Here is a 72,089-nt window from a genome sequence, read left to right as displayed (position 1 = left end):
CTCGCTCTTTCAGCCTTGGGGGCGTTATAACGTGACGGTCAATCCCACTATTCGTTGGTAAAAGAGTAGCCCAAGGGTTGGCGGTAGGTGGTGATGACTAGCTGCCTTCCCTCTAGTCTTACGCTGCTAAATAAGGGACGATTAGCGCAAATAGCCCTCGAGTAGCTTTGCGCGAAATTCAAAACAAACCAAACCCTACTTTTTTCACCAAATGATTTTAACCTCCGTACACATAAATTTCTGAAGAACACATTTATGATCTGTTGATTACGTTAACATGTAATTTTTATGTATCTTTATTTTAGCGATATTTTTACGAAGTCATAGTCTCAGTTAAAAGTACTAAGTTTTTAAAAGTGCAAGTTGAAAATTCATCTATCTAAGCCTAAACGAGAAATAATGCCATTAGTACTACCGCAATCCCATTTTATTGCCAAATGATAAGCTTTTTCAGTCCTAGAGTGTGACATTCAAGGACCAAGGCTATTTACTTATATTTTATTTAGTATTTCCAGATACGAGAGAAAAAAAAATACATATTTTTTGTTTGTCAAATTTCGTGCAAAGCTACACAAGGGCTATCTGCGCTAATCATCCCTAATTTTGAAGTTATACAGTAGAGGTAGAAGAGGTGATGCTGTAGATTTGTTATACATGTGGTAATCATCTTTAAATCGAAATGATATCTTTGTAGTAGCGCGCGACTCGTAATACGAGGGTCGCGGGTTCGCGCTCGCGTCGCGCTAAACATGCTCGCCCTCCCAGCCGTGGGGGCGTTATAATGTTACGGTCAATCCCACTATTCGTTGGTAAAAGAGTAGCCCAAGAGTTGGCGGTGGGTGGTGATGACTAGCTGCCTTCCCTCTAGTCTTACACTACAAAATTAGGGACGGCTAGCACAGATAGCCCTCGAGTAGCTTTGTGCGAGATTCCAAAACAAACAAACAAACAAATCTTTGTAGTAGCACAATGCAGGTGGCGATTGTATAACTTTGTATTAAAAATTGTTTTAAGTAGGAGTTAATCAAAATATAGTGCTGCCTCTTAATTTTAGATTTTAGTTTTTCGTACAAAAATGTCGCATTTCTTGTCAAACGTGATTTTTTGTATGAAAGTGTAGATAAAAAACATGCTTTTAAATTACCTCCACCATGTAACAAAAATAAATCCTAATTATTTCTAATATTTTAAATTAGTTACACAATTGTTTCAGAAGCAGTAATTACACGAAAATATAATTATATTACCTAAGAAATCATTTCAAGGTGATTTTTTAATTTTTTAATAATTTAATGCACACTTTATTATTACTCTCCTAAATTAATAAAATAATAGATATTTTCATTGCAACTTTCTACATAAAAACTGATACATTAAAAATAAATTTGCATATTTGTGTGATACAATTAAAATACACTTTCCATATAAAACTCCTTTGTGCAAAATTAATTTTAAATAGGTCTTAACTGACAAAACTAACATCAGTGAAAAAGTACAAAAAAATGACACGTTGTTGATTATGATAGGAACCCGCAGAAAATGATAAAAGCTTAGAGAATTTTGTTTTTTGGGCAAAGCTACACGAGGGCTATCTGCATTAGCCCTCCCTAAATTAGCAGTGTAAAACTAGAGGAAAGACAGTTAGTTATCACCACCCACCGCCAAATCTTGGGCTATTCTTTTATCAACGAATAGTGGGATTGACCGTCACATTATAACACCCCCATGGCTGAAAGGGCGAGTATGTTTAGTGCGACGGGGATTTGAACCCGCGACCCTCAGATTACGAATCGAACGCCTTTATTCACCTGGCCATGCCAGGCCGGCTTAGAGAATTAAACAGTCCTTATTCATTGTTTTTTTAAATATAATTCGCATATTTTAATCTAATACAGACCAAAAATATTCTTTAGATAGCAGAATGTTTGATTGTGAGTCGCCTTAAACTTGATAGGTTTTTTTAAAAGAACGGTTTCTTTTTACATGGGAAAGATCACGTTCCACTGGGGATGTAGAGACAGTATTGACGAACAAGCGTTTCAAAACTAAATCGTGTTACGTCCACTTTATCACGTTTCTGAGCAGGTTATCCGTGGTGTTTAGGATAGATAATGTACTTCACGAGTTCTCAAATGTTTCCTCAGTAAATATCATCCATTGAAAAGAGAGTTGCTAACTAGCAGATAAATTAGGATTACATTCCATTGATGTAAAATATTTACTCAGATATTAAAATAAAAATTACGTCATCTAACTTTCCGACACTAGTTTTTTATTCTTGTAATTATTAAAATGTGTCATCATAAGTTGGCACGTCGTGATTTTTATGTATTTGTTTATTTATGCCCTCACTAGTATAGTGCTTATAATAATAAAAACTGGGTGTCGATGTGCTAGCGGGCACAACATAGATATCTCAATGTGTTGGTTTGTGCTTAACTAAAACAATTATTTGTTTGTAGTTTGAGATAAGAATTCAATATTTTATTTATTCATAGAATCTCTTTAAAATGTTGAGTCCTAAAGTAAAATGTTATCCTTTTCCTCGTTTTATCTCGTTTCATAGTGGCATATGAATTAATCTTGAACATACCTTAAAAAATCGTTAATAAAGAACTCTTGATGAAAAAGTGCAGACAGCTCGGTGTGCAGTTTTTCGTTAAAATAAAACAAAAGGCTTAAATTTCTTTTCATTATTGCCTCATCTGATGTGAGTTAACGAATGCAATTAAAAAAGTTCACATACCATTCCCAAAATGGACATCAAACTATTCACTAAAATTAAACATCTAATTAGCATAATTGTTGACTTTGTTACATATTAGCTGTTAATTTTATATATTTTTAATTTTCACTGTTACATAATTTAAATCAGGAGTCACACACATAATATCGGTTTAGTTTAGTGTTTGTTTTTGTTTGTTTGTTTGTTTGGGAATTTCGCACAAAGCTACTCGAGGGCTATCTGTGCTAGCCGTCCCTAATTTAGCAGTGTAAGACTAGAGGGAAGGCAGCTAGTCATCACCACCCACCGCCAACTCTTGGGCTACTCTTTACCAACGAATAGTGGGATTGACCATAACATTATACACCCCCACGGCTGGGAGGGCGAGCATGTTTAGCGCGACGCGGGCGCGAACGCGCGACCCTCGGATTACGAGTCGCACGCCTTACGCGTCTAGAATCTAGACTAAAACTGCAGTGTAACGATACATGTTCGAAGTATGATCGAAAATGTGTTGGAAATTATGAAACAGTAAAAACACAATTTTAAAAAAAACGTCCGGAAAGAAAAAGAGAAAACTTATAAGAACAACACGAAATATTAGAAGAAATAGAATTTTTTTTAAAATAAAGACCAAAACAATCTGAAATATGATTAATAAAAACAAGAAAAGAGATTCGAGATTGAAGTTTAATAAAGAGAAACTGAAAGAAAGAGATTGAAGATTTAAAACTGAATTAACAAGATAAAATAAATTTAAGACAAGGTTGAAGAAACTATTGAAGAGTGCAATTTTATTATAACACAAAACTTATAGAACATATATAAGCAGAGAAATACCGTAATGATAAAGAAAATACAAAATGACGTTAATAAAGTTAAGGAAGATACAAAAGGACATCGATGCTTCAAAGATACTTTCATATTAAATACATATACAAGTGATTTTGTAGTAGGAACAGTGTTATAATAAGTACAAGATGGCAGAGACTGTATGACACTGCCTACTACTGCAAGACAATGAATGAGTGCCGTAGAAAGGATACACTGTACAACTCGGAAAAACCTACTAGCAGTTGTTTGAGCCCCGAGTCATTTCAGTCATTACCTATATGGACAAATGTTTACACTCTGAAGAGACAACGTAGCATAGATTTGGCTGTTGAATTTCCACAGTCCGAAGGCCACATAATAAGATGACTCTAGAAATTTCAGGAATACAACTTTACTTGGAGAGAACTTCACCTGTGACAAGGCTGCAAATAACAATAACGGACAAGAGATCTTCATACAAACTACGGAAAAAAACAACCATCAAAAGAATTTGGTAAATAGATAATTTAGACGTTGTAAATAATATCACGAATCTTTTGTTTTCTTGACCAGACTTTGATTGCACTTTGTATTACAATTGTGATGTTTATGAATAAAAATGTTAATTTTAAATAATTACTTTATTACTAACTATGAAAATATACGAGGATTCTTCAAGGGATTTCAGAACTCGGAGAGAGGGTGAGTTCAATGCTATATTTTTAATGTTTCAGTTCAAATATTTGTTTGCTAGAGATATTTTTAGTGTGACATAATGATGGTGTGTGACACCGAGAAGTTTCCCGAATGTTTAAATATCACATAACTTCTCGAAATTGCTTAATGTTTGGAGACAAATACTGTGATATATCTATATAAACACAAATACGTTAATGCACTGATTACCATTGAGTCAGCCACTCAAACAGTGAGTTAGTTTGTTAGTCAGTTAGACAGTGAATTATTTAGTCAGTAACTAGCTCCAACTTTATGGAGTTTGAACTTGTGTTTCAATAAGAAAATAAAAGTAAGTAATGGGCTCCAAATTTTATTTGTGAATTACGCCTATCAACTGACGTAATCTGTAGAATACAGACAAATAAATAAATTGCTTTCATTGTCATTAAATGAACTGCACTGGACATTATTTTAAATAAGAAATACCTAATTAGAAACCTTACAACATTACCTTATTCAAATGCACATTTTCATTTGGTTTTACTTAGTCTATTTATCAATGTGCAGAATTTTAACTGTTTTAAAATATTGATCGTTTTATCGAATTATACCCACGTAATTAATTATAAAGATTAGTTAAATCAAATTGGATAATATTAAGAGAAAAACTGTTAAAAATCCTAGTAACAAACTCATCAACTTTAAAGTTTGTACACAAACTACTTACTGTAAAGTGTATGCCAGAGTAAACATTACTGAGAGTTCTGTTGAACTAATAGATAGGAACATGGGTTTCATGATTTAATTATTTTTAATATCGTTTACTAAAATGAATCAATGAAAATGTGTGGAATTGCAAATGTATACGTATACACGTACTTAATGAACTTCAACACGAGCTATCGAAACCACCTTGAGTAAGTAAACGTGACTGCCCAGTAAATACCAACATATAAACCACAGATCGTTACTCAAATGAATTTGTGTTGTACTTCATCTAACATGTTTAATTCATCGTTATATTCATATAGGCTGAAACGTCACTAAGAGAGATTAGAAACGCTCCTAATTTGTAAGAATTCCTTCTTGTAATAAACACTTTTTAAAGTAACGAAATTTATAATTTATACTTTTGAAGTTAACTTTTATTTAATAATTAAAGCTTATCCTTCTCGAAACTTTTTAATACAAGTTTGGCCATTCAACGCCTTAAATTAAGTAAAAGCTAAAAAAAATGGGAAGTTCACGAAACAAGTTTTAAGTTTTAGAATCACATTACCTCTGGGATTCAAAGTTATCACAAAACTCAAATTGATAAATTCTTTGCAATTAAAGATGTTCAAATAGCATTGCAAAGAAAATCAAAAGCATAAATATCAATGTAATCAGAGATGTACTGTGTCAAAGTGAAGGTTGAAGAACGACACGAGATGGATTTAAAGGTACACTAAATTTTATGAAATCTGCATGCAATATATATGAAATATTGTTATTGTAACCTAAATATGTATAAAACCTTGTTGTTGTAACCTAAACGTATATAAAACCTTGTTATTGTAACCTAAATATGTATAAAATATTGTTATTGTAACCTAAATGTATCTCCCCCGCTAGTACTAGCGGTAAGTCTACGGATTTACATCGCTAAAATCAGGCGTTCGATCCCCCTGGCTGGGCTCAGTGGATAGCCCAATGTGGCTTTGCTGTAAGGAAACACACACACCTCAATGTATATAAACTATTGTTACTGTAACCTAAATCTCAATCCAAAATATATTTGTTAAATTGTCAAGTATAATATGAATTAAGAGGAACTTTATATCTTCTAAATACCTTTCTTATTTAAACAGATTACTGTGATGTGTTATGTCAGTGTAGCAAATAATGTTTAACTTAATAATCAGTGTTAGTGTTCACTTTCTATGTCAAATGTTACTAACTCATATGTTGTTACACTAGTTAAGTAATTGTTAACCTTTAACGGTTTTATTGTATTTCAATGCTAAAGCCACGTTGAGAATAAATAACAAGTAAAGAATTTTGACCATCATAAGTCACACATTATGTGACGTTTCAGTTGTTTGACAGTGATATTGCTACGCTTAAAAAAGAAACAAAAGAAAACGGCACAAATTTAAGAAAATTTGGCTTTCATAAGGGAGAAATGATTCAATACTGTAGTATATATGGTACTTTAATTTTCTCTTGTTACTTATATCATACTTATCACGCATAAAATACAAAATATTGGGTCAAAATATACTTGGATTTTGATGTACTGCATATTCTATATGTATTGAACAGGAACATAGAATCTCATTGAATCTGGATTTACTTCCTTCGTACATTCGATCACTTCATCAGACCTTGTCTACTATAAAAAAATACAATAAAATTTGTGAAATATCCAGAAAAAGCAAGAAATGTCTGGAAAGAGAGCTTTTTGTTGTTGTTGTTTGTTGTTGGTTTTTTTTCATTTTGAAACATTAGGCAGATATTAAGAAATACTCTTATTACGCATGACTGTCACGTAGATGTTGTAAGCAACTTCTAAAAGCATTGCAAAGCTGGATTTGTACCAAGACAAGCACAAGATGAGGCTTATGATATTGTGCATAGTTATACTGTGCATAGTTATACTGTGCATTTAAAATAAAAGCCACCACAGTATTTGATATGTGCCGTTATATCTGTGAGGAAGAAAAAGAGAGTTAACTTTTTGGGCAACTTACCTTCCTTTTATTGATTCAAATAATTTGTCTGGAAAAAATTGGAAAAACTTAAAACTGTTCTCCTAAAGCCAACCTTTTGTATATAATTATTTTATATTTTCTTGTATTCACATTATTTCTACCTATCAACAATACAACTCTCAGAAAAAAATCATATACGTTATTTTCTTTTTCTCAAACAGAAACAATTATATAGGAGCAATATTTAATCTGTATTCTGCACTATCTTGGAAGGCCCAGCACGGTTAAGTGATTATAGCGCTCATCTCGCAATCTGATAGTCGCGGGATCAACTCCCCGTTCCATCAAACATGCTCGTCCTTTTAGTCTTGTGAGCGTTATAATGTAGCTGTCAATCTCACTATATGTTGGTAAAAGAGTAGCCCAAGAGTTGATGATGGGTGGTGACGACTAGTTGCCTTCTCTCTACTTTTGACTGCAAAATAAGGAACGGCAAGCGTAGATAACCCTCGCACAGTTTTGTGCGAAATTCAAACCAAACCTACCAGATTTGAACCATGAGTGAGTTATAAGAATGACAGCTAAATATGCTACTTAGTTAATATCAGTCGTTTCGGGTTGTAGATGTTATCGACTGGCTGCCTTCCATCTTGTTCACTGCTCAAAAATAAGGATAGATATGCTTGAATCATAGGGTATCTGACGCGACCAATCAGACCACTGGGAGTATAGTGTCATAGTAAGAAACAAAATATTTCACTCAACAATAACACAAAACACGACTAGTTTTGACGTAAACTTACTCTCTGAGATGACGTCACATTACAAGATAAACACAAATTATAACACATTAATTTAGTTTAGTTATTACCAATATTTGAAGAACACTTTTATTTGAATATAATATGTTACGTACAAATTATGTGGAGAGATGTCGCTATCTTCGAAAATTCTTCCCTGAATTTACTTTTATTTCGTATTACAATTTCAAATAGGCTAAAACTGTGTTAAATTGTTTAGAAATTAAATAAATATCGATATGTATCATATTTATGATACTTGTAAATAGATTGGTTGATACACACAGTTTGTATATTTTTAAATACAAATATCTTCAAAATACAAACAATAGTTTGTTTGTTTAGAATTAAGCATAAAGCTACACAGTGGGCTATTTGTGCTTTGCCCACCACCTGTATCGAAACCCGGTTTCTAGTGGTGTGAGTCCTCAGACATACCACTGTAAGACCATACAAATAATATAACAATTTACGATAACGGTTATTACAAATAATGATCTATGTACAGATGTTTTACAAACTTACAAACAATATCGAAATTTCATTCCGATCTTGAATTTTTTTATGTTTCATCGAGAGTTCACGATTAACGAATTGATGTAGGTACAATTTACTTAATAAAAGAATTAACAAGCTCCAATTTCTTTGCTTTTCGCTAATTACACGTCAAGATTTTCACTGCTGAAATTATATAATGTCTTTGTAAAAATACTAATGTTCGATGTGAATCCACTAATGTTAAACGGTTTTAATGTTTTAAATTTATAATGTTAATATTCGGATATCTAAAGATCCCAATTAGCAAGCATTAATAACAGTTATAACTTCCGAGGTTTATATTATACAAACTATAGCAAACCAATAATACATATTGTTTCTTAGCGCTTCACTTTGGTTACATTTGTAGGCGTGAAGAAAATTTCTAGAAATTTGAGCCTGCACAACCACACAGACTTAGTGTTTCCGTACTCACGTATATTGTTGGTTCTTAAAATCGATAATCTTTTACAATTTTGATGAATAGGAGGAAATTTTGCAATATAAACTTAACAGTATAAGTTATGCACGTTTCTAAACATAAACTTGAACAAATATCGATATTAAAATAGGCATATAATAGTAAATCCGTCACACTTTGAATCGTCCCGTCACTAGTGGATTCTACTCTAAAACCTTATTTAACTATTATGTCTAAAAAGATTGCATAAATATGGTTCCTTGCGATAACAGTTATTCTAATAAATATCCTAGGAAAGCATCGTGAGAGGACAAAAGTGGCATTGTTAAGCAGATTTTAATTTCTTTTGTTTCGGTACCTATTTTTTAAACAAGACACAATCCACGTGCATAACAATCAACAACTGTTGGACGGTGATAAAACTGCTTTAAATGGACAATTATTATTTTCAAGAAAGCATTATCTAAACATTTCGAAAGTGGTAGCTTTCCACCACATATTAATAATAATAAACTACTATATAATACAAAAGATTTGTTTGTTTTGTACACTCATGTAAAGCTACACAAGTGCTATCTGCGCCAGCTTTGTTTTTTTATTGTTAAGAATACAGCCACACAATGGGCTATTTATGCTATGCATTACCACGGTATCGAAATCCCATAAGTTCAGAGACTTATCGTTAAACCATTGGAGGTCATCTGTGTTAGCTCTCCCTAATTTGAACTAATACAAAGAAAGGTAGTTTGTCAACAGAACCTTCCAGCAATTGCTAGCTACTCTTAATCCGCACTTACTTTTCTAATGCGCCCACGGCCCCAAACTATGAAACGCAGTTATTTCGGTGATGGAAAGAGACCCATGACCCTTGGATCCACAACCCAGCACGATAGTCAGTGGGCTACGCCCGAGCTTAATAAAAGACGAAAATCTCTCTATTAGTCATAGATGTTTTTATCTTAGTATAATAACTCTGTTGCTATTATTCTACTGATTATCGAGTCTGAAAACCACAATATCTGCAACTGCTATAAACGTTAACGAAGTAACATATACCGTTAAAATATGTAAGCACGATTATCACCTAGCGAGAATCTTTTGATTTGTTTTAAAATAATTATTAAATAATATTCGAATAAGTTATGTAACTCCCATGAATTCAAAGCACTGAATATTTTTATATTCAGATTAAATCCAAGAACATAAATATAAAAATTTGAAAATGAAGTTTCTAAAGCCATAAAGTGTTGTTGTTTTTTTTCTTGTAGCAAAGCCACATTGGAAACGAACAAAAGCCATAAAGAAACTTTTTGTGATATCGATTCTATACTACTTTAATATTGTGTGAAAAAAAACTCGCTGTTCGAAAGAACACAAAGAACTGTATTCTTCGTGAAATTATTATTAAACGTCAAACAAGCAAAACCTTTCAAGTGCGTTTTGTAGTCCATAAGTCTAATAAACTTTGCTGAAAGTTTTTTGTTTGATGTAAAGCCTAAAGCTGCACAATGAACTATCTGTGCTTCACTGAAAGAAGGCGAATACTCCAAACGTAAACACATATGTGTCTTTTGTGTATGTATTTATATTTCTTCTAAATCACTACATTACCAAAATATATACAGTTGTAGCATAATCAAAGCTGAAGAGTAATGAATAAAAGAAGTTACGCATACCGTTTCGGGCCTGTTTTTGGAGCCTTTCTGCAGCTATTTCAATAATCATAAATACAAAAATTACTAGTTTGGTCAGTCACTACTCTTTATCAATGATTGGCATCTACGCATGCGACTGCAATTGCTGTGTGTTGAATTTCGAGCTGGCAGACAGATAATTTAAAATGGTTAAGAATGACTGTCATCCGTCTAAGTCACGACCCGAAATGAACACAGTGCTATCCCATTAACTGTTACACATGCCGTAACCAAGAGTCGAAAGCGGATGCTGTTACATTCTACAAGTAATTAAAACCTTTTTTTATTGTTGTTGTTCTATAATATATCAAGTTATAGTGGACAAAATCGCCGCGGACGTGGTGACGACGTCAAACTGAGGTGATTGTTTACATCTATTTCCAAAGTTTATATGCGAGTCTTTTTTTTTTTCTAAGGAAAACTTCCAACTTCACAAGTCGGCACGATAGTTTGACAGCTTTTGAATCGAAATGTCGACAACTCATGTAAGGCGAAATAATCACCCACGACATTCTAATGTCGCTTGCTGGCCAGTCAAGCTATACAGAGACGCCGCCAAAACACGCACTGTCTACAGCTGTGGTGCACAAAGTCCGGCCCACGATGTCCAACGGGAAAGTCAAACATAGAGAGTTCGCGCCTGCGCGAAGATTAAGCGCTATAGAAGAATATGCATTAGATTAGATACTGGATGGTTCCATATTTGTGTCGAGCAATAAAGTAAATTTAATAAGCAAATCTCGTTAATGCATAGGCATTTAATCATTGGCGCAATGACGTAATATTTCCGTAATTACAAAATCTCACGACTTCCAACTGTTCTTCGAGATTTACTTACGAGCCTTATTTTGATATTATTTTGTAACAAAAATGGCAGCTAATCGTAAAAGAAAAGTTGACGACGAAAACCGGCAGTGTTATGATGATTGGACTGCGCAATACTGTTTTGTTCAACAACAGATGAACGTGATTTGTCTGCTGTGTCATTCGACATTAGCAGTGGCGAAGGTGTCCAATATAAAGCGTCATTATGAGTCGAAGCATAAATATTTCCACAACGTTGTCGGTGATGAACAAACAGCTCGAATTGAATCACTGCGGCAGTTGCTGGATCATCAGCAGAATCAAAGCAGTCAGCAGATTTAGGTGCAGCATGTGAGGTCAGTTTCGATATTTTGTTGATGATAGCGAAATCTGGCTGACCATTCACTGATGGTGATTTTGTCAAGCAATGTATGATTACTGCATCGGAAAAGTTCACAAGCTACAGTGGTGGCTTTGAATCGTATGACAGTTCAACAAAGAATTTCACACCTCTCAGCAGACGTGACAAGGCAGCTTACAAATAAAGCAGCAAACTTTGTCTACTTTTCTTTGGCAGCAGACGAGTCGACTGACATCAGTTCAACAGCACAGCTACTGGTTATTGTTCGTGGTGTGTCATCATCGTTTGATATCACAGAGGAACTAATCTGCATGGGTTCTTTGAAGGGTCAGACAACTGGGTCTGCTCTATTCGAGGAGACAGTACGACTGTGTAGTAGTGTTTCATTGGATTTCACGAAACTGGTGAATGTGACAACTGATGCAGCACCAGCCATGACCGGAGAAAGTAGCGGGCTGGTAGCACTGTTGATGAAGCATCAAGAAAAGCAGAACAGACAGTTGGTGAAGTTGCACTGTATTATTCACCAACAGAACCTGTGCAGTAAAGAACTTGGTTTTCAGGCACTGATGGCATTAGTGACGAAAACCATTAATTTCATCAAATCACGAGGGCTCAATCATCGTCAGTTTCGAAGTCTTCTTGAAAAAATTGATTCAGACTATGGTGATCTTGTGTATCACGCTGGCTGAGTCGAGGGAAGATGCTCAGAAGATTCTGGGAGTTGATTGTTGAAGTGCTGGAATTTCTCAGAAGCAAGAACAAAGACAAAGAAGTGATTTCCATGACTGATCCAGCATGGCAAGCTGATTTGACCTTTCTGGTCGACATGGCACAACACTTGAATGATCTGAATTTGAAGTTGAAAGGCAAAAATCAGCTTGTTTGTCAGCTTGCAAATCACATCTCAGCTTTCAGAACAAAGTTGCAGTTGTTCCAGCAGCAAACAGCATCAGGCAACTTCGTGCACTTTCCCACTTTTCAGTCACAGCTACAGAAGAATCAGGACATTGACACACAAGTTAATGTTGGGAAGCTAGATACTTTGATTCAATCCTTCAACTCACGGTTTCATGACTTTGACCAATGCAGATTGTTGATGAAACTTTTTGGTGATCCGTTCAGTGTGTCAGTGGATGACTTGTCAGCAGAATATCAGCTCCAACTCACTGATCTCCAGGCATCTGATAAACTGTGTGCTAGTTACCGAGAAAACAGTTTGCTTGACTTCTACAAAACGTTGCCTGATACATTTTCTAATCTGAGAGAGAATGCACTTGTCCACACCAGCATGTGTGGCAGCACGTACTGCTGCGAACAGGCTTTCTCGCATATGAAACTGAACAAAAACAACACTCGCAATCAGCTGACTGATGATCACCTGGAAGTAGTCTTGCGTCTTTCAACGTCAAATATCAAGTTGGACATTTCTACGCTCGTAGATGACATGCAGCACCATCCATCACACTGACTTGGTGACAGTTAACGTATCATAACATTTCTTAGAATAATGTGCAAACTCTTTGATGTAATCGTTATTTGTGTGTTCTTAAATGTGATGTCCATCTTGTGTGAAACAACTGTGGGACGATTTTAATCTTCACTTTTATGTGACCCTCAATGGTTACGAGAAGTCTGTTTGTGGCCCCTGACTCAAAAAGTTTGTGCACCACTGGTCTACAGATACCAATTCTGTGTACATTGCTTTTTAATATATGGAAGTGTACTTACAACAGAGTGAGCTTAATCTAGATCTGTACATGCGTTTCTATTTTCTTACATTTAACTATGTGTGTGAAATATCAGTTAAATGTATTAGAAGTATAAATGTTTTATATAATGCCGATTGTGTACTTGCATGTTCACATGAAAACAAAGTACTCAGTTGCAGTTGCTATTTCTCCACTTAATCATGTTTGTAAAATTTGTGAAATTACTCTTTGGTATGCATTACTAACATAGCTGTTTTCTGAAAGAAAAGAAAAAGGTACTGAAGAAAAAATTGGTTTTATATTTTAATCTTTTTATTTCCTGTTATAAATGCTGATATAATAAATTTATTGTACAATTGTAAATTCATACAAATTGCCAAAGGATCTCGTGCACTGTAATGAAGTGTTCATGATTTGAAAATGTACTGACCGTGAAAATGTAGGTGTGTACACGGTAGAGTAAGGCACACAGCTATTTACTGAAAATACTGAACGTATATTATGATACGCATATTAGACAACATTAAACTAAAGAAATTGTAATAAAAAGTGGACGTCTCATTTGCTTTTAATTATTTAAGTATATACTCATCAATGTGACCTATTCAAAGTTTACAACTTTATCTGGACATGAAAATTTATATAATTTGTGTTGTTTGTTTGGAATTAAGTACAAAGCTACACCATGGGCTATCTGTGCTTTGTCCAGCATGGCTATCGAAATCCGGTCTCTATCGGTGTGAGTACACAGACATGCCGTTGTGCCAGTAGGAGGTGTATAATTTGTAATTTCATTACTTGTCATATTTTGCTGGAGACAACATCAGTTAAATATATCTGATCAAAAGTAAACACTATTTTCAACCTTTAATATACGCTTCTCTTGTACTACGTCGTTAATGTATGATTTTCATGCACAATAAAATGTCTTGCATAATTTAGTAACCCATATTAGAGGGAAGGCCCTCAGATCTAAAAAAATATCTAGTAGTACGAAGAAGGGAGGGAAGGAGAACATGATTATTAGATCATAACTCAGTAAAAAGAGGAAAGTGGAGTCTTTAAAATTGTAACATTGTTAGATGTATTGACTTTAAATCTGGTACAATATATGTTATGTATCATATATGAAGCGGGTGTAACGATTTGTCTTATTTCTTTTGGTCTACTACATATTTAGTATCAATTTTTGCCAATCTTGTTATATAAATCCAAATTATTTTGATTATATTTGTATTATAAATTTTCTTAATTATATGTTTTCACTTCAATTAAGAACGTTGAATACTTGGAGGTGCACTTACCTAAATAACAATATTTCCATCCCTACTTCCCAAGAAAAGGGACGTGGTGCGTCACCTCTTGTTCATTGGCAACAATATTTGAGATGTATATTTTTTGCGGCACATAATAAACACCGAGGGAAGATAGCAGATTACTTTGTGGCTCTGGGATAAAATGCAGTGCATTCCTAATATGAAAGATCAGATATGTGTGTTTTGTGAAAGTTTTTTGCACTAATTTTTAAATTAAAATCAGGTTTAGATCATCTTGGCTTGACAAATTTATTAAAATCAAGTAACAAAATTATCCAAACGCCTAGTTTAGATGGGAAACGACGTATTAGGTGAGAACGCCTTGTAATTGTCAGTTCGACTCGTGAGTCTTGAAAGTTCAACACTTATCAATGGCGGCCTCTTGAGCATGCCTCAAGTCACTTGAGTTCCAATATAGTGTTATTTTTATCTATGTCAATAACCAATCCTTATAACAGATATTACACAAATGTATATAATATTTAATATAATGAATTATAAAATTAATTGACTCAAAAGTTTAACATACGTATATATATTATACAGATCTTACCAGCAAAACATTTGCGGTCAAATTATCATCTTCATTGTGCCAGAACTTATTTGAATATTAGATTTCTAGAATAATACAAAATAATGTTAATCGTAGACACTGAAAGCTACAAATCCACTTACCTTAGACCTAACATAAGTGAAGCCCTTAATAAGTATGGCCTATATTCAATCAAAATATAAATTAACATCGTTACTTGTGTACGTTTTTGTTTGTTTGTTTTAATTTAGCTCGGTTAGGGTTAAACTTGATTATACTTAACATTATCAGTAAATAAATTTACATTATTATATGACCTAAGATTACACCTTTTAAAATTTTTTGGAAAGCTCTTTTACAAAATGTCTACTAAAGCATATTTATACCCGTCTTTTGTTTACATACCTTGAAATGAAGTGCTTGCACACTCCCAAAAGAAACAAAACTGAGTGTTATAATAATAGATAAATTGAAGTAACAGTTTCAAAAGAAAAATTTCAGGCCCGACATGGTCAAGTGTGTTAAGGCATTTGACTCGTAATCCGAGTTTGTGGTTGGTGGTGATGACAAGTCGCCTTAGTGCAGATAGCCCTCGAGTAGCTTTGCGCGAAAAAACAACAACAAAGAAACAGAAAGATTTCTGAATCAATTTAACGTTATTCTTGTTCTCTTTTGGATTTTAAATGTTTAATCTTTATATGTTAAGATGCAAAATATAAAAACTAAGGAATTTCTGTGGTATGTTTTGGTGAGTTTCAATAGAAATTTACCTATTATAATAATTATTAAGAACAATAATTTACAACTGCAACTATCAATAACACAAAAACATGTATAATGTCGAAAAAAGACATGATAAGCCCCCATTAACTCAGAGGTAAGTCTCTAGACTTATCACGCTAAAAAACTGATTTTGATAGTTGTCGTTGTCACACAACAAATACACTATTGTGTTGTTTTGTGCTCAATAAACATCAGTCAACCAAAACCGAGCCAAAATATGGAAATGAAGAAAACTAAAATAATTTCACAAAACATGGAAAGTGTTATTGGTGTTTGGAAAGTGTTATTTCAACAAAATGATAAATTTTCATCATTATACGGTACAATAACAATATTTCAAACTTGCTTATCACATTTTCTGATGATCAAAGGAAAATACGTAACGAGTATTTTGCTTATTCTTTGCCCCCCTCCAGTGGCTCAGGGGTATGTCTGCGGACTTACGACGCCAAAATCCGGGTTTCGATACCTGTGGTGGGCAGAGCACATATAGTCCATTGTGCAGCTTTGTGCTTAATTCAAATGAACAACAACAGCTTATTCTTTAAATTTCTCAATTTACGTATAATGTGTGGTTCACCTTATCCCACAAGTATCGAAAATCAAAATTTGTTTTTCTTAAGCGCAAACCTGTACAGTGGGTTATTTGTTCGATGTCCATCGCGAGTACAACAACCAGTTTCTTAACGTAATATTATTTCTAGATTTATTACTAAGACACGAAAGGAAAGCACTACAAAAATTATTATAAGATCACTTTTAATCTTGTCCATTTTAAGCCAGAGAGAGCGCACCTTATTGAAATATAGCGGAACCAAATCTTTCACTACTGGCCTACACATCATGAAGTCCACCCTCAGATAGATGTTCTTGGATATACATTTAGTGTTAGTGATAAGAGGCATCTTTCAGACAAGAGCCACATCATATGTTTCAGTCTTTTTTGCACATCATCTTCTTTCAGGCTAAACCTCTGAACTCTACAATCAGTTAGTGTATGATGAGTTGTTACACCAATTTAAAGATGCACTTTGTATTTTATTTGAAAGCACACTAACAGCAGTTGCAAAGTACTATTTACAGTTCTTACATAATTCTCTCTAAATAGTATGTCCACTGTTTTATGTAACTAGGTATTACTTCTACCATGTAACGTACTCTTGAAAAGGTATTTTAATCTGCTGTTCACAATATCCATGTCGTATGGATGTACCTAGGTGCAATTTTTAATATTATTTTGAAAACCGTGAAAAATAAATGTTGCGTCATTAGTTTGCTCAAAAACAAAAAACTAATGGATACAACTTTCATTAGTTTGACCAGTGGCCAGCTGTTTATATGTATACTATAAAGTCCCTGCAAAGTATTCACCATCAGTTAGCTTGCGATACCTATCAAAATTCATTTCAATTGATCTTTTAGCTGCTGAATGTAATTTTTTTAGTTCTTCAAAAATTAACTCTATCTGTTGTGTTCCAATTAGGATGATATTTCAACTTTGCATCTATAACCTGGCACAAGTCAGATATAACTAGCTTTTTTTCTAAGGGACTTTCGCAGTATTGGGGTAAAGAAAGATGCCATCATATATAAGAAGTGCTAAGGTCTGTACTTCAAGTACGCTTTGGGAATATAACATATTTGGCATAACGGTTGTTGTTAACACGAAGTTCAGTCTTATAGGTTTTATAACCTGGTTTGCTACCGGATGCACTGTGAGTGGACTGTAGTGGAGGACCATAGACTGAACCATTTCAGTTTCAGTGAGATTGGAAAAAAATCATCAGGTGCACAGCATTTGGAATAATAGTACTATTGATAGCTTTTGGAAGAAATTACACCATCTTCAGTAGGAGTTATCTTCTTTCTATGTGAAGATATACTTTTCGTTAGCCATTACATGATCTGATATGCGCATTCTCCCTCAAAGTTTACTTTTCATATGACATACAACACATTGGTATTCCTTTAGCATCACTGAACTATGTTCCTCTAACATAACTTAGTGTGAACCTTGTAAACAACTCATTGTCAAATTTGTTAAAATATTATTAGTTCCTTAAATACAAAACATATTTCGTTGTCATTGGCTGATATCGGTTACATATAAGATTAATCTATATTTGTTCAGTGGCTGAATTTTGTATGCTGTAAATTTGCATAATAAAAAGTTAAAACAATTTAAACTGAAGCAAAATTAGAATATAAACGCTTTTAGCATGAAGAAAATTTCGACAAGACAACCAGCGTTAATTTTAAGCAAGCCTATTAAAAATAATATTAATAATTTTTTGTAATTGGTCCCGAAATGTACTTTCGCATATGTATGTTCGACGTCATGAAACTGTTACAGAAAACTACAGAGGTCACAAGAAAATATTTTTCTCACGTACTTAGCTCAAGAGAACGTAAATAGCTACAATAAATAAAACCATCATCACATTATCAGTTTTATTTCGAAATATATTGCAGAAAACTAATGTCATGTTATTAGACAAGCTTAAAATTATAAACTAGTGCAGACAAGTAAATCTATATCGAAAAAATATTTTTAAAAATCCATTAAATACATCATTTTATTATTTCAAAGAACAGCAAATATAACGTAAATTCATTTAGTTTTCCTATGGTAATTCTAATGGGTCTAAATCAAGCCCTTTATATTTTTATAAGTTCTTCAGAGAGCAGGCATTGCAAGGTGGGTTAAGGCGTTCGATTCGTGATTCGAGGGTCGCGGGTTCGAATCCTTGCACCAAACATGCTCGCCCTTTCAGCCATGGGGGTGTTATAATGTTAAGGTCAATCCCACTGTTCGCTGGTAAAAGAGTAGCCCAAGAGTTGGCGGCGGGTGGTGATGACTAGCTGCCTTCCCTCTAGTCTTACACTGCTAAATTAGGGACGGCTAGCACAGATAGCCCTCGTGTAGCTTTGTGCGAAATTCCCAAACAAACAAACAAAAACAAAAAACAAACATATCCTATTACGTTCTACAGGTATAATGTTTTTTATCGGCTTTACGATTACAACAAGAACTTCTTCAGTTAACAAACGAAACGGTTTCATTACTTTTTTCTCTTCAAATACACGAACAAAAAAAATACAGCTTAATATTTGGCTGTCGTTTTGTAAAATGCCTTAGGGCATTTGATATAACTCTACCGATACTGAGGGATCTCTCTTCCGACTTGCGTATTAAAATGGTGAGGTAAACGACGCCTAAATGCAACCTTGTTTTTTTATGAAAATAATTCTAAAGCATCGATAAATCACTGCTCAACTCTTTTTCAGAACCCATATAAACTGGAAACCTCTGAAGCCCAAGGCCTGGTTTGTCTGGATGCTAAAGTTAAAATTAGTATTCTGGTTTCATGGCCATCCTTGACAGAATCGATCCTAACGTAATCCCTATAGAATTTTGCGAACAAATTTCAGCTCAGTAGCTTCGTTGAAAATCAATACCCTTTGCTCTTCACAATAACTCTTCTATTTTAAAATTTCTTTTATCCGAATTTTTTTGACAGTACAGTAAACTAGTTAATTGAAAGATCCATATTTACAAGGTTTATAAGAATATTCACTTACAAAGAATTGTCAAATACATAGCAATGCATCTGATGCAATGAAAAAAAACCATTACATTCTCTATTTTGTTTCTTTGTTTCAGTGACGGATTTAAGGTTGTGTGGGCTCAAGGGCTAATAATTTTTGAGGGCTCTACATCTCATATAATTGTACATAGAATAAAATGATCAATGGGCCCCCATTAAGACCATGAGCCTGGGGGCTGATACCTTTTAATCCAGGGGCCCCCAAAGTGGTCGATATCGAACCCCAGGGGTCGATGAGACATTTCCGGGGTCGAAAATCACTCGGGGGTCATTTAGAAATTGTTAATACATAAGCATCATAGCACGACTTATTAAATATTTTTGGTTAAATAGACATAATATATTGTGCAGAAAGCAAGAGTCGTATACTCAAGGAAATAAAAATACCAGCTGTAAATAAATTGTACAAAAATGCATTAATCATTTACGGGTCTCGACAAGAGAGTAGTTTACTCTCCGCTCGCCCAACTGACGATTGTAATTGAGCCAATTAGGAAACATTGTTAGCGTGACATATTTTTCAATATGTTTCACGTTCATTCTGGCTTACATTTCCGATTATTACCAATGATAGTTTTTTGGTTATTTTAATTATTTGTTGGTGTTTGCTGTATCCGGAAGTAGAGGTGTGAGTTTGTTTAGTTTTAAAAGGACATTAGGTATCGTAATTAATAAAAGATTTTAAAAAATCAAAGTACTATACTTAAAATAAGTAAAATAAAATTTTGTGTTTTAGATCTACGAAAAGTATGACCACATGGTCACGTAATTCGATAATAATAAAATTTAAATACAATCTCTATTACTATATATATTTATATGTACTTTTGCTTATGCTTTGAATTTAAAACGTTAAAACATTGATCTGTGCTTCTTGTAGTGTGTTGATAAAGTTCATTTATTTAACTTTAGCCACGACCCCATTAACCCTAATGGCAGCAGCAGATTCTGTTTGTTTTGTTTGAATTTCGCACAAAGCTATTCGAGGGCTATCTGTGCTAGCCGTCCCTAATTTAGCAGTGTAAGACTAGAGGAAAGGCAGCTAGTCATCACCATTCACCGCTAACTCTTTGGCTACACTTTTACCAACGAATAGTGGGATTGACCGTCACATTATAACGCCCCCATGGCTGAATGGGCGAGAAGCGTTTGGCACGACGGGGATGCGAACCCGCGACCCTCGGATTACGAATTGCACGCCTTAACACGCTTGGCCATGCCGGGCCATCCGCAGATTCTAAATATATGTGCCGACAATATTCACTAGATTACTTGAAATTTGGATTCATACCTTCGCTTAGAAATGTTTGTTTGTTTGTTTTTTGGAATTTCGCACAAAGCTGCTCGAGGGCTATCTGTGCTAGCCGTCCCTAATTTAGCAGTGTAAGACTAGAGGGAAGGCAGCTAGTCATCACCACCCACCGCCAACTCTTGGGCTACTCTTTTACCAACGAATAGTGGGATTGACCGTCACATTATACGCCCCCACGGCTGGGAGGGCGAGCATGTTTAGCGCGACTCGGGCGCGAACCCGCGACCCTCGGATTACGAGTCGCACGCCTTACGCACTTGGCCATGCCAGGCCTCCGCTTAGAAATGAAACGAAGCCTATGTGCCTCGTATGCGAAAAGGGTTTTAGTAATGCTGCTATGAAACTGCAAAGAAGAAAGACCACCTTTAAAGAATTCATCCTGATAAGAAAGATAAATATCTTGTTTTTTTCTAGAACGTTAAAAGAAAAAATATAAAAATCGACCAAATATAATGTCATTTATGGAAGCACCTGTTCAGGTTGATAATGAAGGAAGGTTAAGAGCATCATATGATATTTCTCTCAATATAACAAAGAAAGAAAAACCGTATACTATTGCAGAGGAGCTTATAATACCATCAATTAAAGAAATGATTGAAACTGTTATGAAAAACGACTGGTCCTGTTTTAAAATGCTTGCCTTTGAGTGCAAATACAGTTCAAAGACATGTTGATGAGATGGCTGAAGATGTGGAAAAACTTTGGCATCTAAGCTTATGCATTGTAAGTTCTCCATGCAACTTGAATCAAATTTTGGTAGTTCAAACATTCTCATGGCTTATGCAAGGTATATTAGTCAAATTCAAAAACAAATTGCTGACAACTTTGTGTTCGCAAGGTGTATCTTAAAGATGGTGAAAAGGGGTGATGAATTTTCAATGCTTGGAGGAATATTTAAAAAAGCACAATATTCCACTCAGCAATATAATTTCGGTTGCCACAGATGGTGTGCCTTTAATGGTTGGCTGTTACAGAGGTTTTGCTACCTTTCTTAAAGAAAATGTTCCCAATGTGCGTACTATTCACTGTGTATTACACAAACATCACCTAGTTGCAAAAAATCTTAGTGATGAATTGCATGATACTCTAAAGGTTTGCATCAGATCGATAAATAAAATTAAAGCACATCCACTTAATTCGCAAATTTTTGCTAAACTATGTGAAAAAATGATGAATTGGTGAACCAATTACTGTTGCATACTGAAGTGAGGTGGCTGTTAAGAGGTGTTTGCCTGCAAAGGCTTGTAGAGTTATATGACTCAACTGTGGAGTTTCTTACAGATGTGAATTCCTTTCTATGTGATGAGTTGAAAAAGAATAAGAATCATCTTTTCTATTTGCAGACCTATATTCAAAACTTAACGATGCACAGACCCGACTGCAGGGTAAAGATGTAACAATTATTCAAACCCTAAGAATTTTTTTAGACTTCTAAGTCAAAGTAGGCCTTTTTAAATCTTCATTGCTACGAAGAGATTTTCAGTACTTTTCAAACTTATGGCAAATGGAAGATGAAGACCAAATTATTTCTGATGATGACTTGGATATATACATAAAGTACCTTGAAAAATTGAGTGAAGACTTTAAAATGCGCTTTGAGGACTTGGAGAAAATGCATGTACCTGAGTGGATTGTTTCGCCATTTGATTCGGAAATAGAAAAGGTAATTATTGAATCTAATTTACAAGATGAACTCATTAAACTTTCCGTGGATATCGAAGCTAAATCACTGTTCAAAAATACAACCCTCAGAAACTTCTGGAGTAATGTAAATATTGTCAATAAGTATCCAAAACTTTTCCAGCGGTGAACCCTTTTTTTACTTGTATTCCCAAGTTTCTATATGGTTGTAGCTGGTTTTAGCCATGTAATTCAGTCCTAACAAATCAGAGGAACAAACTGAACATATAAGAGCGTGGTAGGTTAAGACTAAAACTCATTAATTTACAACCAAATATTAATGCTCTTCTCAAAGATCATCAACAACATCCTTCCCATTAAAGATGTCAGACGATCAATAAAAAGATAAAGTTGGTTTATCATAATATATTATTGTTATTTATGTTTTTATTAAGTTATTCTTCTTTTAACTATGACTTATACATTTTTATTACTTATAAGAATGGAGGGGTCGATAAAATAACAAGAATTTTATGAAGGAATCGACAGCCAAAAAAATTTGGGAACCCTGCTCTAGTCCCTACCTAAATACGTCACTGGTTCTGTTGCTTAAATTTCGCGCAAAGCTGTTCGAAGGTTATATGCGCTAGCCGTCCCTAATTTAAAAGTGTGAAACTAGGGGGAAAGCAGCTAGTCATCACCACCAACCGGTAACTCTTTTACCAACGGCTGAAAGGGCTAGCATGTTTGGTGTGACGTGGATTCGAGCCCGTGACTCTCATATTACCAATCGAGCACCCAAACCAAACCTTTTGTTTACGAACTATACGTCATTTTCCTACGTCAATTATTATATTGCATAACAGTAGTAATATTTGAACAGTTGTTTTTAGAACGTCTTTATTTTTTAACTTATACTTCCAGTTACTTTTATAGTCATAGTTGAGTGCTTCTACAGTCTCCCCGCCCCCTCGATGGCGCGCCTTACAGTTTGCACATTACGGATCTAGCCAACAACATCCCATTTTAACAAATGCCATTCACTATCTGTTCCTAATGAAACAATATGTTAAAATGAAAATTATATATGTACGCATATCTCAATTAAACAGGTGTGAAAAATAAACCCTTCTTAGAAAATGTTTGCACAAAAGCAACACTTTTACTGATGAATAAAAATTCGACTTACCAGAATCGGTTTTGTACTGATATTACGCGCAATTTCGACTTGCATATTTAATTTTTTTAATGAATCGTTTACGTTTAATTAATTTCTTGCTGTTTTTCCAAATGTACGAAGAACGACACTTATTAATCTTTAAGTACAAACTCCCACCAAACAAGTTTAGTTTGTTTGTCTCTCTAAAAATGCGTGCTAGAAATGACAATGTTACAGAATCATTATCACCTTGTCTTAACAACTGAACACCATCATTACAATAATATATTTCTTCATAATAACAGTTAAAACGGAAACTAAAGAATTGTGTCATTAGTATAATTCATTCTGGTACTTTTCCAGTGATAAACCTCAGATGTGAGACACAACAAACAAAACCTTTCTGAAATATATTGTTTCTAGACTCTTCTGATATTGAATCCTAAAAGGATAAATTAAAAGAAATTGAAATCCATTGTAGTATAAGTAATTTTCATCACAAGAGAAACTTTCTTGCTAAGACCGTCAACAAACAAAAGACCTGTTCAGTCACAACTTGTCATATTGTCTTCAACAACCGACCAATATCACTATCAATATACCAATGCCTTTTACTAGTGCTGTCAAGTTTACCAGTTACCGTAAATGTACAAATACCGTGATCAATGACCTTGTTTGTTTCTTTCTCTCTTGAATTTTGGGTTAAACTAATCAAAGGATATCTGCACTAACTATCTCTTAATTTAGAAGTGAGGACTAAAAGAAAGGCAAGTAGCCAACACTATCCACCATCAACTTTTACACTACTCTTTACTAACGAATAGTAAGATTGACCATCATATTATAATGACCCCAAAGCTAAAGAGCTAGCATGTTTGATGGTTGGATTCAAGTGTTCTAACCATTAAATCCTGCAGGGCCCACATTATCAATGAAAAGTAAGTATTAATATTACTTCTGAAGTAAAGGAACTTAGTTTTAATAAGATACAGACACACATAAACATACCTACACAAATTAAATGATCTACATATAATTATACACAAAGAAATAAGGTAAAAATATGCAAAACTTGTCTATGTTAGCTAACAATGAAAATCAAATTTAACGTTAATAGTAAATATAAATAAAATCTATTCACTTTTGGCTTACAAACAGCTTCAACCACAACTCCATGTAAAGTATGTTGTAAATTCATTTCATTAACTGTAAAACCAGTATCCAAGTGGAGCATTAAAATTCTTTTAACAAAAGAAACACTGCAAATATAAATTAAAGTTGAAAGTTCGTGAAATTATACATCGACTATGTATTTAGCCATTTTAACCATCTTCATGAATGTACTTTTATTACAATAATAAAGCCTGTTTTTTTAACTTAAGGTAAGCATATTTTAATGTCTTTCTTTGTGGATGAGATCAAGAATAAATGTCATGATATTGACCATGTTTGTCTTGTCCTCCCACTTGTTACTTTGAAACAAAAATGTATGTCATATCCATAGCTTTCAATTGAAATCCTTTGTTAACCCTAGAATTACTAGCATTTGATACACATTTTTCAAAACTACACATCATTTGTAGATGCACAGATGAGTTCATATGAGGTCCTTACAATAAAAAAACCTTAATAAAATACAATAAACATTGAATTAATTTATTAATTACTATTGGGGTCCCTATCCATTTTGCATACACAATGAATGATTTCACTCAATTGGTGTTGTAATGGTGAAAAACGTTTCTGAACATGATATAATATGTAGGTCCTACTACCACTACTAATAAGTCATAAAAATTGTATCTCATAATGCTTTGTCACTCATTCATGCACTGTCTAAAGATGACAACATATCACCTCTCCTTTCCCTGAACTTTCTCTTTCTTTCTCTAACATTTCAAGCAACATTATCACCTTAGTATCTGGCAACATTTAACATAAACCAGGCTGCGAATCTCTTAACTACAGAGGAAAACAACTTTCAGTTGGCCTTTCTTTCAGTTTATCTCACACTTTGCTTTACATTGTCATTCCTGGTTTTCCTTTGAAGAAGAAAGATCCACTTTTTGAAACGGGTTATAGGGTATCATGTTTTTGTGTTAAAATGATTTCTGAAACCTACGTTTTCCTAAGATCATTAATAGTTGCAAAAATAAATCAGTAATTTGAGAGTTAACTACACTGATATCAAAAAATCATAATTATGCTTGACTACTGTAGCAATTTAAGTTTTCAACTGATGATTAAGAAAATTCAGCAATGTCACAAAACCTATGCGGTTAAATAGGCTCAAAACGTTATTGTAATTCTTTCTACCCTACCAGTACCATGATTTGTGTTCAAATTTATCAATAAATTTATTATGCCATAGTCAGTGCAGTCACAGTTTATAAGCTATTATTAACACATCAACAACACATCCCATGCAACCATACATAGCTTATGAACTCACCAATAAATTCAGTGCTGCCAGAGTTTATGAACAATTATAAACTCAACAACATAGCCAGTGCAGCCAGAGTTTATGAACTATTATAAACTCACCAATATGAGCAGTGCAGCCAGAGTTGATGAACTATTATAAACTCAATAACATAACCAGTGCAGCCAGAGTTGATGAACTATTGTAAACTCACCAACATGACCAGTGCAACCAGAGTTTATGAACTCACCAATGTGGGCAGTGCAGCCAGAGGTTATGAACTATTATAAACTCACCAATATGAGCAGTGCAGCCAGAGTTGAAGAACTATTATAAACTCACCAACATAACCATTGCAGCCAGAGTTGATGAACTATTGTAAACTCACCAACATAACCAGTGCAACCAGAGTTTATGAATTACCCATTAACATAAGGGAAGTCAAAACTATTATATAATAATAAGTTTAACGTTAATAAAAATAATTTAAAACTAAATTATGACATGTGGTGATTCAAACAGAATTTATACAATTTACTGTTCATCAATGTAATATAGTTCATGCTGAAATAGTTGTTGTTCAAGTTACTGATCATATAAAAGAGCATATAAAAAAATACCATGTTTGTCACATTACAGCCAGCCTGATGAGCTCTGATATAGTGTGGTTGACATATTATTACATATTCTTCTTTACCCTCATGTATACTTTCTTTAAATTACTAGTGCATTTCAGCATTCCCAATTATCATTAATACACCATTACTACAGTCAGTACAATGAAAGTTTACCATTCACTGTCAACCCATCAAACCATAGTCAGTGTAGTTTAGAAATTACATGTACCTGTTAATGAATATAGTGACAAGTTATTTAACATAATTAATGGAAGATGCCATACATTCCATTCACCTTATTATTAATTTTACCAATCTATTAAAAACGTTTGTTTGTTTGTAATTAAGCAAAAAGCTACATGATGGGCTGTCTGTCCTAGATCCAACATGGGTATCAAAACCCAGTTTCTAGCATTATAAGTCTACAGACTTACTGCTGTGCCACTGAGGTTCACAAAATATTTTGCTTTCCTGAATACTAGTAATAATAATAATATTGAAGAGTAACATAATTAACATTAAAATCAATAATTGCATGTATCACAATAAATAAATACATATAGTCATGTGAAAAGTTAACACCCTATAAAAGCCTGTGTATTTTTGTAACATTTTTGGATATATAGATATTTAATCTCAATTTCAACAATACTGAGAGATTATAGGAATATAACTAAACAATTAAAACTGAAGAAAAGGCTTTTCAAGATCTTCTGTAAATGTAATTCTACAAAAATGCATATTCTAACTGAGGAAAAGTTAGGACACCCTACCCCCTAATAGCTAGTGTTACCCCCTTTGGCTGAAATAACTGCAGTGAGATGCTTCTTGTAGCCATCTACCAGTCTCTAACATCAGTCTGATGAAAGTTTGCCCCACTTCTCAATGCAGAATTCTTTCAGCTGTGAGATGTTTTAGGGGTTTCTTGCATGTACAGCCCGTTTCAAGTCACCCCACAGCATCTCAATGGGATTAAGATCTGGGCTTTGACTTGGCCATTCCAGGACTCTCCATTTCTTAGTTTTCAGCCAGTCCTTGGTGGATTTACTGGTATGTTTAGGGTCATTGTGGTGTTGCAGGGTCCAGTTCCACTTCAGCTTTAATTTTCGTACAGATGGTCTCACATGATCCTCAAGCACCCTCTGATACACAGTAGAATTCATGGTGCATTCTATGATTGTGAGCTGTCATTTCCTGCTGCAGCAAAGCTGCCCCAAACCATGACACTTCCCACCTCCATGCTTCACAGTTGGTATGAGGTTATTTTCCTGTATTTGGTTTATGCCAAACATGTCCTCTGTTCTGGTGTCCAAATAATTCAATTTTGGACTCATCTGTCCAAAGAACATTATTCCAGAAGTCCTGGTCTTTGTCTACATTCTCTCTGGCAAACATCAGTTTGGCCTTGATGTTTCTCTTAGAGAGCAAAGGTTTCCTCCTTGCACACATCCCATGCAAGTTAAACTTGTGCAGTCTCTTTCTGATTATAGAGGCATGCACTTTCACATCAACAGTAGCCAGAGCCTGCTGTAGGTCCCGTGATGACACATTAGGATGTTTGGAGATCTCTTTTAGCATCTTGCGGTCTGCTTTTGGGGTGAACTTGCTTGGATGATCAGACCTGGGCATGTTGGCAGTTGTTTTGAAAGCCCTCCACTTGTTGACTATTTTCTGACAGTGGAATGGCTGATTTCAAAATCCTCTGAGAACCTTTTAAATCCCTTACCAGACTCATAAGTTGCTACAATTTTCTTTCTGAAGGCCTCAGACAGTTCTTTTGCTCTCATCATGGTGCTCACTCTCACTTCAACAGTCAAGAGCACACCAAACTAAATGTCTGAGGTTTAAATAGGGCAAGCCTCATTCAAAATGTTGAATAACGATCTTCTAATCATGTGCACCTGGTGTGATACACCTGTGTGTGAGTTGAGCCATTTTAAGTGGGAATAAATGTGGGGGTGTCATAACTTTTTCCTCAATTAGAATATGCATAATAGAATTACATTTACAAAAGACCTTGAAAAATCTTTTCTTCAGTTTTAATTGTTTAGTTATATTCCTATAATTTCTCAGTATTGTTAAAATTGAGATTAAATATCTATATATCCAAAAATGTTACAAAAATACACAGGCTTTCATAGGGTGTCCTAACTTATTCACATTACTGTATATAAAACATCTTGTGATTGAGCATTGTTTTGTAGTCTTCTTCTCTTTAACTTTGCTCAATCACAAGATGTTTTATGTAAATAAATCATTTGAATAATACATTACTCTAATGTAAAGTGATTACTACTTATTATACTGTGTCCTGTATTGCTTGAAAGTTCCAAATACACCTAAAGAAAAACAGCTGAATGTTTCTGTTAACTTTTAGGTTACTAGTTTTTAAAATTTGGTGGACTTAAAAACATTTCTGCTACTAAATTAAGTCCATAAGTTCAAGAATTAAACGTTTTTTGTAACAAATAATTTGAAAAACTGTTCTACTGATTGGTTAAGTGTGTTGTAGGTGAGCTCAATCAAATATTACTAGATAACCTGTGCATTTCAATACAAAGCTACATGAATTAAAAAAGACCAATGTCTTTCCTGCTTCAGTTTTTACGTCTTACTGATTACATGTAGATATAATATCATCATAAAAAAACCAAGTCAATGCCACTATATACCAGAACTGTAATTGCATGTTTAACAGGATATTTTGGTTAAAAACAAGTAAGGCAGTGTATAAAAATATTTTATTGAAAGATCAAGCAAATTTGTCGTCATCTTCCTTAAGGTCTACATGCTTTTCCTTCCAATAGTGTAAAATAAATTCTACTAGAGATCTCTCTCTCATATAAATAACAGTTAAGAGCAGTATTAAACAACAGCACCCAACTAGAATATGAAGGAACCACCATATAACTCCAACTTCATTGTAAAGGAATACCTAAAACATGAGAAAATTTAATCAGAAAAATTTGTCTCAGATTTTCAATTTCTCTCATTATCTTTACATCTTAGTGTGCAATACAATATTTTAAAATTTATTTGCACAAAAAATAACTAAAAAAGTCAAAGTAATTTTCCTTTTACAATACTGCCATGAAACTGACAAGCTGAGCAAAATAATTCAAGATTCATGACAAAAGCCTAACTATGTATATAAAATAATGCTTATGTTCAGCCACTGTATCTGGTTTTCTGGATTCTTTTCCAAACTGATTTACCATTACATAATTATTATTGATTAAAATACATTTTAGAGCTTGCAGTGTTGAATACTAAATTTACATGTTATATATTAACTAAAAAATAATAGCGTGCATTAGTTTTATTTAATAGAATTATCAATTCATTTCTCCACTATTTAATACTTCTCTTACCATTTAATTATTTTTCACATTAAAATACTTTTTATCAACTTGTACACTCTCATCACCATAAAAATATGTATTTACAACACATATTAAATTTTTACTATAATTTATGAAACTCTTATCAATTATGAACAACTGGTTTGAAAAGGAACAAAAAAAGTCTTGCCTTAGAACTTTGTGTAATCAAGAAGACAAGACAAAACATAACAACAACAGCTTGGTTTGGTACCAAACCCTCCAGTGGAACAAGTCTGGTAGCCTTGAAGTAATTTCTGATGAAAAATAAACTACAAGAGAAAAATTATGAAATTATATATAATAATAAATAGATACAGTAAAACCTGTCTAAGGCAGAATCACGTAGGACCGAGTAAAATTTCCGGCTTAAACAATGAACATGCATTTTCTTAATTATACATAATTTTTGAGCAGAACATTATATTTGCTTGACTCAAGGAAAGTAAGGCATTTGTGAATAAAGTTATTATACTGTTTATGCTATATTTATTAGAATAAGAACAAAAATAAGCATTCAAAATATACACAAGTACACAAAATCTTAATCAAATTTATTTGAAGAAAGTATCCAATTTCAACTGTTTCATTTTTTTAATGGGCTTTCTCAAAGAGAACACCAATTCTACAGCCTTTCCATGAAGTTCATTTTCCCTCTTCATTTTTGCATACAATTTGATAGCATTAATATAATTTAACACTTGTGATGAAGTAGGAATTTCTTATTTCCTTACTGTCTTTTCCATTTTGTTCATCGTCTGAATCTTTCACACTGTTACCATCTTGTGATTCTATTATAGATTTTAAATCAATTTCATCAGTTTCTGTTAAAACATTCTTCTCAATGTTAAAAAAAAACTTCCGTTTTCACAGAATCATCTGCATCAATCTTCTCAATCAGAGTTTGGATTTCGCTAGAATCGTCATAACAACTTTCCACAATCTCTACCGTTATCAAGAATAAATCCACAGTTTTGAAAGCACTTTATTATGCATTCGTCTTTTACACATTTGATTGAATGATGTAAAAATGCAATTGCATCTAACACATCAAATTTCATGGTCATTTCAGATGCTCTCTTACAGTCGTCCATGTTTGCAATAAAATTTTCTATATTTCAGTTGTACACATTGTATAATTCCATTATCTAGTGGCTGTAGAACTGATGTTGTACATGGAGGTAGAAAGACCAAATGAACATTTGAAAGTTGAACTTTTGAGTGACAAGTTTCATTATCCAGGTAAAGTAGAATATTCCTATTTTCTTGTTCCATTTGTACAAAAATTCCTTGAATATGGCACTTGTCATCTACACTTTATTATTCGATTTCCATTCCACAGGAAGTTGATTCTTCCTTAAATTTTTGAAACACTGCAGATTCTCACTTTTACCTATTACTCATGGTTTCTCTAGTTTTCCGTCAGCAAATGAGAACAAAAGTACAGTCAATCGTTCTTTCAAATAGTGACCTCCAGAATAATGACAGCAGAAAAAAGAACAGAATATATTTAACCCATACTCACTGTTACAAAATGTCTGAGAATTTATTAATCTTTAAACAAATTATTGATTAAACAAGAATTTATTAATATTTAAAGAAATTGTTAATTAAATAAATTAATATTTAATCAAAAACATTTTTATGCCTTACTCAGGTCCTAATCCTACTTGTTGATAGATATATAGATAGTTGATATCTTTCACCTATAATGATAGTTTTCCATCTGTATTACACAGGTTCTGCCATATAGAGGGCCTTTTATAAGAAAACTCTTAAGATAATGCTACAAAATTTTGATATTTCTGGCTTGTACAGATTTTTGCCCTATGCAGTTTCTGGCTTAGACAGGTTTTACTGTATAACAAAAATATTTTGTACTACATGAGCTTGTTTCATTGATATAGATTTAGCAATTAAATAATAAAATATCTTTCTGACAGGTAAAATTCACAGTTGATATTATTAATTGCTATACACCAATTCAAAAGAGCTTTAAATCTTTGATTTCTCATACAATACATTTCTGGACAATGAAATGAAATAACAAAATAATACTTATTCTAAACTACATTTAGAAAGACCCTAATGAAATTAACAATAGTCACTGCAGAAAACAATCAACTAGTGGTTAACTAAAGGAATTTTGTAATAATATTCCTATATGGTGTAACAACATCAACAATAAGATACATATGTTAAGAGGTGTAGATGAAAAGATGTATTGAATGTAAAGTTATTGTTTCAGTAGATTTAATATGATTCAAACATGGTCAGTAAGTATAATGAGACATCACAAAACCAGACTGCTTAATTAAATGGTAGGTTTCTATTTTAAAGTTATTTTGTTATTTCTGCCTTGGGTGGACAGAAGTTATGTTTTCACTAATGTGTGTGTATTTGTGAAAAGATCTCTTGAAAATGGCTAAATGGAGTTGTATAAAAGTTGGTTTACATTTGGACTATGATCCAACTTAGAATTAATTAGTTTGTGAATGGTCAATATCACAAAAATCCAAAACTCCCTATCAGTTAACATGGAGATAAAATTTTCACACTATTTTTGCTCTATGACTCAATCAAAAATGGTCATATTTTGATGAAATTTGGTGGACTTGTGTAGAATGTTATTCTTCATCATCCTGCCAAAACTGTCAGTGTCTATTGATAATGATGGACATTCAGACACTTTTTCATATTTTTTGAAACCCAAATATGATCAATGCTGTATGGCAGAAGTATATGATTTACTGAGTGCCCTCTAGTTTTTTAATGTTCCCACTTTGCTCCTTTCCATGTATTATATGATCAATCTTTAAAACATTTTAACATGTAGCTTTAATGAATATTTTTGTGTTGCAATAATAATAAATATGAAATTAGAGACAAACATATATTGGTTAGCACTGAATTATCTCAGTAAATTTAGAGCAAATTGATGGTCAACAGCAAAGTTGGAAACTCAGAAATAATGTAGGTTTTATTGAGTTTGTTAAACTTTGAATACAGATCCTGACAATAAAGTATATTATTACTAGCTGAAAGACCAGGAATATAATAGTTTTGTACATTTTTCCCATTCCCTTATAAATATATTTGGTCAAACTCATTTTTTGTCTTTTATATTGAGTTCAATAGTTAGCAACTTGCCTTAGCCAAAAATGCAACCAGAGTTGGAGATTCTAATTCCTAAAACAAAAACATTAAATATTATTTTCGGCCATCTATTTTGGTTCCTTGTCTTATAAAATAGTGCCCATGTAACAAAGGGTTAAGAATTATTTATTCTTCTTCATTACTCAACATACTATAAACATTTGAGCTATATTATGATGAAGTTAAACACAATGCAAATATGAGTAAAGGAAAATATACTTTTCAAAATATGCTAGACAAACAACATATACAAGAGTTGAGTAGGTTATATAATAATAATAGTTTTGAATATGCAAATAAACATGTCACATTACAACCACTAATGATACATAGTCACACTGGGATGGAATGTATCAGAACATTTTGACATTGTTTAGCATTTTATAGGTAGTATGATGCCACTGAAAACTGATCACTTTTGAGAAGAGTATGTAACACTCCCTTTCAACATAAAATATTCATACACTCAGATGTTAAATATGTATTTAGATTGGGATTTAAAATATCCAAGATCAGGATAGCTATGTATTTAAAGCAAAGCAGATCAACTTGGAGACCTGGCTATTCATGGTAAGCAAAGCATGGTATCTTGTAACAGACAAGAATCTATGAATACCCAGATCAGTTAAAAAAAATTTAAAAAATCAGTAAATCTCAAGCAACAGCACACAGTATAATAAAATGGATCTTTATGTGGAAATGCAACATAAGTCTTATCTCAGCTTGAAACAAGGCCCACAAAGTATGGCTTCACCAAAATATGGCTTCCAATCATCCTTGTAAACTAGATAGATCAGTGAAAGATGGCAGGGAGAAGTTTTGTGTTTTGAACATTACAGCCTTAGGCTTGAGCTATTTGCAATGGAAATTATGTTGCAAGGTTGTTGTCAAGATGTATATTTGTCAAATAGTACATGACTAATCATGATAACATGAACTGTAATAATATAGTAAGGTTTCAAAATAGTTTTAATATAAAGTACTCATGAATATTTTCATATATAATGTAATAAAGTTAGATTCTGATCCTTTTATTTAAAAAAGTTTGATTTTTAAAGAAAAGTTTCTTTGTCATTCACTGATCCTCTCGTATGTGGTTTATTCATTTAGTATTTAACACGAATACCAGTCACCTCAAACATTAACTTTTGTTTACTGTTTGTCAAATAAATATTTAACTAAATATTATCCTTTTAATTTTTAATATACTAATAATGTTATACAATTTGTGTATTTTACCAATGGCTCTTAAAATTTATATATAGTTAATCTGAAAGTTCTTATTGACAACAATAATTATTAAGATTCAAAGCATTTGTCAAAAACTACTCTCTAACCTGTGTCCAATTCTGGCTCCCATATTTATGCAATTAGCAAGAATAAAACCAACACTTCCAAACAGTTTAGTCAGATAGAATGAAGCTAACAGAAAGAGCAGTGAGACAAGTACCATCTTCTGGTTGTATCTGAAAACAAACAAATATATGTTAACATCTGTATAATGAAAGTTATAACTTAAAACTTAAATGTCTGGATATAATGAATCTAGCAAAACATTAAAAATAAAAGGTTAAAATTATTTCACCATGACACAGGAATATTAAGCATATTTTTCATGAACTATATTTAATGAATTTCAGTATTTACTAAGTAAACTACTATTACTTACTTATCTATGTCTCCTTTTCTCATAACTGCAAATACAAAGCACTCAGTCACTCCATTGACAGCCAAAAACACAACATAGACACAGTGCCACTTCAACAAGAAAGGACCTAGATGAATAAAAATGTTTGCACAGAGTTAACAGATAATAGAATACTATAATAAATATCCTTACAAAAGAATAGAACACTGTTTAAAATATCTAAGGGATAACTAAAGTTTCCCATTTTAAAGCTTGACAAGGCACAACTACCACTATATAAAAATTTAAATATCCCCTCTAAGTTAATTTCCATGCAAACCAAATGTTACATGACTAGCCATGTGATTTAGTACGATGTGCTCAAAATGAGTGAATTAACTGGCTGTTAATATGAGCCACTTATCTATCAAAAGTACTTCTTGTTCATTAACACTACTTGGATATGAATCTCTTCCTGCTAAACATCTTCAAAAAAGACTGCATATAGTGGATTCAAGCCTGATAAGTACTCAAGAAAGTTGGTAATCAGATAAGCATGACACAAGGGTCATATTATCATCTGTTGCAAGAAAGTCTGACCAACTGCACATGCATGTGAAATATCCCCATTTCACATGACATTTATATTGACATATTGTAGCACTTATAAGTCACTGTGGTCACTAAAAGAACAAAACATGTTTATAATCTCAAACAAACAATTAGTGTTCATCACAATATTTTAGTTACTGTACATTAGTAAAAGTGACAGCATTCACCACAAGAAACTATTTAAATAAGATAGTACTGAAAAATGTATTACAATAATGCACTTTAAAAACATTACACTTCACAATGTGGTATCTTAAGTTGATCAAGATTGGTTTGTTTTGAATTTCACCCAAAGCTACACAAGGGCTATTTGCACTAGCCGTCCCTAATTTAACAGCATCAGATTAGAGGGTATGCAGCTAGTCATCACCACCCACTGCCAACTATTGGGCTACTCTTTTACTAAGGAACAGTGGGATTGACTGTCACACTATAACACCCATGGCTGAAAGAGCGAGCATGTTTGGCATGGGTGGATTTGAACCCGCAATCCTCAGAATACGAGTCAAGTGCCTTAATCACCTGACCATGCCAGGCCTAAGATGATCAAGAACACTTTATAAATAAGCTAATTAAGCCACATCATTCTATTTATTCTAGGTCTTAACTATTTACCTAAAATAGCTTATTTACTTTACCTCTCTAATTTTCTTTCTATAAAACAAAAAATTATGTATTTTATTATGACAATTGTCTTGGAAGAGTTGGAAAAATAAGATCAATTACAATTTATAAATATAATCTTCTAGGTCTTATACTGCCCTTAAAAGTGCTTCCTTCAACATTTATTGTACTTCGAATGATTGTCATAATTATATAGCATTGTACAACACCATTGTTTCCATTGTAATAAGCTTCTGCAAAGGACAGTGAGGCTAATCTCAGACCACATATCTTGAAACACTTTCCGTAGCTATGCTCTGCACATACATGTCATTTTTTAAAGTCAACATCAACCAAACTAAAGGTAAAAAAAATTCCATCAAAAGATTTGGCAGACATGTGGTTCAAAAGGATAGTAAAGTGTGGCTGTAAACTTGTGAACCTTTGTCAACTTCAAAACCTTATTATTGTATTAATGATACTAGAAGATATGACCACCTTCTATGTATTTTTTTTTTATTGGAGACATCTCTTTTAAAAACTATATCTTTCATTTTCTGAACAAAATCAACACTCTTGATTAGAGCTGGGTAATTAGTGCAATTTGATAATCAGTTATCATCATGTGAAACTCAGACAAGTGGAATAATCAAAAATAGTGATAACTATGAACCTTAATTTCAATTAGATGACTATTCTTATGAGTCATCATGGTAATGAATTAATCTGAAAATCCTTGAACTAATATAAAATAATAACGATAGCAATATTTTCAATTCTTGGAGAGCTGGAATAACCAAAAACAGTTATAATCAGGAGCAGTAATTTCAGTTAATTATTTTCATAACATTAATTGATTTAATTATAATTTCAATCACTTGATTATTTTATGTGATTTTAATCAACATAACCTGTGATAGCAGGTAATTGATTATACTGATTAACTGAGTTAATTGCTCAATTCTACTGTGAATTGGTCCAGGCTGAAGCTTCGGAACTCAATGTTGCTGTAAATATTCTTCTGCTTGAGAATATTTACACTGAACACTGAAGGTTTCCTTCTTCAAAACATTGTATCCTTTCATTTTCCAATAGCATTATATAAATATCCTCACCCTTGAAAAAGCTGTGAACTGCTCTGTAGCTATAATTATAACCATGGTGGATATTTAATGTCTGATGTTGCAAATTAACCAAAAGTAAAACATATGGATGCTAAAAATGTTGCCTCTAGCAATGCACCTTGCACCTGCAACAACAGAGACCACTACACTAGTATGTACAAATCCTTCATATAAAGTGCAATTCACTCTCTGTGCATGAAATATAGAATAGATATATTTGTTTAAAAATATTCAACTTGCATCAGTTTCCCAAAAAGACAATTCATGAGTCCATCTTAACTTTTTTTTGAGAAAATAATTCAGTTTTTACTCACAGTTTTCCAAGTTTTTTTAAAGCTTCACATAAGCCTGAAATATATAGAATGACATAAGACACAACCTGTTTAGTACTATTAGTCACGTTACTGGACATCTTTGAGAGCTCCAAATGTATTAACAAATTCTGGGAAAAACATATATTGTACAAGTGCTGTTTTCATTATACTTTTCAAAAAATATATTTAAAGTAAAATTAATGCAACAGTAAGGCAATTTTAACAATATTCTTAATATGGGCAACTTTTATAGAAATCTTACAGGCTGATGTTGGATTGATATGCAAAGCCATGCACATCTTTAAGCACAGTTGTTACAAAAGCCTCATTAACTTGGTTTTTTCAAGAACTTTTGATATGCCAGTATGCCACTAGTTCCTTCTTTAGAAAACTGAGTGTAGGGATGAGAAGTATTCAAAGAAAAATTAAATTGTTCAACCATTTTCACAAATATAAAACCTTCTGAAAGTTTCATATAACTCAGAAACATAAGAAATCAAATTGTAATATACAGTTATAGGCTTTGTCCAAATCATTCATAAAACTATTATTGAGAACAACAATCAAAAAGAATTCCCATAAAAACATTTTTGATTTGGTTATACATCCCATCAAACTTAAGTCTCTTTAGTAATAAAAATTGAGCCATTTTGAAAATGTGAGCACATAAAATCTACAGCTATCACCACACATAATAAACACAGAAGGTTGAGTATATTATACTAAAATTGTTCTAAGTATTCAAAATATCAAGCCACATAAAAACCACACATGATATAATATGAGAGTGAAACGGCATGTATCAGAATCACATTTTAACATTATTTGGCATTTCTTATGCAGTGTGATGCCACTGAAAATTATAAAGGCTTTAGAAAGGGTACATAACATAATAAATAAAGAAACATGTATCAATTTTGGGCATAAGAAGTAGCAAGAAACCTGCAATAAATCACACTCCAGCTATGGTGTTTTGTAACCAATGATAATCCACAAACTGAAAGAGCAACCATCCATGTACTACAAGTAACAATATGCAACATAATGAAGAAGGATTTGTTTGGTAAAGTTATATAAGTCAAATACAAACTAGTTGCTTCTAGGATGAATATGTTCAGTCATCAAATACTTTAAGCAGCTGGAAAACGAAATGAGTACTCATGCTATCTCATACAAAGCTAACTGATGCAGCACCTACAAATTTCTGTGTGACTGGACAGTTAAACAGGCATAGAAAAATAATTTTCCTAATACATTAGATAGATTATGGAAAAAGATAAAGAGTGAATGATATGCCTTGAATCTGACACTTTTATGACAAAGCATTTCGTAATGGAAAATATGTTACAGGGCTATTGACTGCCAAGATTCATGACCAAACATTCTCAAACCTCTATACTCTGAAGTAAATTATCTTGCTCCAAAAATTGAAACCCAAATGAACATTAATATTATGTACAAAAGATGATATAATTGTAGTTGGTTTGCTGTAAAGAGTTTTTCAAACTAGATCTGACACATAAATGTGTCATTATCAAAGGTAACAATTATTAACTTTATGAAACCCAAAGCATTTACAGTATTTTTTATCACAAATTCCACTCACTGAATTTTATTATTCCATATGTTCATATATGTAGTAGTATAAATTACTAAAAAGGGCATTACTAACATTTACTAATGGGTTCATTAGTTCAGTTGCACATATGATAATCTTAGATTCAGTATTAAGGTAAGGAAGAAAAAAAAAAAGAACTACCACGCACATTTTAGTTTCTATAGTACATGGTCTATAATATATTTTGTCCTCATACAGAAATAAAAACTTGTATCAAAGAAAATCATTTATAAAATGTCTAACATTATTATAAGACATCAAATCACATCCAATACAATGTTGCCTTTAAAAATTTTATAGAATTCACAAAGAGTATTTTAGCTGACTCACAAATGGAAACCCAAGAACAAGCCTTGAATAAAGTTAAAACACAGAAATATATAAAAATTGGTAGATATTAAATTTTTATCATGGCACATATTAAATAAGTAAAGGGATACTTCACACCTAAAAATATCAAGGACAGCATATTTTTGGAACATGTATTTTACAACAAAAATATCTAAAAAAAAAAGACATTGTGTATAAGTTGGTTGTCAAGTACAAGAAGTTAATAAAAAATGTCTTTGTGACGAACGTTATGAGAATTGCTTGTGTGGTGTACTATTCATTTTTAATATTCAATTTTCAAAAAGACTGTATAAAAATAACACTTGTCCAGCATAAAGGATATACCCCAGAAGTTACTGACTGTTGAGCTATCAAATACTTTCAATAAAATGACTAAAAGTACCATATATACAGTTTTCTGTGCCACTTAACATATACCTCTTTACTTAATGCTTTAAGAATATATACTAAAGATTAGCAAAACTTTTCACTTTTTCCCAGAAATATAGATTTTTTATAGCTTGAAGAATAACAAAAAAAGAGCTTTTTACTCTCAAAACTTTCAAAAAAGTTATCAAACAAAAGACATAGTTCACACATTAGAATGCTCTAACTTTGGTGGATTTAATACTGTAAAATAAAATAAAAGTAAATAAAATTAGCTCAGGTCAAAACTCATCCAGATTACCAGAAGGTTTATCAAATATATATGTGCAAACCTTCTTTAATATTACAGTCACATTTAGATGTAGTTCAATTTATATGGTTAACTGGTTTCCAATTTCCTATATATTTTTTCTATAAATTACAAAAGGTTTTAATTAATATAATTCAAACAATTAGCATACACCTAGCTTTTAAGAAAACCATCTCGTATGATGTCCAATAAAAAAAAGGCAGATGATTTTAATGTTTTAGTCATTAAAATAAATTAATGAAACTCACAAACGTATTAGAAAAACATATGTTAAGCAAAATACTTTTGGCCCATTTTTTGGAAGATGATATTATGGGATCAAAAGTACTAAATTCAGCTTTTAAGTTAGGAATTAAAGCAAATTATATAATGAATGTGTATGCAACAAAACAAAAATAAATGCAATCATGAACATGTGAACATACAACACAAACATACCTTGACCAGTTCCTAAAGATATTCCTCCATACATGAGTAGTAACAGATCAGAATACGACTGTCCAAAAGTCACCACTGTTAATCCTAGTAGGATCATTAATCTTAACAGATGCCGAAGTACAATAGCACTCAACGTTACATCATCCTGTAAAAAATAAAAAAGTCAAAAACTTAACATTTGCACTTATAGATATGTTGCTAAAATAATAAACACACAATAGTTAAAGTTTAATAATCATAACTACTTAAAGTCAGTAATCCTGAAATAACCAACAGACTTTTCTTAGTTTGTACAAACAATGTCTGAAACCATAAAGGACGAGGTTGTCAAGATATTTACTTTTATTGGTAATTTTTCAATAAAAAACATTAATGCAGAATTTTGTTTTGGAATTCATAAGAGTATAGACTATAGCACAATATCATTGCAGCATATAAATTGTTTCTTATAAATTACTTTTTATTTAATTTAATAAGGTGAAACTCTTGCTTGAAGCACTACACTACTGTAAGTCTGTACATATTGTATGCATCCAGAGCATTGAATTTATTTGTATTATTACAGCTCACACCCTTTCCATTACTTTTATATTTAATATAAACTTACTTTAGTTCACTGTTATAGATTTTTGTATGTAGGTTTCATATGCAAAACAAAAATTATTCTCCCAGTTGATAACTTATGTATGTGAGCAACCAAATATTACACTATTATGAAAGCAGAACTGCATAAACATTCAGGTCAGTGTTGAGTACAATTAAGCAGCATATAAAAATTAATATTTTAATTTATTAGCCATTTTGAACATTGTACAAGAAAATAAAATAAATATTTTAAAATTTAGCTTCATAATAACTGAAAATTCAAATATGAACTGTCCTAGTAGGATGTAGATCACTAAATTTAAAAAAATGCAGAACCAACATATTATTAGGATATACTAAACACATTTGTGTTGATTATCAATTTGCTTATTACAGAAAGAGTTGAGGAAAATATTATTTAAAACAAAGTAGCAATTACACAAGTCAAAAAATAATTTGAAAAGTATAAAAAAATTATATTTGATAGGATATGAAAATAATTCAATATCAAAACAGAAAAATAAATTAACAGTTCCAGTAATTATTAGTTCCAGAAAGAACCTATCAATTTGTTTCTACACCATCATGAATCATTAAAATAAGTTCTCACCCTTGCTTGTTTTTCTACTACAACATCTCTGTTCATGACTTGAGCAAAGAACAGATAACCACTCTCTTCAATAGGTTGGAAAATGAATCTAGCAGCAAGAGAACCAAGATTGTTCACCACATCATAGATGCCTAAAAACATTATAACACAATGTGAATTGAATTTCTTTTATTGCTGTTCTTACAAATTATAAGAACTTAAGAATGAAAGTAAAGAATATAATAATATGTCAATCACATGATGCCATTATATTTAGTGTTGACAACACCTTTTGATCAATACAAAGACTCATTAGATCACCTGGGATAAAAAAAGACACAGTAGTGTTCAAAATGCTGTTTATATTATCAATTGCTTGAAGAAAAACTATTTCAGTGTAAGCTGGTTTAAATCGGTAAACTAATTTCTATCAATTTAAGTATTATATAACAGAATTAGGTTTTATTAACATCAAATTATTTATTCACTTTAACTAAACTAATTAGTATTAATATTGCTTAATTAATAAAATATGACTTCAACTGACTTTTGCTCATCATTCTGAAAAACTGGTAAACTGGTAAATTTGTCTTTTTGAAGTGAAGCAGCTCAAAGTATTAACAAAAAAACTAAACTTTTTTACTACATTATGGTCACTTAAAAATGTGGAAAAACTAAATAAATAATTATGTATACTTATGGCTCTCTGTTCAAAGAAATCAGTGACAGAACACTGGTACGATCCTTAGGAGAGGTATTTAATGTACATTTGTTTATAAAATTTAATCATTTTCATTTATAATTAGTTTCATTTGACTTCAATGACTATAATATATAAAGCAAGTTTAAAATATACTTTTTAATTATAGTTGCATTGTGTGAGTTTATGTTATTTTTCTCTTTTGAAGTTAAGGTTGGTTATCACATTGTAAACATAAAAATATAATATTTCCTTCGCCTCCTTAGTGTCATTAAAGTTGTTTTTTTTAATCAAACAATAAAATAACTTAATAACATTACAATAAAAATTTAAATTTACTTTTAATGTTATATGTTACCAAAGATGTTTACTGGTATTACAAGTAGAATAAACAATGAATAATGGAATAGGTTCGTTTTGAATTTTTCACAAAGCTGCTCAAGGGCTATATGTGCTAGCAATGATAGACTAGAAGAAAAGCAGCTACTCAACAACACCCACTACCAACTCAAAGGCTACTCTTACACCAAACAAATAATGGGATTGACCAGCACATTATAGTACCCATAGTGTTGAAAGGGTGAGCATATTTGGTTACAGGGAATCAAATCCCCAACCTACAGGTTACAAGTCAAGCACCCTAACCACAAGGCCATGCCACATCTAAATGATTTAAAAACTACACTTTATAACTCTAAGCAACAAACAATAATAGTTATAAAAAAAAAAGTCATACATAACAGAAGTAAAATTTTCTAAAATAGAATAAATAAAATTGCATCTTACCTTGTTCTGAAAAACTGAGAGCATTGAAAAAAGTCATCACATAACGTTCACCTACAACATCACAACAGTGCTATAAATTCTTAAATAGATTTTGCATCTGAAATATATTCTGAATAAAACCCCAAGTATGCACCACAACTGTAAAACAAGTTTAGTTATTAAACACATATTTTAATTTTTCAAAGAATTTCTATTACTTAAACAGTAACGCCTAACAAGAAATGAAAATAATACTGAAATTAATATATATTTACGTATGTTACTTATGAAATGCAAATTAAGTCAAATGATATGAAATTAGTATTGTCACTCTCCAAGCACATCATATAACATGAGGTAAACAACCAGGCTAAAAACCATCTATGAGTTTCTTACTGCTGGCCAGAGGGAGACCAACCATTTAAAAACACCTGTCACTTATGTGCTAATCTTAAATAAACTGAAATTGACTGTCACAATTAGGAAGCCTTCATTGATAAAAGAGCAGATTTTGTCCAGTGTTACATTATGACTCAAACTTATTGAACCTTCTGGCATGTCAACAACAACACCTCAAACAGGACTGCAAACTTATCTCAAAAATGAAATCCTTTACACATACTTATGGGAGTCAACTACAGGTATAATGTGAGAAATCCACTGAAGATTACACTGATAACAGTTTCCAGACATTTTTATATATTTCTGCCTTAAATTTATTTTTTAACAAAAATTTATAAAAAGTATGCTACAAAAATTAATATACAGTACTGTGCAAAAGTGTCAGGATAAAGTCAAAAATTAGATTTCAGGCAACTTTCAAAGAACAATGCAAAGTAAATCAGGGAATGAAACATCAAAATGTTATTAATCTTCATATTCAGTACAACAGAAATTAAGTGGAAGTGCTTAAGTTCAACAAACAGTTAAAATATTTTGTGTTCCCTTTTTTTCTTCAACAATTTTAGACAGTTTTTCAGTCATTGTTGCAACATATTTAATCAAAGTGTTCTGTGGGATTTTACTCCAAATATCTTGAATACACTCCAATGAAGTTTCTTTGGAAACAACTTTTGATTTTTAAGTTTGTGATCCATCAAATCCCAGATCTACTGAAACGAGTTGAGATCAGGGTTCTGTAGATGACATTGAATCACTTGAATGATTCCAGCAGCTTCTTTCTTACCTAAGCAATTTCTGCACAAGTAGGGTGAGTGTTTGTGTGATTATCCTCTTGGTAGTAGAATTCTTTACCAATAATATGCAAACCTCTAGGTATACCATCGTATCTGATGGTACTTGTGCTGGTCCATTATTCCATCCATTTTGCAAATATCTCCTGTTGCTTCAGAAGTAAAACACCTCCAAATCATCACACTGCCTCCCCTATACTTCATGGTAGGTGCTATGCATTGAAGTAAGTATCTTTCTTCTGCTGGACATACAACCTATGCTTTGAACCAAATATTTCAAACTTTGACTCATCTGTCCATAACACTTTTTTCCAATCATCAACAGTCCAGTTTTTGTATATTTTAGCAAATTTTGGTCTCTTGACAACATTTGTTGAGTCTTCTTGATATTGTAGACCTGGACACTTTTCTGTCATTTGGTACATGGTTGTTTATCTCATGCTAGGCAGTCTTCCTTCTGTCCTGAAGGCTGCATAAATAAATATACTTAACATCAGTATCTTTGAGTTTAGTATCTTCCTTTCCTATTTCTAAATTTACCTGTCTCAGTCTCATTATCTAGGGTGTACTTGACAGTGTTTGGGGAGCATTTTAAGTGTGCAGCAATTTGTCAGAGTCCAACCAGCAACACATTCAGTTTTCATGCAAACATTCTGCTTTACCAACAGTCCTCTAGACTTTTGGTGCTGTAGCACGACGACAAAACTTAATATTTTGTGCTCAACACTGTTTGTATCAAGGTTTATTTGTTGAGTACCAGTAAACTGATTTCTTCTAGCATATACCACTACTGTATGCTAGCTCCTGGCTGGATTCTTTTGATATAGTTAAGACATTGCATGGGGTACCATGACAGTTATTTCAAAACCTAAGTTTGATCAGTATGTTCATCCAAACAGAATCCTTATGACATGCCCTTGGTACAAGTATATGGACATTGTAAAGAATGGCAAGTATTCTTACTCTGGCTTATTCAGTGCAACATGGATCAATGAATCATTATTATAGTGTTAACATTTACATTCTCTAATGGCATAGAAGAATTATTCTCATAAAATGAAAAGTATGACAAAATATTTTCTTTTGCACAGTGCTGTAGGTTTGTTTGTTTGTAGTTAAGCAGAAAGCTACACATGGACCATCTGTTTTCAGCCCACTACAGATATCAAAACTCAGTTTCTTGCATTATAGGTCTGTAGACCTATTACTGTGTTACTGGGAAGCATTAATATAGGAAAGAAAAAATATTTTTTTCAAGCTTTATTTTACACAAAATGTATCCACAACATAAAAATTATTGCAATTTGAATTCTCTCAAGTATATATACATATATATATATATGTATTTAACTGTAAGCACAGGAGTGATTAATTGGATTTCCAGTCATTACCCTTCTGTCAACATAAAAGAATTAAATTTTAAAATGTAAATGTAATTAAAACCTCCATGTCAGTAAACAAAAAGAGTTCATAAAGTAATCACTATAATGAATGACCCTAACTAAAAAGAATTGGTTAATCATCTAGAAAAATATAATTCTAATGTTGTTGATAATTGAATTTGTCCAACTTTAGTTAAGTTTATTAGACAGGTAGGAGATGGCCAGACTGACCATCTCATTTTCTCAATAAATCATCAGAACATTACAATACTATATAGTGTTTCCTTTTGTAACAAATCTAAGTAATGACTGAATCAAAAGTTATGGGAATATCTGTAATTATCCAAACAATAAGATGAAATTTCTTGTTCTTTTCTCTTCTATTCTTTATTACTACATGGTAACTCAAACACCAAAATGATGATGTCAACAAATTTCATGGAAGTGACATAACTTCAAATAGAGTATCTGCTTTTATAAGTAATATTAATAACAAATAGCAAGTTTTAAAACAAAATCATAATTCTGGAGTAAATAATGTATTCATTATACCTTGAGATTAGATTTCTTATAAAAATTTGGTGTTCTTTTAAAAGCTTAAGTACAGGGTGAAACAGGAATTACCAGTCAATAATAGATAAACAACGAATATTACAGTTAAAACCTCATTGTATTTAGAACTTGGTTATAAATACATCCTTCCTACATCTACTGAAACATTGCATGAAAAAGCAAGAAGACAAGTAAGGAAAAACTTTACAGAAAAAGAAATAAATGTAATGGAAACTAATACCAATTCTTCAAAAACAATATAAACAAGATAGCAGTGATAGCACTTGCATTATCCCTACATAATAACACTAGCAAAAGTTTGTTTTCTTACACTGAAAATGTACTGGTGACAGGCACTTACCTTCCTCTGCTATTCCTGCTCAATCCTCATTTTCTAGAATTGGCAGACTCTAAAAAAAAGAATGCTGATAGTGAGAAGTGTATGAAAGGGAATAAGTACCTATCAACAATACATTTTCAGTGTAAGAAAATATTAACTTCTGATACAGTCTTATCTCCTCTCACACAAGCTAGAATTTTGCGTTGCTAAAGAGAAGAGGCTGGAATAAGTATTTAACACTGGAACCAAGTGGAAAGTGACCACGGCAATATCTGAAACAAGTGTTAGGAGTAAACATCATAATTCAACAAACTGTAAATGCAGGGAAGAGACATCCTACATCTAGAATTATGAAAAGGTTGATTGATTGTTTAGGAATTAAGCACAAAGCTACACAAAGGACGAGCTGTGCTCTGCCAACCATAAGTATCAGAATCTGGTTTCTCATGGTGTGAGTCTACAGATATACCACTATAATACTGTAGGGCATTGCAAAGAAGATATGGAACATTTGCTCAACCATAGGAACAGTGTACATACATCCTATTGTCAGTATTATGGGGCAGAAGAAATTCCTCAAACTCATCCATAGGAAGAGGGGAAAAATTCTCCTGCATCTAGAACCAACAAAACCATAGGAACAGGACTGTGTCATCCCAAAAATTATGAAGAGGATCTCATATAGACAATTCTCTTTTGCTCCTTCAAATTGAAGCTCGTACATCCTTGGCATATAAAGTTGAACTTGATCCTGAGAAGCATTACCGTGACATTTTTGGCTGTGACAGGAATTTCTGTAGTCAATACAATGAATCAAAAATTCATATTACAATCTCTTATAATTCAGTAACAAGAAAAAAATAAAAAAAAGCAAAACTGTTGAAACAATTGAATGCAAGCTCAATAAATAAAACTGTTAAAAAAATTTACTTGAAATGGTAAAAAAGCACAATCATAAGATGGAGCCACGTGTGAAAAAACACACATCCAAAAAATGCTGCCGTGCTAATCAAGAAAGAAAGGACTGATTGGGAATAGGAAACAGAGCTAGCTTCATCAATATAAGTAATATTATACTATTAGTGGAGAGTAGTCACACACTATGTACATGTTCAATAGTGGCATAAAATTAGTGGATGTACATTTACTGGTGCACTGAGAAGGAAAATGTTTTTGCAGTGCTTAGACAGAAGAAGGAATACCTAGATAGTTTTGTGTGAGAGAGGTCAGACCATATCAAAAATTAAAATATAGCAATATATATAAGTATTCATTCACTTTAGTTTAATTTATCCTGTTTTTGTCTGTTAGTATTGTACTATACTAAGTGCAGGAGATACTACGCAGAGACAATGCATATGCTATCCCTACTATCTTGTTTGCATTGTTTTTGAAAGATTGATATTAGCCAAACTTACATTTACTTCCTTTTTGAAAAAGTTTCTTCTTTAGTTTTTTATTAAAACTCTAACAACATGTTTTGTACTGAGACAAAAAAAAACTTTAAATCTTATACATCTTCACAATTTGTCACAACCTGAAAAAAAAAACAACTTAAGATATTGGTTCACACCATCTAGTAATATTACGAAAAAAATATATTTAACTATCAATGTTCAACATATTTTTAAAAGTATAAAAAGATGCTTAACCTAGAGATTAAAAGCAACCTGTCCTAAGATAATTTGTCCCAAATATTTTTTTAGTTCTAAACATTATTATATTTTGTGGAAATTAGTAAAAGCATAAAAGGAAGTGTATCACATTTTGTCTGAACTTTCACTTTTTAATAATTAATAAAGTTTGCCCTTGAAGAAGAAAGGTCCATTCAAAAGCACTTAGTAACTTGCAGGGTTTTTCATCATTTTATATCAAGACTTTTTTGAAACAACTTATTTCCTTCACATCATAAATTAATAATTAATAACACAGAGATAGTGCTTTCACTACTGAGTAGACCAATATAATTAAAGTATTGCTCCACTGCTTATAATATTTCATTTTCATCAAACCATTCTATCCAAGTTATATAAAAAGTCATCTTATTACAAAACACTTTGAAACATTTAATTACACTTAACTTTTCTACAGCTAGCCATAAATACTTAAACTAAGCGAGACATAGTTAGAAATTTGATTTGTGACATACCTTCTGTGAGAAACTGCTTCATTACTGTTTGTTTTAGAAAACTCCAAGTAAGTTGGGCTAATTTCCAATCAAGAAAAGGCTAGGGATTGAGCATCAAGTTTTTGTTAGTGTAGTTACAGATAAAATATACTAATACATATTACACAAAATTTTTCTTTGGTTTATGAAAATTTAAATAAATAATTCAGCCAAACGGTTAAGTGAGAATGAGCATTTTTAAAATCATTTTTAGCATGAATTAATAAACATTCAGTTAAATTTTCTTCTTCATTGTCCATCACTTTAAATGCAAAACACATTTCATATATAGATATATACATACATATACTGCTTACAAAATTATATTCCTACACTGCAAATGTATTTTTGATAAGTACTTACTTCTACTCACACACATAACTATTCTCATTCAGTGCTGCCCTCTATTTGCAAAAGATTTTTGCATGCCACAAGCTTTTCATTTCCATGCACCCCTCAATTCAGAAAGTTTAACTGCAAATTATCATGTGACAAACCTCCACCAGTAGTAGTGCCACACATGCTCATGAGACTCCCTCTATGCTATTCTACCTAACTACCATTTTGAGTTTAGGCAGAAACATAAGCACCAGTTTACATTAGACAGAAACAGAAGGAACTGTGAGTGGAAATAAGTAAATTTCAGAAATACATTTTCAATAAAGGATAATTATAACTTCCACTCACACACTTAACTAAAATTCCACAATGAATAGGTGAAAGGACTGATGCAAGGAAGAAAGTAAAAGCATCTTAAAAAAGATCCAAAATGAAACCCTCTAATAAGAGGATTATATGTGAGATGGTATACCACTTCTTTAACAGGTATACTTTTGTCCAGATGTGGAAAATGTGGGACAGATCCAGACAGAAAATTATGAGGAGTACATCCCAATGGGAGAGAAAGTGGTTGAACAGTGATCCTAACCATAATATATTAGAATTTCAATTTCCCTGATGAACATAATGTGGGTAAAGAAGTAGATGTGCCCCAAGGAGTTGGGTGGCTAGAGCAAGATGGACCACACATGGCAAATCAACTGCACCCAAAATTCGACTACATGGAATCAACATCCACATAGAGAAGGCAAGGAGGATCAGGCCATAAGTCAACCACAATCCAAAACCCAACCTCCAGGAACCGACACTTCCTGGGGAGGTAGGACAAGGAATCCCAACCACACAATATGAGTGAGGGCATATAGTGATTGGTTCAGATCTAAATCTAAAACTCAACCACTAGTAGAACACTACTGCCCTACTCTCAACTGCATGGAGTCTTGATTGTTTGTAATGTATATCTCTCATTCAACTCAAGGATACCACCATGGTTTATAGCCCCAATGGCTTGGAACATCACGTATAAAACAGAGAAAGTCCTCTGGAACAACTGAGAATAAAGGTGGAAAACAGCAAGAAACAAACTGATGAAAAGAAACTTCATATGAGCCCTCAAAGTGAAGGTTATTAAAATTGATCCAGAACAAAAAATAACACTTAGAGCCAAAACAACTAATAAAACTAGACTGTAAAAGCCAAGAAGGATTAATCAGAAAGACCTAACCCAGAGCAGCATGGATGATCAAATTATCCTGGAATGACTGACAGAATGAGAAAACTAAAGTTATATACTGGATCTAATCCTGCATGAATGTGTTGACAGTGAGTGTGAGCAGATAATAAACTGGATATCAAAAACAAAACAGGTAATTTAGAATTGAGAAAGGAATCAAATGTTTCCCATGGAGGAGTACCTCACAGGAGGCAAAGCCACAAAAAAAAATTGAGGAATGAGAGGCCACTCCTTAGAGGAAAGTGTGTCAGGAATGGAAAGACAATCTGAAATGAGGATGAAAACACGAAGAACAAGACATGTCAGGAGATGTATGTGAACTGTGTGAGTTTAAAAAATAAGATCCATTGACTACAACGAAGAGAACAAGAATGAGTGTCCCCTTGGTGAGTGAAATAAGCCACCACTGTCTAATAGTTAGAATGAAACATGATTAGCCTAATACAGACAAAAGCAAGAAAGTGAAGTAAAGCACATTGGACTGTTAGGGGTGCCAGGGTGTTAATAGTGGGAAGATGTGATAAACCACCAACACATACAGTCAAAGATGGAAAGAGGAAAATTAAGAGGAGAATCCAAATGAACCCTAACATGAGTCATGCAGTATCTCCAGAAAAAAATAGCAAATGTGCCAGACCCAAAAGGAGAAGTGCTTCCATAAAAGCTACATCCCCTATGTGTTAGAAACTCAGTCATAGCAAGCTAATTAACTATAATGGTGTGAATAACAAAAAGCTCCAACAAATGCATTCTAGAAGAGAACAGATGGTCCTGATGCAAGCAGTTCTGTAAAAAGCACATAAACAAATGACTATTAGGTGGGCAACATGAAAATCTCAACTAGAAAATACATCTACCCAAGCTGCTTGTGTAAGAAGTGGATGAGTATATTATAACCACTCCATTAAGAGCTAACCAAAGCCAGGCATCTAAGTAATGACATTAATAACATAAAAAATAAAAAAAAATGCAAAAAAGATCAGGTAAGTCACATAACACCTGGCAAAAAAACACATGAAACCAAAACAAGTTGAAATAAACAGAATATAGCATCTCAGAAACCCAATGTGATGGTCAATGCATAGAAGTATAAAACAAAATGGACCAGCGGGAAAAAAAAGCTAACAATGAGTCTGTATTAGAAATGGATGGTAAAGAAACAGTACAATAGTGTCCACCTCAGAAGAACTAAAAAACAAAGAATACATATGTGGATGGAAAGAACTGAAGATGGCAAATGCCCCAACATGGATGGAAAGAGTAGGAAGTGTCCCATGAATATTTCCTAGATATAGCTGAAATGCCTAAGAAAGGAGGCAATAAAAGAAATTTCCTATAAGAGAAACAATAGAGAAAAACAAAGCTGGAAAACTAGATGGGGGATAAAATGGATAGGATGAAGAAAGACTGTTTCCCATACAGGCAACATATTCTAATTACATAGATACAAAACAAGAAAACCTATTTGATGATAGACTAAGTAAAATGAACCAAAACTTGTGCAGGGTGAGGCATGCAAGTGCCCTCTTCTAAAAGAGAGACAAAATGCTCATCGTGAAACACGTCTGGAAAAATGAGGAAATATATACAGTGAAAATATCTAAAAAAAGGCTCAGGTAAGCCTACCAGATCCTGCAGTAGAGGCCTGGGAAGACAAGTCATAATCAGGTGGAGGAAAACTGACAAGCTCTAGGTTATCCTAAACAGGTTCAGTACTTATAGAAAGAAGACGAGCAAGATTAGGAAAGGGCAGGGCAGATAATTACCCCAGGGATCCACACAGACTCAAATATTTGTAATTAATATAAGGTAGAAAAAATTACAAAAATGTAACAGTCTATATAAAGTAAATTTAAGTCTGTATTGAAATAAACATACGTCTAAGATGCTATGTGATGAAGAAAACATGGTACTTAACCCAACTATTTATTTACCTTTAAGATCAACTACAGATTAATGAAAAATAACACACTTGATAAGCCTAGCTGAAACGTAGAGGACAAAGTATTTCACTAAACCAAGATTCGGGGTCCATATAAACAAAAGTAAGACAAAGAAGCATAAAAGACGAATAATAATGAAAATGAAATAGGTGTTATATTATAAGTGTGTATTGACAAGAACATATGTATGAGATGTGATATATTGAAAACTATATAAACAAACTAATTTAGGATAACTCAGTGACATGAATTATAGGTAATTCTAAAATAACAAAGACCTATGTTAAGTCTAATCTACTTTATAGAATAAAGGATACAAATAAACTCTAAATTTCAAACCTGAACATAACTATTAGTATTGACTGATCTAACTAAATTCATGTTATTGAACCCAAACAACTAAAGATAATAATATTAACTTAGAAATCATAACAGTATAACACCTTATGTTTCCAAAGTCAGTAGACCATATTTCTAAATGTGTGGCCCTCCTAACATCATCTAATTAGATGATTAATCTCCCGACAAATAAAGCCAATAATTCCCCTATTGAGGAGCATCAACTGAAGCCTGTGTAAAAATGTGCTGATAGAAGACATAACATCTGAGTCTTAAAATTCATCCTTCAAAATGAATAACTAAACACAATCATTTATACAGAAATAAAAAGTATAAACATTTTGTAATGGTGTATTAAGTTTCACTCTGAAATAAGTTATAAATATTAAACTTGTTGAGAAAACTGATATAAAAATACAAAAGAACGAAGAAACTAAATGTTTAAGCTTGAGTACTGCCAAACAGGAAGTAACAGTTAGGTAGAATAGCACAGTGTCATGTGGGTGTTGGGCACTACTATTGGTGGAGGTTTGTCACATGGTAATGTGCATGCAAGAATAAGTTAAACCACATAAAGTGAGGGATGCATGTAAGTAAGAGGGCAGCACTGAATGAGAATAGCAGAAGTAGAGTACCTTGTCAAAAACTGAAAAGAACAAAAATATTACCTCTAGTCTAACAAGTCTTTAAACTATTGGTATATGGTATAAATAAATAAAATACTAAATTTATTGACTTAACATAGTAACATTTTTCAAAAGGTGTATTTATTTTTAAGCTGTTGATATTTTAACATAAGAAGTTGTCAAGCATACTAGTAGGTCCATAAATGCAAATACTTCATACAAGAAACACAGTATTAGTTATTGTACTTAAATGTCTAAATAGCCAGAAATGAAAAACATTAAGTTACATACTTTGTTTACCTTTTTATGTGTGGTATAGAATTACACAAATTTTTAAAGAATGATTTTTTTACCTTAATGTTAGTCTAATATTTTACATGTAGATTAAAATGTTGGGTTTCTTTGTTTCTTTTGGAAGATTTTGCAAAACTGTATAAGAGCTTGTATATATGACACAATAATTTCTAAGCATAATGAAATATTTTAATGCAATCTATGCTCTGTCTTCTTCAGGTATGATAGTATTAAAATACTTCATATAATTAGAAATTTACAAATCATGTCTTTACAAGTCTCCTAGAATAACGTGGTTCCATACACAAATATGCAAGAGCTATCTGCCCTAGTTATCCCTTTGATTTGATCATCAGTTTTACAATACACTAATGGTCTCAAAGTGCTGAGAACATTTTTTGTAACAACAGGATGAGAACCTGTACAGGTACATTAAGCATTAAGCCACATCAGCCTTCATATGCTAAGACTAACTAAAGAGAAAGCTAATATTATCCTTTTAAAGACACAAATAACTTTTCTGTTTTACTATTTTATCCAGAAATTGATAAAATTACAAAAAAAGTGAAACTGGTAATTTTTCATGATATTTCTACAATCTTTTCTTGTAGTTTGCATTTTACAACTAATTCTGATCACAAAATATTTTAATTAGGCTTCTATACTTCAAAAAGGTTTATATATATATATATATATATTTGTTTTTCTGAAAATAAGTTATCTTTCATACTTTTTGCTATTTTCACTAAAACATTTCCAATAATAATCAAAAGACATTGTGTTTTTACTGTCTCCTTAATGTTTCAGAAATTTATTAAATCTGATTACAATACCAAAGCACAGACTTTAAATTTGGTGATATCTTATTATCTGATTTCGTAAGCAATACTAGACAGATCTGTAATTCCTTTTGAGTGAAATAGTATAACCTTAAGACTTTATTGCATTGTAACTAATTTTTCAAAACTTTGTTTTTTATATTGCAATCCATTTTTAAAGTTCAATTAGTATTTTAGATGTAAGAAGCCAAAACAATATACATTATTGTATGGCAATACACAAGTGTTAACCAGTAAGATGTTAAACTTTTAAATTAACATTTCTGCCCCTAAGTTAGAATAACACCAGGTATGAATTAGATTATAATTCTGATTACTTATAAACAGTACTCAAAGAAAAGGCTGAAATGAAAATATTATCTCATTACCTTATCATTAATTCTCCTTGGAAGCATATCTTTCACACTGGTGAAAGGAAATACCATAATGTGTTGAGTTCTTGATACAGAAAAGAAATACATGAAGTAGATGTAATATGAAAACAGGTAAACAGTAGATGATAACAGCTAGAAAAAGAGAATGAAAAAATACAAACACTCAAGATTTAAATATTTAAAAAATAGAAACAATTCCAGAGCATTTTTATTAATTACAACTCTATGTAAGATATATACCCCAAGAAGAAATCTACTAAATGTTATCTAATAAGACAACCAATCAGTTAGCAATTTTATTAAATAAATATACCTTTAAAATGATATCAAAGAAAATCATTGTCATCAAATGCTTTTGAAACTGTAGACCAGTACATTATTGGGCTTAAATGAACATTTGTACAAATGTAGTATCAGATACAAGAGGTTGCTTGTGATATCTTATATTCTTACTCTGTTATGATTTATAGAGTGGCAACTACAAGCATGTGTAGCCCTACATGCAATTAGCATAATTTTTCCATGTTAATTACATTCCAAATAATTACAGAAAAAAAATGCAACAGATTTGTTAAAAAGTCAACTAACATATAACTGACATGGATATAACATTTATGCCATTACATTTTATCATTGCAATCTATACAACTGAATGATTAGGCAAAACATCAGTATGTGTTGCTTATGCAATAACAAATTTTGACTTTATGTAATTTTACCAACATCTCCAATGAATTCACATAGTTGTCCTTTATTTGTGTGCATTGCTCTCTCCATCACAATCTTAACCTTACTCAACTGCATTATGTAGTTTTGGTGCTGGGAAAATACAAGAATTATAAAACAGGTCCAACCAATGCTGGCAGTACTAGCCATACATTGTGTAACAAACTGATGTTACATTATAGGAGATGTATAGGAAACAGACTTTTGACATTTGATCCATAGCATATTGTTGCCATCGTATGATAAAGCAGGATGATGTAACTACCAGTGTCCATGAGACATTCCTCAGTATATAACTACACATTTGAAGTGATAAATGCAAACAGTTACATCACATAGAAAGTCTTTGAAAAATATAAAGTCAGGTAGTGCAGCAAAAGTTGTTTGCAACTATCAGCATGCTGTGATGTCAGCCATCTTTTCCATAATAACAAACAGCAGCAAGTCCTTGTTTCAACAAAATGAAGAAAAAGTGACACCTAAGGTTAAGTAAACCTTTTCTAAATGTAAATGCAGCTTAAAACAGCTCAAATCCAGGCCACTAATTAACATTACTGTCATTTAAGGGTAAAGCAGAGCACCTCCACACCCAACATCAATGCCCTTATGTTATTTATTTTGCATCATGCTTCATTTCCATGGATATACAGTTTCAGACAATAAATTCTTCTAAAACTGTATATACATGGAAGTATGGAAATAATGAACTAACATCACCATATTATATGATTTCCTGCAATTAACAAGTCTGTACTCCATTCAGTAGAAAAACATTTTAAAAAAATTGTGACACTTCCCCTATCTGTACAGTGTTAAAGCACAACTTTGGTGTAAATTATTATCCAAACAGCATGTTCAATGTAACTTTTTGCTAGGTTCGTGGTAGACAAAATACTCAAGACTATCTGCAACAATTGAAACAATCTATCTTCCCAACTTGAATACTTTCAAGGTTCCCAAGCTTCCAAATGCAAAATGTTATTTTGCATTTTCAAATGTTTCAACTTCTTTTTCATACAAAAATCATATAAATAATTGTTGTAATACTAATTTGTTTTGAAATATCTTCAATTTTAACAAAAATAGTAGTAAACCTTTACTATATTTGTATTTGTGTTTTTCTGATAGCAAAGCCACATCAGGCTCTCTGTTGTGTCCACAGAGGGTAACTAAGCCCCTGATTTTAGTATTGTAAATTCATGGACCTACAGCTGTAAAGTCATCATACATATTTAAAATATGTATAAAATCTTACATCATATAGTTTAATAATTAAATAACATATTTCAAATTAATAATTGTGAATGTATGCTCTGGAAGAACTGTGATTCAAAACTACACATTTAATTAATGATTCTATTTTACTATTACTACATAGTAAACAGGGCACACGGTTTGTTTTTTTTTTGAGGAAGCCAGCTGCCCCCCCCCAAAAAAAAAAAAACAACAACACACTTTTAAAGGCCTGCAAGCAGTTTCAGGATCTAATCCTACAATTCATTGTGAAATGTACTCTACTGTGAAGGTTGTTAAAAAGATGACTGATTTAAATAGTAAATTAAAAAGAAACTTCAAGATAAAAACATACCTCAATTTATTCCATTGTGAACTTGTATTTCACAAAACCACACACAAGTCAAACTTTCATTTTTTTTTACCTCTTAAATCAATATTATTTCATACATGATACTTAGTTTGTCTCTAAGGCATAGTATAACAAACACTTTGTTTCTCTATAAGGTACTGTCTATTAAGAATCAAAATAAGTAATGAATCTTTGCCTCACTGCCAGTGCAATCTATTCCTTTGTTCCCCATTAAAGTATTATCATCTCCTAATCAAAATAGGTAATGAAAGAAAATTTTTGCATTACTGTCAATGTAATCTATTTTTGTTCCCATATGACCCATTACCACCTAGCTGACACATATTTGTCAATAAAATGTCAAATACTTTTGATGGAGAGATTAAAATATCACACAATTTACATCACCACTAACTATATAGCAATCAGTTCTTTAATATCCTGAAACAGCTATTAATTAATCATTTATGAATTTGTAACATATGGGAAACATGCAAATAACTCTAAAATGAATTAAGTGGTGAAGAGTTAAACTTGAGTGTCCTTTCCTAATCAAAGTTAATAATGAAGGAATTTCTTTTTTTTTTCATCTTCTACATTTTGTAGGTGTCACCTGATTGTTGTTTCAAAAGGACTTTGTTTTTACCTTGTTACAGACCAGTATTCCTAAAAGATGTTGTTGTGGAGAACATACCATAAAAATTGGCCAAAGTTTAATATTTTCTTAAATGAAAAAGTTGTAACAAGAGAGAGTGAGAGGGTAACCAGTTACACTATGATGAAGACAGTAGTGTACATTATGTAAGGAATACTGAGAAGAGAATGTGATTCCAATAACACTACTAGAAGTCAACAAGCATAAACAGTCTGTTCTGTAATTATTTTGTGTACATTTCAGAACAATTTGAAAATGTGTTGCTACAGAAATTAATACACCTTTCATTAATAGACAACCAATACTTTCAGAATATCACTTTATGATTGACCATACATAGCTGGCAAGCATTTAACTTAACTTGAATCAGGCCATAGCAAGAAAGTTATGGAAGTTCCATTATTTTGGAGTTTTTACTTTTCTAATAAAAACAAGTCTCTTAAATTTAAACCAAAATAAACATGTATTGTATCAGAACATTTTTGAAAAGCATCAGAATTTTCCATCCCCAAAAGACCACTAGTCTTACTGTAAACAACAGATGCAATCTTTGGATTCCACACACATTTTGTTTCCATTGTGCAATTTATGTTTTTAATAACTGCTTATGCAATGCAAATGTTAAGTCAGTGCATTATCAGATTGGTGCAACAAGTGGTACATAGCCCTTGACTCATCCAAATCCCAAGCTATACATCCTTTTCAGGAAAATAAATAAAAGTAGGGAAAAACTTCATAATCTATACTTAACACTTATCAATTCAAGCACTGATCAAGCAGGATATTTGGCATCTGATTGGTTAAAATGCTCCCACTTTCCCCCAAAGTAAAATAGTTTTTGTTGGATCTTAAAATCCCCACTCTAAGGACTACTCAATCTCATATTCTATATTCAAATTCAAGTTATTTTTTATGTATTGACTCAAGTAATGCTATTTAATATTTTGCCATCAGTTTTAATAAATTGAGGCCCATTTAATCATTACTATCAACAATTAATTAAATAACTGCTTTAGACCCTAATTATTAATTTTATTCATACAAATCGTGTCAACTTTGAACTGAATATCCTTGTTACAATCTTGATTCCCTCAATCTTCACACCTGCAGCATGCTTCCTCAATGTTAACAGCCACTTTTTATATTCAAGCCTTCATATACAGTGAGCAGCCTTCTTCAGTTTCAGTATGAACTCCTCTTGCTTTTTAAGAACTTCCTGTTTCCTGTCTCCAGCTCCCCACAGTCTTGGTTTATCCCTGATGTTTATTATGATGTGTCAACATTCCTTGTTCACCTTATTCACAAACCATATTTAAATCAGTCTCTCATACTTCAACAACATTATGCTCCATGTTATTTCATCAAAGCATTCAAAAATCTTGAAACTTAACTTCTTTGCATCATTGTTAGTTCTTCAACCAAAGATTTCATAAGCAGGAAAAAACAGAAAATTAGTTTCTGACTGCTCCTGGTTACCTTTCAGGCTCCTTCTAGACCCCTTCTTTTCAAACAAAATACCTAACAAGGAATTTCACATGTACACACTGCTTGTTAGGCATGACAGGCTACATATGCTGCATACATCAACACAGCTAGCACACTTGTCTTCAAGCTAAACATTCATTGTACGGTCATTCATAGTGATGATGTTTGTGGAATATACATGTAAATAAGGGAAGGTCCATTCATGCCTTGTCATATGTTCTGCTTGGTTAAGAAACACTTAAATCAATTTATGTGAAGTCAAAGTTTTAATAGCTCTTTGGATTTGAATAGGTCATATGGGTTACCTAGCAGACACTTTTTAGGGTCATCTTTTGGGGTGATAGGCTCCTGAGCCCCTGCTAATTTGGAGTCCTGGTGAAATACTGAACTAGGTAAAAAACTATGTGATACCACTACTATTTTGCTAAATAGTCTGTAACAATGAACTCAAAAAATTAACTCATAAGAAATATAACAAAGATAGCAAGCACTAAGACAAGTGGATCCATGCCAGCCACCCCCCACTTCCCAGACACACACAAACAACAATTAAGGTCTACAGGGAGAAAAGTGTTTGGAAGCTCAAGCCACTTGAGAAAACATGGACACTGTATATAAATGTCTCAGCTTTTTGGTAATTTTTATGTAATACACACACTGTTGCCACACATAGCAATCACAGTAGTGCCTTCTTTAAGTTTCTAGGGTTTTCCAAAAATTTTAACAATTTACCAGGACTTTCTAGGAAGGACAGGAACCTTTAATCATTTAACTGTTACAAGCTGTACTGCACGACATACAAACACATCACTAACAAATGTCTTATCCAATCCTTTTCATAAATAATTTATCATATTTGTGAACAAGTTCAAGTATTTAGTAGTGAATTAGTAAATAAAATGTGATTTTGGTTTTATTTCATTACTTTTAAGTACATTGTTATGCATATATAATTAATACCAATTCCATGATAGACCACACTTCACAAAATACTATATAAAAATGGAAACAATGTATCAGCTATGAAAAAGTAGTAAGTACTGAAAATTTATGAACTAAAATTGTATACATAGTCTTTTAAAGAAGCCATACTTGTGGTTGTTAAACAACTGAACTAATCTAAGACTAAAATATAGAATTTGTTTGCTGAGCATATGAATTATCAGGTGCAAATTTCTAACAATTTACCTGTCCAATAGAAAAAATGCTCAGAGGATGTTGTGGAAAATAGACTGTTAATAAAGCCATTACAACACAACGTATCAACAGAGCCAATCCCTCCAAAATAACCTGAAAAATGGAAAATATTTCATCCAATAAGTTAGTATATGTTCAAAATGAAAAGCTTACTCAAAGATAAAATACACAGAACTGCTGTCTGTATTTAAGATTGTTGCATATAATTTTGAATACCAGTACTTTATGGACAATGATTAAGCTTTAATTTACCCACTTAATACATTAAGTTTTTGCAGTAGCTATTACAAATTTCAAATACAGTTAAAGCAAAATAAATACAAACAAAGAATTAAATCAAAGAGATTTTTTTGAATTTATATATATCAAAATATGTAAATGAGAACACAAAATAAAATACTTTTAAACCCAATTTTGTTCAAGTTAATGAATGTTGATGTCATGAAAAGTGCATCAATATATCCATATATTTAAATTTATTACTTCCTGGTTTTTACATGGAAAACAACTTTAATTTATATCAATTTTTCACCTGAGGTATACTGTTTAAATAAATTAAATCCATTGACAAAAGGAAAACAATATTCAATTATTAGTATGTTTATATATAATTATTAAATTTATAACACAAGAAAGCCCAAAATTTGTTTAACATCAAAATAAACATACATCAACAAATAACTTGGTAGAAGTAGTAGTTAACAGTGTAGACACACACATTAAATAAAAAAAAAAACGTAGTTACTTCAGTTAAGTTTTTAGGCATTGTTATTAGTTCCTAAAAGTTATAATGATATTTGCATATCTAAAAAAGTAGTTATCTTATCACTTAAATTCCTAAAAAAACTGTTTACTTCAAACAACAACTACTCAGTTGTTCTCTAAGTCAATAAATTGTTGTTTTGTTGTAAAATCTGTCAATGTGCTTTTTTCTTCAACAAGCTAGGTGATATCTCGTGTATTTGTATAGTTTGTAATTTTGAAATTAGTTAAAAGAATTAGACTTCCAAGCTTCATCAGCACAGAAAATATGAAAATATTGTCTTTACTAAGTTTATTTCAGTTAATAAATTTGCTGTTCCTATATAGCTTCACTATCTTTTGGTAGCTAAATGCACAATATTCTGTTTTGTGAAATTGATCAGATCATGTGAAAAACATGTTTAGATATCATGAAATAGTTCAATATCAATACCAAATTAACTAATTACCAGCTACACATTGTAATAACAAACAGCTATGGACAAATATAATATAAACTGGTTTTGTGAAATATCTTTTACTTAGCATTACAGAGCATGTACTTTAATAATTATGGAATAAGTTTAAAACAATGTATTCAAGAAATGGTTTGAAATTAGTTAAATGACAATAATAAGAATTTTAATTTCACATTGATCACTGTACTGACTTTTCAATTGTTTTTGTTCAAATTTATTTAAAATGCTTTGATTTGAATAGATTCTTAATCAATATGACCATTTATTTTTCCAATTACTTTTTCTATTCTTAAAAACAATACTTTACCACCAACATAAATTGTCAAAATATCTGATCCTGAATAATATGTATGAGTTTGTTAATAACTTGAACAAAAGCATCAATACCTTTTTCACTTTCTCTGATATAAAATAAAATATTTTGGACAGGTTCAAAGAGATATATGACATTAGATTTTATTTTCCTAATATTGGTTATCCATTTAGATAAAAACACTGAAGTATTCCTGTCTCTTAATATAAGTGCATAGCCAACTATTATGCAGTGAAGTTATTCTGTAAATATTGTATTTACACAGCTCTTCTTTTTTGTTTTCTTTGAAATTTTAAAAACTTTTCAAAGTTCATGAATTTTGATGAATTAAATTAATATTTTCATAATAAAACTGAAAAAATTCTGATGTGACAATATTAGTAACTTTCATTTTATACTAAAAAAATCCCTTTATACACTCTAATTTAAAAGTGGAAATGTAAGAAATTAGTATGAACTTGCTCATCAGATGTAAAAGTTTTAGTCCAAAAAGATGCCACTTTCTGATTTTAAGTATTACAAGACCAGTATTACAATTGTTCACTGCTGTAGCTCTGTAAACAAAATAACATCTGCTTTGTTAAGAATCTAGTCCAAGAAAACCAAATAAAAGAAAGGGATACCAATAAGTGTGTGATGAAAACATAATCTTGTGGCTAAGGAGGATAACCCTAAACAACGAAAAAACTTTGGAATCAATTCTATGAACACTGATGAGAAAGTAAAACAACAAATAAATATGACATGATCACATTTTACTTAGCTATAAAGAAAATGCAACAATGAATAAAACCTTTGCCATTATACATTTTATTCATGAAATAAGAGTAAATATTACAAGCAGTAGTTCAACAAGATAAATTTGTATTTTCTTTCTTCTAAATAATGAACAAGTGAAACATCAAGTAAATATTACAAGCATTAGTTCATATAAGTGGGTTTGTGTTCTAATTTTTTTATTCCTTGTGAAAATTATGAAAAACATCATAAATTGAATGCTTATGATTCTGATAAATAATGTGCAAATAGTGCTTAAATGACCTGTCAATATACCACTTACCCTTAGCTTAACAAACTTGAAGATCTGACCAATAACAAACAATGGCTCAGCCATCATCTCCAGAACAACAGATACAACAACAGCATTCACACCTAAGGCATAGGCAGGCACAACTTCAGGATTAGGAGGTTTTAGGGCATGAAGCCATATCAAGCACAAAACACTACCACACACAACTGACACTGGAACTCTATTAAAAATATACAAGTAAAAAAACTTGTAAAGATGCATATTGTAGAAAAAATATACATCCTTACACAGAGCTTTGTTACAGTTCTATTAATAACAGCAAGCAAGTTAGACATATTTAAAACAAAATCACAAATAAAGAAACAATAAACTAAAAGTTCAAATGATAAAACAAAAGATTTATAAGAGAATGGTAAAAGCTAGCAGACATAAATCCATAGTACTAGACTCTCAAGTACAAATTATCAAAAAATGCAGTATAACTAAAAAAATCAGTGAAGTAATAGATTTGTTATCATAGTTTTCAAATAAATTTTGTCTCTCCCCTCTGAAACAAAACAAAAAAGTAAAAACATTTTTTACTTACGTAATCCAGAGCAGATTAATCACTTGAGGCCACTTCCGTCCATCAGGATTACTGAGACATGCTCTCCTAAATGCCTCCCTGCTCAGAAACTGGGTTGTTGTGTACAACAGCATCAACCTATTTGTGTTAAAACAAAAAATCTACAAATAAAAAAATGAGTTAAACACATTATACAAAAATTCAATATATCAACAGACATATAGATGATATTTTAACACTGTTATTCAATTCGTTTCTTCCATAATTCCTTACCACATTGCAATGTACAATAACATCTTTGGATGATATCGAATCATATTTTAATACAATGCAGTTATTGTAAGATATGCATCTTTTAATTCAAGAATACATAGAACAAAAGATGGCAAAATATTGCATGTAAAAGTAATTTATATGAAGGAAAAAAAACTATGCTGAAAATGTTTACAAATCAGTGGTTTTAACATGTTTTGTTAACTAATAAAAATTGGTTACTCAAAACGAAAATTAGCCATTTGAAAATACATGCAATATGTTTAACATTGTTGAAACACTTCTTAAGCAAAATAAAAACTAAATCTGCAATCAAATAGCTTAACTTTTCATTCATTTAAACAGCATGATAGTATATTTATAATAGATTTTACTTAATCTTTGTAAATTATTCTAATGAATAAAATGTTACATAACTGAAAATGTTTCTTTTTGGTACTTTTAAGCTATACCCCACAAATGTAAATACTAAATCTATCACTTAAGAACCAATCATATTAGTTTTTATTACTAGTCTGTCAAATATAAAGTTTATTATTTTAATATAAAAACAAATTAATGACAACAAAAACTAATGTAATGGTTCTTAAATGTTAGGTTTAACAGTAAGTTGCCCAAGTATAACAAAAGTACCATCTCTTTTTATTGGCTATGAACTTATAAGCAAGATATTTTGCAATTTACACATATATATATACAAGCCATACAAACTAAGTAAATCACTGCAATAAAACCATTCAACTTGTATTTGTTTAATTTCCTAATTAAAACTAGCCTAATTTAATTTTCTAAAACAAATATCATAGTTTAATTTCAACTTCCCTAACTAATAAAAAACATCTTTATTCAGGTATATTCTAGCAAAGTTTTCCAAATTTCTGTATAGATGCTATGCATTTAGGTAGTGATATTCTTGAAAACCAGATGTATAAAAATTCAAACTTGCATAGTCCACTAGCTTAGACAAAGGTTACATAGTGCAATAATTATTCATGTAGTATAAAAGCTTGCACAAGTTAGTATAAGTTAATGATCTGTTTCATTTAAATTTTTGTACTGAGATCTTAGGTAGCCTAAGACTGTGCACTAAAACTTTTGTCTGATGTGGAATTGGTGTTCTGATATGCCAATGGTCAGAAGTCATAAAATAGAAATTAAAAACCAACCAATTAATTCAAGACCTGCATTGTTTTGGAATATACATTCTGTTTATTTGTTCTTTTGTGTTTAATTCCTTTCTATTCATGTTCAACATTACTCTATGCATAGTATTTCCATAAACTGCTGTATTGTAGAAATTAATTTTTCTGACAGATATCAGTGTACCTCAATACTACATTGATAAATTAAATTAGAGATGTGTTTTGCATTTTGCACAAAAGCTGCTCGAGGGCCATGTGCTCCAGCTGTCCCTAATTTGACACTGACAGACTAGATGGAAAGCAGCTACTCAATGCCACCAACCATGAACTCTTGAGATACTTTCATCAATGAATAGTAGAGCTGACAATCACATTACAATGCCTCCAGCAACTAAAAAGAGGAGTCAAATCCAAGACCCAGAGATTGGGAATCAAATTCCATTACCATTAGGCCATGCCAAGCTAATGAGTTAAAGGAAGAAGTTCAAGACTGAGTAAAGTATTCTTTATTTGATATATCAAGAAAATATAAAATGCTACTCTGCAATTTCAAGTGTTTTATTTAATTCTTACTTGTACAAACATCAAGTGTTAGAAAATGCAAGGTAATGAAAATGTTTATTAATCAATCATCTTAAAAATACCAACCTCACATTGATAACTCCTAATGCTTCCTTGGTAATATAACGAAGTATGAAAGCATTCAAAAGAAAGGTCAACAGCCTCATACAAACCTGTAAAAAAACAAAAGTCAGATTTTGTCTGCACTCTAATAAATAAACATTCTAAAAAGTGTATAAAAGACTTTCCAAAAAAAGGCAAGTCTTATTTGAAATGCTAACTTTTTGTAAGGTTATTTTACAATCAGAATTCTGTGCCTGCAAAAACACTACAGTTTGGTTTTAACATATAGACTATGTGAGAGAAAGAAAGTATGCAAAAAAGCTGAACAAATCTTAGTGATATAGAATTTCATTTCATTTGTTAACAGACTTGCATAATCACTTTTGTCAATTCCTACACACATGTAAACATTGTCAATAGAGATTACAGAATAAAATAGGCACTCCTCTTATAGGACACAACATTTTCAAATAATTCACTATCAACGTGAAACATAAAGCATTCACTAGAGTTTTAATGGTTGTCCCATTTTTAGTGCCATACAGTGACATGTAATCCATGTATCAGGTCATCCCACAAGTAATGTCCAAAAATGTAATACAGAAAATGCATCACTTCTGTCTTTGTAGAAGACTTTAATGTCCAAAATATGTAGTAGTACATGTATAAAAATGTTCAGACAAATAGGAGAAACTGACCCAACTCCAATTTTTCAGATCATTAATCATATAAACCCTTATGAAGATTGATGTGTCTAAGGAGCACATTAGGCATATAATGCTTTACGAGTTTAAAAAATGCAATAATGCAGCAAAAACTACATGAAACATTCAATGTGTTTATGGTTCAAAGTCTCTCAATGCAAGAAAATGTTGAAAGTGGTTTCAGAAGTTCAGATCAGGTGACTACAGCTCAGGCAATGTGCCACATTCAATGAGTTTAAAGATGACTTGCTGCTGGCTGCACTTGATGAAGATTGTGCTGCGACTTTTGAAGAACTAGCATAGAAGCTTAATTCAACCCATTCAACAGTTCATCATCATCTGCAACAGCTTGGAAAGGTGTCAAAACTTGGAAAATGGGTCTGCCATGATTTGACAGAAGCTAACCTTAAAACAAAAGTGGACATTTGCACTTCTCTGCACTCTCGTGGATGTAACTCACCTTTTTTGGATAGATTAGTGGCTGGAGATGAAATTGGATGTATTACAAAAATGTTATAATGCACCACAGACAATGGCTCAGTGCAGGTAAACTGTCTAAAGCACAGCCCAAAACGGACCTCCACCCTAGGAAAGTCTTGTTATGGATTTGATGGGATATTGCTGGTGTAATCCACTTTGAGTTACTATCGCTCAATGTAACGATTACATCAGACTTCTACTGTCAACAGTTAGAGCACTTGAATGTTGCATTGAAAGAAAAGAGACCTTCTTTGATAAATCGTAAAGGTGTTATGTTACACCAGAATAATGCAGTCCCCATACAGCAAGAATCACATCTGCAAAGAGTGAAGAGCTAGACTGGGAAAAACTTTCACATCCTCCTTATTCTCCAGGCCTTGACACATCTGACTGTCATCTATTCTGAAGTTTGCAGAACTATCTTGATGAAAAAGCATTTTAAACACATGAAGATGTCAAAACTACCCTCTATATATTCTTTTCCTCCAAACCACAAGAATTTTACAGAAATGGCATTCACAAGCTTGTGAATTGTTGATAGGAAGTAATTAATAATAATGGAGCATACATTATTGATTAAATAACATTAAAAGTATTTTAAATCCTTTTCCTTTTTCTGAATCTAAAATCAGATATTACTTTAGGGATGACATGATATAAACATTACCTGATGAATTGTAGTCAGAATATAACAGATTTCCTTTGATAATGTAGCATTTTATTGATGATTTACTAATGCTTAGTGAAACTTCCTACTGCTGCCAAAGTTACAAGCTATTTGGATTGTTGTTTTAAGTTTCTGGTACATTAAGTTTTAATCAAGCCACAAGTGCCAAGCATTTAACATTTTATCTCTTTAACTTCACTTTATGTTAGCTTCTAAGAATGCATATTAATAATATGCATTGTTAATCCAATATCAATATACTAAATTAATTATAGTAAGTGGAGGACCAACTAGCTAGCTTTGTTTGAATGTTAGTAATGATGTCCTGTACTACATATATATGTATTTCATAACTACAAGATGTTTTTAGTCAAGCTAAATTCACTACACCCTTTAATTATATAAAATGGATCTTGCAAATGTGTGTAAGCAGAACATAAGTCCAGTATAAAAAAAATGTTCCTCTTTCTTTCTTTGTTTTACTTCCTCATGTCAAATCTTGCACTGCAGAAAATAAATGTTGGTTGATATTGAAATTCCTCATCCAAATTAATTTTGTATACTTAAAAAAACAGAAAAGAGTTTTCAGACTTTTTTAACTTTTCATTAATTTCACTGAAACAATATAAATAATAGGGTGAAAATGGCAGATCACACAAACGACTATCTTAACCAGACTAGCTACATAAGTAATATACTAATCCTATATGCAGGAGTGGGGTTCAAAGTGTACATGGCATGACATTTTACAGGGTGCCATTGAACATAGTATCATATATTTGATAACAGGGTTATCAACCATTCATTATACCCTACTATGCTGATTTAGCAACAGTTCATGGTCAAGAAGAATAAACAACAAATACAGTATATAGGAATACTGAAAGAATTATACATATATATATATATGTATATCTTGAAGGTTCTAAAGGTTAAGCAAATATAATATGCAAGCTGTACAGTAAAAAGTACTTTTAGTCTTCAGATAAACATCACTTTCCATACTGACTTTTCAGGTTGACACTGTCAATTCACAGACATGTCTTAAGTGCAAAACCTTTTGTAACACATCTGTTTTTTGTGTATAACAAATTTTACACTCTACTAAAAGCTTGCCACATTTGCTACAGACACAATTTAAAATTATAGTTAACATTCCTTCTTCAGTAACTGAACCCATGCAAATTCAATTAAAAATGGGAGCACATTTATTGGATGTAGTAATTCCATCAGTATTGCAGAGATATTCACAAGTACATTTTATTAAAATCATGAAATATAAAAGTAATAATCAAAAGGAATTTAGTTACATTAATTTTCATGTGTATAAATACGGTTATGTACTATAAAAGGAATAACAAGAAAATATACAAAAATAATCAGGATAGCTAGAAATAACAAATCTAGACTACTGGCACTGGCAAAATTTAAGATAATTTGTTCTAGAAGTGCAATAACAAACACAATAACCAACCACAAATGAATTTTTATTTTAACAAGTCAATACATATAATACAAATAAGAGTGAATTCATTTCCATTTAAAAACTTTTACACTAAATACTTGTGAAATGACATTCAAAATATTTTCATTGGAGAGAATAATTCAATGGGGAATATTTTACTAAAATTTTGAAGATAGTTAGGTATCTGGAATTCATAAATCCAAATGACAGGTTATTAAGAACTCTGCATACAGTACCTAAACTGAAACTAGTTTAAGATGTGGAAAACTCAAATATAACTCCAATTAAGGCAATGTTATTTTTTTATTAAAACAGTCAGTCTATGGTGTAACTTGCATTCAAAAGTAGTAGAATATGTAATACTAAGAGAGTGTAAGAAGAAATTGTGTATTTTAAAGAATCTTATAAACAGATTTGAGAGGTTTCTGTATGTAAGATGAAGCAGGGTAATAATAGAAAATAAGATAGTTTATATGAGCCAAATTAATTCTTGCTGCCCATAAGAAAGTAAACAGATGTTAATTCATGTCAAAACTGTATATGGATTGTCATGTTGGAAAGAATACAAAGACAATGATTAAGTACCTAATAACACTGACATAATACACAGTAACTCTAAAGATTTTTTTAATCAGAATTTCTTTTTGCTACGGGAAAGAATTTTATTTTATGATTGATGATGTGCATGGTATTTAAGATACTCTAGGTCAATAAAAGGTCCAAGTGTATTCCCAGAGATATTTTTTACAAGTATGTCTGAAAAGGTTCCTTCCTTCTTTACACCTAAAGTTATCATCTAGAAATTAACTCTAAATCTATAAAACTACACAGGGAAACTCCCCTACTCCAAATTTCACTCTGCCTTAAACTTTCATGAAAGTTAACAGTTATTTGTTATCATTCAAAGAAACACTCTAATGAATTACAAAATAAGATTTCATTAAATCTGCATTTATATGGGAGGTTATTTCCCTTTTCAGTCATCTCCACATATTATTCCCTTCAATTTTTTTTATAATCAGTATACAAAGGAATATCTACTACAATATTTTGCCCATGAATTATTAAAAAGAACAAAACACATTCATACTCAAAAGTGTATTTATTTCCTGCATCTACTATAGCTTCAACTAATACATATATTCTGTCATTCAATATGAGACACAACACAAAATGTTGATAGTTAGTTTCCACGAAGTGTTTGTTTATAACATTTATTCAAGTTTAACAAGTATATCATACATACTATATTTATCCCAAGGTATTTCCAAGTCTTACAGAAGTTACAACGTACACTATAGTGTATCAGTTTTTAATCTACAACTTATAAGTTACAGTATATATAAATCCAAATATTTTTGATAATGAGTCAGCGTGGGAATTAAAATTGTAGGGCTAAGACAAGCAACAATAATATAAGTTAACTTTATAAGTTATACAAGCATGGGCGATCTCAGAAATATTTTCAAGTGGGGTAAAACGTGTATGTTAGGATAAGCTTTAACTGGATAAGTCAACTGACAAAGAACGTGTGCTGTGTATGCTTAAACGCAGACACAAATTTGGTTTTTAATAACAACTACTAAAAATGTGTAGTTTAACTAAAATATTAAGCATATGTTATATTCGTGCAATTTTTATGAAATGTAAGAGGGAAAGTGCCCCTCTTTTGCTCCTTCTTTCTGGTGGAAATATATACAAGTACTTAAATAGTTATATCTAAAAATCAACTTCATCATACTTGAAGTATTATATTATACGAAGCTGAACGTGCCGCAACTGAAAACAAGCTTCCTTTCGTCATTTCTGCTCAAGCTCAGTTCGTGTTCTTCTGTTCTAAAAATATCATCCGACAATTAATTTGCTACTGGAAAACAAAAAACTTTATACTACAGTACATGTAATTATCAAATATTAACATACAAGTACAACTAAGAAGTCTGACAACCTAGTGCACGTGTACGTATACAATTTACAGCGCCATCTAGAAAGCCTAATAATTAGTATTGTATTTTATTCTGATGTAATGTGTAACATGACTCATTCCTGGGAAAGTAATATTGTTTGTTTGTTTTAGAATTTCGCACAAAGCTACTCGAGGGCTATCTGTGCTAGCAGTCCCTAATTTAGCAGTGTAAGACTAGAGGGAAGGCAGCTAGTCATCACCACCCACCGCCAACTCTTGGGCTACTCTTTTACCAACGAATAGTGGGATTGACCGTCACATTATACAATTACGAGTCGCACACCGTACGCGCTTGGCCATGCCAGGCCCAGGGAAAGTAATAACAATTTCAAATATTAGTATATTTCAATAATATATATAAAAATGCACAATATTTAAACGAAAAAATAAATATATTTGTACTCCTGGTTTCTAAAAATATGTAATTACCAAAGATGGTAAAACAGACGTGTTTCTTTTTTGAATTTCGCACAAAGCTACTCGAGGGCTATCTGTGCTAGCCGTCCCTAATTTAGCAGTGTAAGACTAGAGGGAAAGCAGCTAGTCATCACCACCCACCGCCAACTCTTGGGCTACTCTTTTACCAACGAATAGTGGGATTGACTGTGACATTATAACGCCTTTACGGCTGAAAGGGCGAGCATGTTTGGCGCAACGGGGATGCGAACCCACGACCCTCAGATTACAAGTCGCACGCCTTAACACGCTTGGCCATGCCGGGCCTCAGACATGTTTGAGTTTAAGTGCTACTTTTTGTAAGTTGTTTGTTTGTTTGTTTTGAATTTCGCGCAAAGCTAAACGAGAGCTATCTGCATGCTACAATTGCCAGAGATATGGACATGTTTCAGCAGCATATCGAGCAACACCGAGGTGTTGCGGATGTGGTGGGGAACATAACATATCACAGTGCAAAAAGGAAAGAAAAAACCTAAAATGTTGCAATTGTGGTCAAGAATACACTGCAAACTATAAAGGCTGCGAAAATATAAACAAATAAAACAAAGAATTTATTAAATAAAAAACACCCAATTAAAAATAATGAAACAACAGATAACAACACACAGCAAACGAAACCAACTCAGAAACAAGAGAAAATAACATATGCACAAACACTTAAAAAATCCATCACACAAATACCAAAACTGAACACACAGCAAAAACCAACAGAAGCGATAAACAAAGCACAGAGATAAAACATAACAAAACTCCAAAACCTCAAGACAAC

General features: G+C 32.1%; 1 protein-coding gene across 2 annotated transcripts; it reads right to left on the bottom strand.

The window, feature by feature from the left end:
• Positions 1-29,330: 29,330 nt before the first annotated feature.
• Positions 29,331-70,886, bottom strand: LOC143237810 (man(5)GlcNAc(2)-PP-dolichol translocation protein RFT1). Of its 2 annotated transcripts, XM_076477426.1 has the most exons (14): positions 70,640-70,886; positions 65,607-65,692; positions 63,565-63,681; positions 63,009-63,198; positions 60,407-60,508; positions 54,762-54,899; positions 48,762-48,840; positions 43,167-43,217; positions 41,702-41,832; positions 40,507-40,651; positions 34,813-34,918; positions 34,481-34,609; positions 30,139-30,259; positions 29,331-29,542 (listed from the first exon to the last, which is right to left on the bottom strand). In XM_076477426.1, the coding sequence occupies exons 1-14, from the start codon at positions 70,700-70,702 to the stop codon at positions 29,360-29,362; spliced, it is 1,641 nt and encodes a 546-aa protein (XP_076333541.1). In that variant the 5' UTR covers positions 70,703-70,886; the 3' UTR covers positions 29,331-29,359. The 2 variants fall into 2 exon arrangements, with proteins under 2 accessions (XP_076333541.1, XP_076333542.1); XM_076477427.1 differs by lacking the exon at positions 60,407-60,508.
• Positions 70,887-72,089: the final 1,203 nt, after the last annotated feature.

This window comes from Tachypleus tridentatus, chromosome 13, assembly GCF_004210375.1.
Source record: "Tachypleus tridentatus isolate NWPU-2018 chromosome 13, ASM421037v1, whole genome shotgun sequence".
Taxonomy (NCBI): Eukaryota; Metazoa; Arthropoda; class Merostomata; order Xiphosura; family Limulidae; genus Tachypleus; species Tachypleus tridentatus.
Note: the sequence above shows the minus strand (reverse complement) of the source record. Positions and strands in the feature narration are given on the sequence as shown.

Excerpts from the sequence above, each read along its gene's own strand:
- LOC143237810 (XM_076477426.1), bottom strand. The coding sequence starts at position 70,702 with ATGACGAAAGGAAGCTTGTTTTCAGTTGCGGCACGTTCAGCTTCGTAT. Across the intron at positions 65,693-70,639 it reads CGTATAATATAATACTTCAA|GTTTGTATGAGGCTGTTGAC; the intron begins GTATGATGAAGT and ends GTTTTTTTACAG. Across the intron at positions 34,919-40,506 it reads ATCTTTAGGAACTGGTCAAG|GTCCTTTCTTGTTGAAGTGG; the intron begins GTATGTTTGTGT and ends TTATTCATCTAG.